Source organism: Cervus elaphus, chromosome 9 (assembly GCF_910594005.1).
Source record: "Cervus elaphus chromosome 9, mCerEla1.1, whole genome shotgun sequence".
Lineage (NCBI taxonomy): Eukaryota > Metazoa > Chordata > Mammalia > Artiodactyla > Cervidae > Cervus > Cervus elaphus.
The window spans coordinates 63503812-63559084 of record NC_057823.1 but is presented as its reverse complement, the minus strand read 5'-3'; the positions used below and the strand labels follow the sequence as shown (position 1 = coordinate 63559084).

At 46.1% G+C, this 55273-nt stretch overlaps 1 protein-coding gene and 1 long non-coding RNA gene across 2 annotated transcripts; both read left to right on the top strand.

Annotated features, from left to right (window-relative positions):
* Window positions 1–814: 814 nt before the first annotated feature.
* Window positions 815–39727, top strand: CCDC69 (coiled-coil domain containing 69). The gene is made up of 10 exons (XM_043913851.1): window positions 815–890; window positions 5235–5473; window positions 21095–21164; window positions 26213–26319; window positions 26792–26879; window positions 34141–34214; window positions 35106–35207; window positions 35698–35817; window positions 36745–36842; window positions 37476–39727. The coding sequence occupies exons 1-10, from the start codon at window positions 815–817 to the stop codon at window positions 37651–37653; spliced, it is 1152 nt and encodes a 383-aa protein (XP_043769786.1). The 3' UTR covers window positions 37654–39727.
* A 7247-nt stretch (window positions 39728–46974) lies between these two features.
* On the top strand, window positions 46975–53110 carry LOC122700435. The gene is made up of 3 exons (XR_006342773.1): window positions 46975–47371; window positions 47571–47624; window positions 53066–53110. It is a non-coding gene; the product is annotated as an uncharacterized LOC122700435 (long non-coding RNA).
* The last annotated feature ends 2163 nt before the right edge of the window (window positions 53111–55273 follow it).

Sequence of the window (55273 nt, the reverse complement as noted above, 5' to 3'; positions counted from 1 at the left end):
CACTTCTCCTTTCCAAGGACCTCCCCATTAATTCAGTTCAACCCAACTCAATATGATTAATGTAGCAATTTGATTCCCTGAAGAGATGACCCACCACAACCACTGAAGCAATAAGGTTCAAATTTTAGTGTGTAAATTCCTCAGACTCAGCCCCGCAGGTCCTGACTGAATAGATGGCAAAAGGATCCAGATGATTCTGTAGCCCACGAATCTGCCCACGCCTTGAGAAACACTCTGATAGAAGCCTAAGAATTCAACAATTTTAGGACCCCTCTCATTTATTTATCTTACATATATTTCCAAGAGGAAGCTGTCAAAACTAACATTTCTGTCAAGAGTCTGGCAAATCCAGGAAACCTTTCTCAGCAGAGCCTCCTGTTCTGCCCCTAGAACTGAAGCTGGGGTACATGCAGTATCTCCAAGAGTAAATTATTCTAATTAAATTCAATATAACAAACTTTAATTAGTGACTTATGAACTGATTAGAAATGGCATTCTACTGCAGAATCTCAGTGGCAGTAGCTTAAACAAATATGCTATTTATTCTATTATGTGATAATATTAGGAAGGAGTTGATCAAAGCTGTCCTGAGGCTGCATCAATTCAGAGATCAAGGCTCCTTCCACCTTTTGGCTCAGGGTAATAAAATGGCTTCTGTAATTCAGCCATCATGTCTGTATTCCAGGCAGGAAAAGCAGGGGGCAAGGAAAGGGGAGTCCTGCCCCCAGCTGAGTCATTCTTCTATTACATGTTTTCCTGGAAGCTCCAACCAGTAATGTCCCCTTACGTATCACTGACTAGCTGAGTAAGTAGCATGTTCTCCTGGCATACCGCTGACCCAGAGAATATCAGGATTCCGTCACTAAGGAAGGAGGAAGAATGGACGTTGAGTAAGGTGACTAGAAGTCTCTGCCACGACCTACTAAGGACCAGGGGGTGTGAGGAAGGAGGAGGCAGAGCTGCGTAACCTGTAGTCCATTAGGGAGGACTCACGAAGCTCACAAACAAGAGAGTTGTAGGACAGGAGTTGTAGGGCTTTTGGAAGAAGAGGGGATTTGAGCTGCTTCCTGATGTGCAGGTAGAATGATAACCACACAGATAGATGGTGAAGAAAGTCACTCCCAGCAGACAACATGTTTGGGAAACTACTGTGCCCGGTCGGAACCCACACAGAGAAAACTTTCAGGGCTAGAATGTGTTTAGCGATCACTGCATTGAGAGGTACTTAACCTAGTATCCACACACAGGCCCACTGTGTGTGGATAATTCCCATATCAGTCTTTCCAGTCTTTCCCCAGAATTGTTCCCCCCATCCTCAACTTTGGTTTCTTCACACCAACTTAGTCACCAACACACTCCTCCTTCCCCAGCTCCCCAGCCTCCACGTTTATGCTGACTTGACCCATGCTCTTGATCCTCCCCCTTTTTTTCCTCTCTCTTTTTTATTTTTTAAATTATGAAAGTATGACAACACATTTACAGGAGGTTTGGAAAATACAGAACAGAGTTATTTATAGTTCCACTGTATATTACAGTTATTTTTAAGTAGATAAATTAAGATTTTTAGTTGAAGTTTTGATATCAAACTCTGAAAAAATAATAGAATGAATATACAGAAAAGCAGAAGGATATAGTAGACCTGAAAAGCACTGTGAACCAATTCACCATAATTAAGAATTACACAATTTTCACACAACAGTAGGATACAAATTCTATTCATGTTCCCAAAGACTATAAGCTGATCCTCCCTTTTGGAATTACTCCTTCTTGCTTCTCCTCTTCCCCCTAGATATGGAAAATAGGTAATCACTGAAAGTATTTTAACATAGACTTCACAAACACAGTCAGAAGGGTAATTATAGAAGAGAAATTATAAAAAAAGATTTTTTGAGTTGCAAGCGATGAAAGCAAAGCATCAGATTCCATCTCAACCTGAGACTCTAGGATTCCTTTTGCCATGAATGCCCTTTGGCTTTAGTGTTTCTCCAGGAAATCCACCTTCCCCATCCCCATCCACCATGGTCTCTTATCTCCTTTTAATTCTAACACTACCAACATGGATTATGCAACTTTACATTTGCTTTATAACCTGTTTTTATATTTTCCATCTTTTACTATAGACTCGATAGGTCTAATATCGAGAAAATAGATTATAAACCAATTCAAGACACAAACTGAGTCTTCTCTACACCTTGCCACAGGGTGACCGACCATTCCAGGGTACCTAGTACTGAGGAGTTTCATGGGTTGTGGGACTTTCAGTGCTACAAGTGGGAAATCCTGAGCAGATCAAGATGAGTTAGTCACCCGACTTGCCCAAGAAATGGGCACATGATCATATTTGCTTGTTGATTGCTGTCTATGATAGACATCTCTGCTGTTCACCAGTATTTCTGGTTCTCCTCTCCCTCGGGACACATATTACACGTTTCCATCCCCTTAAAGTTACCTGTGGCCATGTGACTTGCTTTAGCCAAAAAAATGTGAGTGGACTTAATGTGTGTCACTCCTGAGTGAAAAGATTTAAGACCCCATGCACCACTCTCCATATACTCTCTTCTCTTGACCTGAAAAACCGTGCAGCCATGGTGTTGGGATGGCTGCATCCTAGGATGCTGCTGAAGGCCTCTGAAGCAGAGCCCTCAGCCTCCCCATACTGGATTCACATGGTATGAGCAAAACTTAACATCACTCATGATAAGTGGCTGAAACTTGTATGTTTTTCCTCACTGCAGCAAAACCTAACCTAACCTGACTGGCTCAACAACTTCTAAAAATCTCATTAGCAACTTATTCAAACTCAAATTCCTAAAGCAAAAAAACAAACAAAAAAATCCTTAGGGCTTTTTTCTCAAGCGGAAACTTCAAAGCTTGTAGCCAAAAAGCTGGTTGTGTGAAAGTGGGAAATCTGAGCTTGGTCTCCCAAGAAGTTTAAAGAAACTGGAGGCAAGAGCTCCTGAGGACAGAGGCTTCAGAAACAGAATTTGCCTTCCTGGTTCCTACCTGCCAGTCCACGTTACTGATTTCAACTCCTGATATTAAAATTGGAGATCCATTTTAGAAAGCTCAATTGTTTGATGTTCAGATGGGAAACTCTCCCAAAGGAGAAACAAGAGGTTCAGGATCACACAGGGCATTGCTAGTTATGATCTCCCTACACATTTTTGGTCCTGTTGGCCCTTTATATGGTTTTTCTACCTAATTCATTCACAGTCATTGTCTATTTCTTTGGGATTTCACATATTTATACTTACCACTTGCTGGTGGAAAACTAGTCTCAATCTCATACCTGGGTTCAAAAACATAGTTTTTAGAAAACTTTTTCTTGTATTATAGTAAGTGCTACTCATTTTTTTAAATATAAGAAAACGAGTAATCAAAATCTTACCCTCATCTAGAGGTAATCACTATAACACTTTAAAAATATATATATAAATTTATTTATTTATTTTTGTCTGCACAGGGCCTTAGTTGCTGCCCATGGACTTTCTTTAGTTGCAGTGCATGGGCTTCTCTTTGCGGTGGCTTCTCTTGTTGCAGAGTGGGGCTTTAGGGCTTGCAGTCTGCAGTGGTTGCTGTGTGGGGGCTCAGTAGTCTCGACTCTCCAGCTTAGTTGCCTGCGACTTGTGGAGTCTTTGACCAGGGATCGAAGCATGTCCCCTGCATTGGCACTAGACCACCACAGAAGTCCAACATTTTTTTTGTTTTTAATAAGAATGATTTTTTTACATTTTTAAACTTTATCCTTATCAGTATGTTAGCAGGTTACATGATATTCTATCTTCATGGATACATCATAATTTATTAACCAAGCTCCTTTTCTTGGATATTTAGATTGTTCTAGTCTTTTGCTTGTTTGTTGGTTTGGATTTTTAGTAAGTCATGAGCATTGTTTCACAGTCGCTGGTAATTTAAGTAGACACTCTTTCCTCATTACCTGTTCAGCACGTTGTGCAGCGGTGGTTCTCACACTTGAGCATGGCTCAGAATCACTGGGAGGGCTTGGGAAGCTAGAGGTTGCTGAGCCCCATCTCAAGTTCAGGATATGTAGGTCTGGGTGGGGTCTGAGCTTTTGTATTTCTTTTCGTAAATATTTATTTCTATTTATTTATTTAGCTGCAGTCAGTTGCGGCACACAGGATCTTTAGTTGCAGCATGCAAACTCTTAGTTTTGGCATGTGGGATCTAGTTCCCTGAACAGGGGTCAAACCAGAGCCCCCTGCATTAGGAGCATGGCGTCTTAGCCACTGGACCACTGGGAAGTCCCGCGCACTTGTGTTTCTCACAAAGATCTCTGGTACTGCTGATGCTGTTGACTTGGGGGCCACACTTTGTGAATCACCGTCTTCTATTATTCTTCTTTCCAAGGACCTAATATCACCTGTGTCCTCAGTTTCCTTTCTTGGAACCTACTGTGACTGGTCTGCTTTGGAGGGGAAGTTCTTTTGCAGTCTCACATTCTTTTTCCATTCCTGACTGTAAGTCCCTTTCATCAACACATCTTTCCAAGTGTCTCTGGGCTGTGTATAATTTTCTAACATACACACTCACACTGACTTTCAAAGTTGCCCTGCATTGCCACTCCCAGAAACCTCAGCTAATAACAAAGCAAGGGTAAACTGAAAGTTCTTTTTCCTAGGCTCTGACATTGTGTGTCCCTTATTCTCCCTGCATCCGCCTATCTACCTCACAGAGTTGTTGTGATTGGTAACCTCTATTCAAAATGGATATAGTAGAATATTACAGATGAGTGTGAGCTGGAAAGAGTTATGGACCCAGAGTGAAAGATCATTACAATCAATTTTCATATTATTATGCATTTGCAGGGAAATGGCTAAAAGTTTAGGTTCTGGAGTTAGAACTGGTGTTTATCTGGGCTTTGATCCTGACTAGCTACGTGCACGTAAGCAGATCACATAACTGAGACTCGTTTTCCTCACCTATAAAGTGGAGGAAGGAACTAATAATACCTTTGTGGCAAGGAGACGGCAAGAAATAGAAATAATACGTGCAAGGAAGCCAGGACAGAAACAACTCTTGATAAATGATAGCTGTTGTGTTTACTAAATAGTTGTTTTAATTTTTTTCCTAGCCTTTTCTCTGCTGCGAGTCTGGAAAGAAATCCATTGTTCATTGGGACCTTTTCGGCCCTGACCCGAGTTTTCTGTCATTTACTAAGTTTCTGATCACCTGCCTCAGGCGGCAGGGCGGCGAGCCCCACGGGTTTCCCTGAGGCCCTGCTTTTCGGTTATTTACGGCACGCGGCCGCCCCAGCTCCGGCTCAAGTCTGCGCTTCCAGGTTCAGTTTCAGGGTCTCGCCGGCTGCCCCGGCCGGCGGGCGCCGAGCGGGCAGCGGGGCTCGGACGGCAGGGATCTCTGGGGGCCCCAGAGTTGGGAGGCGGAGTCCGGGAGCCCCCGGAGGAGGATGGGCTGCGGACACAGCAGACTGAGCTGCTGCAAACCCCCCAAAAAGGTAAAGGGCGCCGGCGGAGAAGTTTGACTTCGGAAAGGAAGGCGGGTGCGGAACCTCTCCGCCGCTGGGGACTTAGGGCGCCCCGGGTCTACTGGGGATGCCGGGCGGTGCACGCTTAGAGGCCGGCAGGCAGGGAGGCGGGTAAGGCTCGGCAGGGAGGCTCTCTCTCCCTGACCCAGGGCTGAGCCACGCGGGGCAGCCGAGTTTACAAACACAGCCCCGGGGCCGGGACAGGCAACTGATTCCAGCTGGCGGAGGTGGGAAATGTCTAGTAGTAGCTGTAGCAGGTGCCCTTTGCCGTTGGTCAGGGGCTGGTCGCTGTGTGGCCATGGACGTGTGACTTGACCTCTCTGGGCCTTTGGCTTTCCTACCATTAAGAGGCAGATTCTCTCTAGGGCCGCTACTTGAACGGCAGAATGGCCCACAGATTTACATCATCGGCATCACCTAGGACTTGCAGAATCTCGGGCTGTGTTCCAGACGTGCTAAAATAGAACTTGTCTCTTAATAAGATGCCCAGGTGACTACAATACGCTGTAAAGTTTGAGAAGCGCTGGTCTAGAGCCTCTTCAGGCCCTAGAGCCGGTGCATGTGGGCTGTCCTCGGGGGAGCTGGGAGGGGCCAACCAGGGAGGAGATTGGCGGCCTTCTGCTGCCTTTCCCTCCCTTCCTGTCGCTCCCCTCAGGGGCCTCCGAGCTGGGTTAGGGCCCAGGAGACGCTACTCCGGTTTCTGGCAGTGGGACCAGCTGCCCCTTGGGTTCTGACAAACCCAGAAGGTCAGAGCCTGGAGCCAGAGGACAACCTGAGGCACAGAGAGCCAAGCGCAGACCCTCAAGTCCTGAGCCTTCTTCCTACTACTGCCCACCCTCCAGTCAGGTGGGAAGAGGTGGTCCTATGAACTTGATGATCAGTCCCCTGAGGCCCCGAAAGGCCCCACACTGTGACACTATTCAGCAATTTTTCACTTGAGCCTCTGCTGCTTTGCTTGCGCCTGAGCACAGGCTTTTCTGCCTGTTGAGCATGCAATACTGTCCCGAACCTGGATGATTCTATTTCTGCTCTGTGCCTAGTCCAGGGAGAAGGACTTTTGTCCTAAGTACAGTGCCTTCCCGCCATCCTTGCTCCTCCTTAATTCCCAGTTCAAAATACCTCATGGAGCTCTGACACAGAAACCTTCCTGTCTTCCTGGTTCCAAGAGGGAAACTGAGGCTTGCCTCTACCCGTGGAAGCAGAAGTCTGGCTGATGGGATAATGAACAGATAAGCCTGAGACCTGCCTGAGACTTATAACAAAGCTGGTGATTGACTCTCAGTGTTGATCCTGGCTCTGCCACAAACATGCCCAAAGTGCTGTCTGTGCCTCAGTTTCTCCCTCTAAATGGACAGGGAGGGCTTTGAGCAGAATGATTTCTAGGAGTCAGAGAGCCTGTGTTCTCTACACCTGTGTTAGCTGCTCAGCTTGCAAAGTCCGCCGAGGGTAAATTCCATCTACTCGGTGGCGGGAAGAGACTGGAGTGGCCCTGTTCCAGGCCTTGGGTCTTCCGTAGTCTGGTAAAGGAGCCCACAGTGAGCAAGGATTCCCCTGCCTGTCTGAGAGCCTTGCCAGCTGTCCCTGTCCATCCCTGGCACAGCCTGAACTGGACCCCCTGTCCCAGGCTGTGAAGGAAGGGCACGTGCAGTCAGCAGAGACTATCCCAGTGGGAAAGGACCTTGGGTACCACCTGTGCCGATGCACGCAACATGCCGCTGGGAGGTTAAAGGCTGGAGGCGGAAGGGTCTTGACTGAGGTCAGAGAACAACTTAGAGCGGAACCCAGATGCCCAGTCCCCAAGCCCAGTGTCCGTTGTCTCTGCCCCTCCTCGGTGCTTCCAGTGGCTTCTTGTTGATTCCAAAGCCCTTTGGCATTAAAGCCTTTGCCCTGTTGCCTCAGAGCAGCCTGGCTTGCCTTTCTGCCCTGGCAGTGCCAGGCTCCTGCCCCTGAGTGGCAGGATTTATAAGCTGATTTTGTTTAAAGTTCATGCTAGTTTCCGTCCCTCTGTGCTATGCTCCTGCCTGGTTTCTCATCCAGGTGCCAACCCCGAAAAGGCCTGAACTTCCAAGCTCACCCCCAGGAGGTTGTCAGCCCCCTAGGAGAGAGGGAACCTCTGAGGATGGGATGTACAACAATGAGCTCAGACCCCAGGAGGCTCAGGTCATGACACCAATGACTCACCGTGAGTGGCAGTTTACAGAGTACTTTCACATCCTGCCGACCTCACTAAAGCCTGGAAGTCAGGCTGAGCTGTGGGATCTTCTCCACTTTATAGATGAGGAGACTGAGGTTCAGGGAGGAGTGATGTCATTCAGTAGGTTGCTGGCCAAACCATGCAGTGGAGCCTGGTTTTTCTGCCCTCCCCGTTGGTACTTACTGCCATGCACAGAGCCTAGAGCTGGTGCCTCCTAAATATTTGAGTGTGAGTGAGGGCCACACCAGAGCTGGCCTGGAAGTTAACCCAGAGTGCCGCAGGAGTATCTCGTCTAGCCTTGAGAGATACAGGACGGCTTCTTGGCTGAGTGCTGGGCATGCCTTGGCTGGGTGATGAAAGTTTGGTAGGAATGACCCAGTTGAGGCAGAGAGGACAGCCTGAGTGGGGGCTGAGCCGAAGAAGCAGAGTGATGGTGCTGGTTGTGGAGAGTGGGAGTGGCCAGCCGTGAGGAATGAGGCCAGGGCTTTCAGGGGGGACTTCCCTGGCGAGAGATAGGGGCTTTACCTCTAGGACTTCTCAAGGTCCCTCCCAGGGGCCAGACCTAAGGGTTTGCTGAGTCCTGTGGTTGGCAGTGCCAGTAGCCTTAGCTGGCAAGCTGTCCTAGACCCCACTGAGAGGCCTGACCTGGGGCCAAGTGTTACTGGGACTTTTGGTGACAAGTTGAAATCCTGGTGAAAAAAATGAGTGGAGATCCCTAGCAGGCTGGGTGTAGATAGTGAAGAATCATCTGCGTGATGTGGTCCTTCCTACATCCTTTTTGACAAAGACTATGGCTGTTGTGGGCACGTCAGGAGGATGTGGGAGAAGGCCAGACAGAGAGGGGCGGGGCCAAGGAAACAAGCCCTCCATGGACTTGCCTATAGGATGACATGGGGGTTTTTAGGGCCCTTCCGTCCCCCAAAAGTTACCAGCCCCGTCTGGGCCAAGGTGGGAAGGGAGCCCTAGCGCCTCATGGTCAACCCTCTGAGTGTGTGCCTCGTGTGACCCAGGGTTCAGAGCTTTGGCTCTGGCCCCCATGCCACAGCCCTGAGCACCACACCCGAGACCCTGGCTCAGTACTGCTCCCACAGCGGGGCCTCGGGCAACAGGTTCTCTGGGGTCAGTATCCCTTCATGAGCGCCTCCAGGTAGCAGGCCAGGTGAGAGAGGCAGAGATACAGAAGTGAAAGGTATGGAAGAGTCTGGCATGGGCACAACTAATGCTAAAACAAAACCATAGACACTAAGGGCGTGGGCTTTAGAACTGGGTCCACATATTCATTTATTGGAGCATCCTGGTGGCTCAGTGGTAAAGAATGCCTGCCAGTGCAGGAGGCGCAGGTTCAATCCCTGGGTCAGGAAGATCCCCTGGAGAAGGAAATGGCAACCTGTTCCAGTATTCTTGCCTGAAAAATCCCATGGACAGAAGAGTCTGGGGGGCCACAGTCCATAGGATTGCCAAGAGTTGGACACAACTGAGCACATTCATTTATTAACTCTGATCTCCAGACTCTAGGCCAGGTGCCACTTCAGTTCTAGCACCATTGTGGATCCATTAAGTGACCCTGGAAGGAATTTGGGTTTTCCATGCCTCAATTTCCTCATGTGTAAAATAGACGTGATGTAGCTCCTGAGTCATAGGGTTCTGAGATTAGATGAAAGAATGCATGTGATACAGTTCCTGATATACTGACTGGTTAGCAGGGAATGTAGGTGAGGGACATCAACACCTGGATTGTACCCAAGGAAAGCAAACAGGGATGTGGGAAAGGGGGCCATGAATATACTTGGAAGGCCATTTGGGGTTGCAAAGATAAAGCTTGGAGCCTGGCCACTGCCTTCCAGCCTCTGAAGTGTTGTCAAGCGGCATGGAGTGCAACCTGGCTCTCTGTTGACCCCAAAATGCTGATTGTGGCCAGTGAGGGGACGCTAAGGGGAGCCATATTCTACTTCTCACCAGGAAGAAGGGTAGTGAGTTCCCCATCCTGGGGGAGTTCAAGCAGAGGTCAGATGTGATTGTGACAGAAATAGAAGGGTGGGGGCGGGGAGTAGAAGAGGTGTTGCAAACCCAGGACTAGGAAATACTAAGATTCCACTCGACACCTAATTATTGTGATTATTCATAATGTTTAAGGCAAAATTTAGAATTTGGTAAAATATAAAGAAATTTTAAAATAGTTTTTAATCCCACCATGAAGAGATCGCCTCTGTGTACACTTCATTCTTTCTTCTCTTTTCCTCACTCATATGCTATATATGAGTGTGACTATTTTTGCAGAATTAGGGATATATTTTAAACGATATTATTCTATTAATAGTTATTGGGGTGCCTAAAAAGGTTTTTAACATCTTACAGAGAACCTGAACAAACTTTTTGACCAACCCTATCCCAGGGACAGAGGAGCCTGGTGGGCTGCCATCTATGGGGTCGCACAGAGTCGGGCAGGACTGAAGTGACTTAGCAGCAGCAGCAGCAGCATACTTAGTATTTTGCTGGGGGCATTCGCGCATGTTAAAAGTCTGTGGAAATGTGATTTTTAATGGCTATCTAAGGTTCTGTGGATGTTCTGTGGCTTTTTTACCCAGTTTGGACACTTGGTTATTTACACTCTCCACTCCTATCCTTGTTATTCATGAGCATCCTTGTGTTTCATCCTAATCCTGGGAGAGTGTGCCTTTTTGTTGGAGGGAAGAGGTGAGGGGAGAGAAGGCCTCCAGAGAAGAGATGGCATCTTGGCTGGGTTCTGAACATAGGTGGGAGCTAAACACTTGTGTCAGGGTGACTGGGGTACATAAGATGCAGGGTCCCTGACACCTGATCCATAGGAGTAGGGCAAACTTGACTTTTTAACTCATTTTGGACAGAGGGTCTGAGAAAGGAAGTGGCCTTTGCCAGGCACTGAGCCCACTGTCCCAAACACTGTGGGGACACTGGTGTGTATGTGGCTTCTGAGCTAGTGGGTTTTGCCCAGTTCAGTTCAGTCGCTCGGTTGTGTCCGACTCTTTGCAACACCATGGACTGCAGCGCGCCAGGCTTCCCTGTCCATCACCAACTCCTGGAGCTTACTCAAACTCATGTCCATTGAGTTGGTGATACCATCCAACCATCTCATCCTCTGTCGTCCACTTCTCCTTCTGCCTTCAATCTTTCCCAGCATCAGGGCCTTTTCCAATGAGTCAGCTCTTTGCATCAGGTGGCCAAAGTATTGGAGTTTCAGCTTCAGCATCAGTCCTTCCAATGAATATTCAGGACTGATTTCCTTTAGGAATGACCCCTTGCAGTCCAAGGGACTCTCAAGAGTCTTCTCTGAAGTCTGAACACCACAGTTCAGAAGCATCAATTCTTCAGTGCTCAGCTTTCTTTATAGTCTGACTCTCACATCCATACATGACTACTGGAAAAACCAGTAGCCTTGACTAGATGGACCTTTGTTGGCAAAGTAATGTCTCTGCTTTTAAATATGCTGTCTAGGTTGGTCATAGCTTTTCTTCCAAGGAGCAAGTGTCTTTCAATTTCATGGTTGCAGTCACCATCTGCAGTGACTTTGGAGCCCAAAATAATAAAAGTCTGTCACTGTTTCCACTGTTTCCCCATCTATTTGCCATGCAGTCATGGGACCAGATGCCATGCTCTTTTGTGTAGCTTCAGTAATTTAGACCTTTGTCTAGGCATGAAGTGAAGTGAAAGTCGCTCAGTTGTGTCCAACTCTTTGCTACCCCGTGGGTTATACAGTCCATGGAATTCTCCAGGCTAGAATACTGGAGCGGGTAGACTTTCTCTTCTCCAGAGGATCTTCCCAGCCCAGGAATCAAATCCAGGTCTCCCTCATTGCAGGCAGATTCTTTACCAGCTGAGCCACCAGGGAAGCCCTGGTTTTTGCCCAACCCACGATATAATGCCCTCTCATCCCAGTTAAAGCCAATACAAGCTTCCATACATATGTACTGTGACATATATAGGTCTGACAGAGGGATCAACCAGAACTCCACCCCAGGCAGAAAGAGTGAGAGAAAATGAGAAAATCCATCCATCTTTAGTGTAGATAGATCTAAATCTATCCATCACCTGCAGACAAGCCATCGAACTTCTCTCACCAGGTAAATGTGAATCCCTAAAAATCATTTATCTTGTGTCACTTTATTTTCAAGACTGAACCTTCCAGAACATCTAGGCCAAACGCCTCACAATACATCCATCCCACACATCCCACACCCCATGCTTTCCCCCCAGATGAGTGATGTACAGACTGACCTACTTCCAGTTCTCCTTCCTCCCCGGGAGTGAAGTTCTTTTTCAGAGTGTACAACGAACTCTGTCATTCCTCCTCCACCCTGTGCAACCCTACCCCCTGCCCACTCCTTGAGGAAACAGCTGTGACATCAGAGAAGTTACCTGTCATGGGCTAAATAGTGTCCCCCCGCCCCCACCCCACTAAAACTCATGTACACCCAGGACCTGTGAGTATGACATTATTAGAAACAGGGCTTTTGCAGATGTAATCTGTCAAGATGAGGTCATACTGGGGCACAGTGGGCTTCAGTCCAAGGACTGATGTCCTTGTCAGAAGAAGGGAATGTGGACAGAGAAGCATGGGGAGAAGGCCATGTGCTGACAGAAGCAGAGATGGTAGTCATGCGTCTGCAAGCCAGGCAACGCCAAGGGTTGCTGCGACCACCAGAAGCTAGGAAGAACGGATGGAGCAGAAATTCCCTCAGAGCCTCCAGACTGACCCAATCCACCTGACAGCTTGACTCTGGACTTCTCGCCTCCAGAACTGGAAGAGAAGAAATTTCTGTTGTTTCAAGTCACCAACTGCATGGTAATTTGTTACAGCAGCCCTAGGAGATGTATATATTTTGTTGATTCCCCACCCTCTCTCACCCCTCCCTGACCTGGCCACCAGCTGAAATGGGCAAGGGAGACCCAGTGTCCCCTCTTTGGCAGCAGAGTGGGGAGCATTGCGCACAAGGAGGTGCTTGGACACGGCCCCAGGGCTTTCGGACACCAGCTGCAGCATCTGCAGAGGAAAGAACAACTGGGCCGGGGGTCAAGACTGGGTCCTAGTCCTTCCTGTTTCACTAACTTGCCGTGTGATCACTACCCAGGCCTTGACCTCCCCACCTGTAAACTGACCCCCTTGGCTGCTTTTAGGTTCCAAGAGAGGTATTAATTCTGTCTCCTGCTCATTTCTTTGTACATGAGTCAAACTTGAATACACCATTTAAAAAATTCTAAGAACTGAGGCAAAACTGCAGCTCCCCCTCCTTGACCACAATAATTCTAGTCTGTTCTCCAGAGATGATGACTGACTGCCCTTGGTGTGTACTTTTCTAGGTAGTTTTTCCTGTGCATGTTTGTACAGTAAAAGTTTATTTTGCTATTGATATTCTACCAAATGACTTTCCACCTTTGTTGGTAAATACCTTCTTTGTTTTTTTAAACAGATGCGTGGCATTGTATAGTGTCATGCAGCTGTGATACCTTAGTGTATGGAGCCAAAATGCCCCGTTGTGGATGTGAGGCTGGTTTCCAGTGTTTCCCTGTTACAAGTGACCCTGCCCCAAGCACCCTGCAGGGCCCGTCGACCTCACTAATGGGTGCCTCTCTCTGCTGGCAGTTCTGCGGCAGGGCACTTGCTGCCTGTACTTTGCGTGGTGGCTGCTGGGCTATGTCAACCTCTTCTCTATGCACTCCAGTCCCCCCTTTTACAGCTTCCCCACAGGGGCTGCTCAAGAACAGAGGGTTCAGGACACTCCCCCCCACAAGCCCTCCTGAGCAAGTACCCCTCCTGCCTTGTCCTGCAGAGAAGCCCTCTGCATGAGGGGGCTGACCGCTGAGTGTGTGCAGCCACCAGCCCTGCTGTGCTGGGAACCAGCAAGTGTGACAGGACTGATAGAGGGTGAGGTGTCAGAATGAGCTCACTCTGCCGCTTCTTTTGCGTCCAAAGCATATCAAGGCCAGAAGGGCCATGATGTATCCCATTGCCCAACTCCATGCCAGAGAGGAGGAAACGGAAGCCCAGAGAGGGGAGGGCGCTCCCCCAAGGTCACACAGCAAGCAAGCACCAAGTCAGGGCCCTGACTCTGGACTCCCACTGCAGGGTTTGCCACTGGGTTGGCGAGACAGGTGGATATCCGGCTGTGTCTGTGTCCTCAGCCTGTCTCTTCTCCCATGGTGGCCACTAACACCATTTTCTGTCCTGCTCCTTCAGGGTCCTTCTCCCTGATCGGCTGACCCAAATGCCAGAAATGGTGCTGAGTGCTTCTGCCAGCTCTGGCCCCTCTCAGGCGATCAGAGCAGGCAGACCCATGGGAGGCTGATACAGGACAGGAGAAGGTGGGCTCTAGGGAGGAAGAAAGGACTATGGCGTATCGGAAACCCTTCCCTAGGCCTCAGCCTCTCATCTGTGCCGGGGGGGCTGGGCCCTGCGCGCACTGTCTGGCGTGGGCGGTCTCAGCAGGTGCTTGGGGGGAAGTGGTCTGTCCTCCCCTGAGACCTTTCATCAACTGGTCAGACAGGAGGGATGGAGACCACATCCGCCCCTAACTCGGGGTGTTCTGGGGGCATTGCAGGTGTTTGGAGAATAGGCAGGGCCTCCTGACACAGCCGGGAGGAACCTGCTGTTGCTCCTGCCTTTCACTGGGCTGTGTGGTCATGTTGGTGTGTCCCCAGGCAGGCACTGGGTGATGCTTGACACTGTAATGTCAAAATGTAAAATGAATGAGTCAAAGTCAATCTTTAGTTGTCCTGGCTGTGTGAAAATGAAATCACGTTCAGGCATTGCTTGGCAAAATACTTCTGTCCATCTTAGAGATGCGGAAGCTGAGGCCAGTGATTGTGGTATTCTTACCTCTGAGCCTCTGTAGTCTGGGTGTGAAGGCTAACATTTCTCAACAGCTCTGAACATTTAGGCCCCGCCTTTCCTCCACCCCAGGCCCTGGAGGGAGCCCCTTGGGTCTCCGCCCCACCTCCTTCCTGCCTCTACCCTCAGCCAATGGGCTCTGGCTGTGGTTGTTCAGATCCCGAAACCAGTGGTGCCAGGGCCCCACCCATGCACGAGTCCTGACACCGGAAAGGCAGCTCTGATGTTGCAAAGGAGTGTGACCTGAGTCCCTTGAGCCTCAGAATTCCCTAAATGTTGGACTGCTTGGATCAATCTGGTGTATGCACGAAGGAAGGGGAAGGGCTCTGCCTTGAGTCTGGACTCCCAGGAGGCTCTGATCCTGCTTTGTGGCTTCTGACAGGCCCTGCCCACTCCACCTCTGGGCCTCAGTTTTTCCATCTGGAAATAGAAGGAGGGGATTGGATAATCAGTTTCCAGGGTCCCTTCCAACCCTGTCCTCTGGGTCCCAGTAAGCCTTCCACAGCCAAGGAGGGTGTGACAGAACTACAAGGCCAAGGGAAGCCAGGTCTGCAGTTTATGGGGACAGTGAAGGAGCTTGGTGAACTCTCAAGGGTCCTTTGATTACTAAATTCTCTAAGCTAGTCAGGGATAATGAGGCCGTAAATCACACCACTCAATCAGAAACGCACAATGCCTGAAGGGCCATGAAAAGGATGGCATGATGGTCCCTAAAGCAAGGTGAGACCAAGTGTCTTCAGGAAAGGCTGTGCCATCCTCAGGGTTCGACTTCCATCCTGGTAGGATCCCGGAGGGAGAGAATAGCTGGGCAGCTTCTATCCAAGTTGCTTCTGCCTTCCTCAGTCTTTCATGGTGAAAGAAATTCCCAGCTCAAGTTTGAGGGAAGTTGAGGGGTCTATCCCTGACGCTTTTAGTATAAGACTATGGAAATTCACCCTGAATTCAACTTGAATAATACTCAACAGATCCCACTGAGACTCTGTTACTGTTGGTGGGTTTTTCATACCACCTGCACTAGCTAAACACTTTGTTTAACAGAGATATTTACTTCTTAAACGTCAAGGATATCTTACAGAATTGGATTGTTGGAGTTGATTGTTGGAGTTTAGGCACCTCTGAGATCAGTCAGTCCAACCTGCAAAATAACGTTTGCTTCTTGCATGCTGCCAGTGATGGAGAGCTCACTCCATTCCACCCTCCAAGATGGCAGCCTATCTCTGGGACCATTCTGAGATTCTTCATGTTGCACTAAAACTTCTTGAAACTTCTAGTCCTTGGTCACCATCCTGTCCTCTGAGGTTGTGGACCACACACTAGCAGCCTTTACCTCATGGTGGTCCTGCAGAGATTTGAAGCCAGAGTCCAGAGTCTTTGTATTTCCCGTTTTTTATTTTTCAAGGCTGATCAACCATTTCTAGTCCCTCCTGTCAATTTACCCTCCAAAATGCAAGCAAATTTGAGGGGGTCTTGCCAGGACCAGTCCAAGCTTGCTGCTCTCCCCGCCACTCTGGGTGCTGTCTTTTGGCTCTGCCTGGACTCTGTTCGAAATCATGTTCTGCCACAGATCAGGTTTACTTCCCGTTGACCCAGAGCAGGGCTCTGGTCTGCTTGACAGCAAGGAGCTGGGCCCCAGAACTGTGCATGTTCCCAAGATGGAGAGGCCCTGTTTCCAGACCTCCTGGACAAAGGGCTGCCCTGGAGCCCATAAGGAGTGAGGAGAACCTCTGTTCCAACCCTGACCCATCAAAGAGGGTCCAGAGAGGGGACAGCACTTCCCTAAAGTCACACAGTGAAGCTGGGACTTGGGTGTGCTGGCCTTCCCCCTCCTCCCAGGTCCCGGGTTCTCCCTCCATTCTGTCCTGCTAGCAGCCACCTCATAGTGTTCTTCTCCCAAGTTTCCATTGACACAGGAAGCTTCCAGCCGTCTTCCAGAGCTCAGCTGGATGACCCTACCAGCCAGAGGCCTGCCCCGCTCTGCTTTTGGAAGGGGAAATCCTTGTGGCCCCCTCCCAGCTCCCGTCCTCGCCCACTGTAGAGTGAACTGTGCTCCGTGACCTCTGAGGAGAAAGCAGCCAAGGCCCCATCATGGGAATTTTCCATGCAGTAGTTGCTTATCGATTCCTGCTCAGTTCTGGACTGTGTGTCTTCAGGAGCCTCAGAATCACCTGGATAGGGTGGTAGATCAGAGCTTCCCAGACTGCACATACCACCCTCAGATTCTGTAGGTCCAGAACTGGGCCTGGGAGCTATGTTAAGCAAGTGCTTCAGGTGGTCCTGAAACAGGAGACCTTCTATTAGGCCTCGAAATCCCTAGAAATACTATCTGGGCATCACAACAGGCATCAAATCCAAAGTCAATTTCAAAATTGTCCTCAAGGAGCCCCCTTGGATTAACAGGAGAAGCACGGATAACTGGGGAACTAATTGCATGGATGTTTGAACAGGCCTGCTGATAGAAACTAACTCAGCCCTGGGGAGAGACCAAGTAGAAATTATATATGAGCTGGGCCTGGAGGCCTGAGAAATTATCGAGCATATGTCATGCTAGGATGGTCTTGAGCAACCTGGGATGGTGTTGAACACATGGTTGTGCGTACTGGGGCCAGGAGTACAGTAGGTTGTTTCTGGTTTGGTTTTGGCCTAGCAAATTGATCAACATTAAAAAAAAAAAAAAAAAAAAGACACTAGTCCATGTTGGCAGAGTTGCAGTAAAACTGGCCTTCTGTTTGCTACTAGTGGGTTAGTTAATTGGTAGAGCCTTTCTGAATTATAGAGACGGTAACTTTAGATGTGTAAAAGTCTTACAATCATTATGTCCCCTAAGACATGATTTGAAAATTTAAAAATGGAAATAATGTAAATATTCAACAGTGGAAAGTGAAAGTGTTAGTTGCTCAGTCGTGTCCAACTCTTTGCAACCCCACAGACTTCACAGGCTCCTCTGTCCATGAGATTCTCCAGGCAAGAATACTGGATTGGGTTGCCATGCCCTTCTCCAGGGTATCTTCCCTACTCAGGGATCAAACCCAGGTCTCTTACATTGCAGACGGATTCTTTATTGTCTAAGCCACCAGGGAACGCCATTCAACAATGGATTATTGATTAAATGATTAAACTCATCTATAAGATGTCATGCTGAAGTCATTAAAATTAATTACAAAATATTTAATGCCATGTAGTAAATGCTTATATTTGAAAAAATGAGATGTAAGGGAATATATGTAAATTTCAAAAGTGAATAAATGTATATTCTTTATTACCACTATATTTGGAAAAATATGTTTACCAATATTTAAATGTTAATAGAACAGTAGCATGAGAACTATTATAATGAGTCTTTTTTTAAAAAAATTATTTTAAAAATATTAATTTTATTTTTCAAATAGTTGTTTATTCGGTGGAGTTGAGCCCTAGGTGTGGCCTGTGGAATCATCCTGGGGCTTGAGCTCTCCAGCTGGGGCGTTCCACGTCCCTCACATTGCAGGGACTTGGATCCCCAGGGATGTCCTAAGATGAGTCTTAACTGCGTTGATTCTGGAGGGTTATCCTGGGGCAAAGATGCTGTCAGGATCTGGAGACTCAAGCACAAGGCCATGTCCTGTCTAAGGTCTGAAAGTTGTTAGTGGAGAAGAGTTTTTGACCTTCCATGGTGGTTGTTTGGGAGAAGATAGTTTCTCATGAGCTTTATGATCTTATTTCAGGCAACCTGAGGCCAATGGCAGCCTGAGCAGTCTAGCAAAGCACTGTGATCTTAGCTTCTGCCATGCTTTTTCAGATATAAAGTGATAAATGTGTTTAAATCATGTTTAAATCATGCCATGTTTGAGCTGTTAGAATTATGGAGTTATAGGTGCTTTATCTCAGCTAATCCTTAAAATAACCCTGTGAGGAAATCAAGGCTTGGAGAGGCAATGTGGTCACACAGAGTTGGATTTAGGGTTTGAATCCAGATCTGGGTGATTTTAGAATCCAAGAGTTGTTTTTTTTTTTCTTTTCCTTGGCTGTGTTGTATGGCATGTGGGATCTTAGTTCTCCAACAAGGGATGAAACCCATGCCCCCTGCATTGGAAGCATGGAGTCTTAACCACTGGGCCACCAGGGAAGTCCCTAGAATCCCAGAGTTCTTAACAATACTGTTCTGGTCTCCACTCTTCTGAGACCTGGTTCTCATGCTGATTTTGACATCCAGGCTGCACATGACTGTGTCTTACCTCCCTGAGCTCCAGTTTCCTCCCTCGTGATAACCCTTATCTCTCAGTGCAGTTGAGAAGAGCTGAGATCAGACACTCGGAGTTTGAACGCCATGGGCATTGTTGAGTGAAAGTAAGAACATCTCACACCTCCACTTCCTCCGCAAAGGAGAAAGCGGGCGCCCAGAGGAGGGAAGAGATTTGTCTGAGTTTGTAGAAGAGCTGAGACTGGAATTCTGGAAATCTCACTCCCATAAAACGTTGACCAGGTTAAGTGTAACCAGGGGTGGCAACAGGGACAAGACAATCAACCGTTGGTGTTTGTCTGCCTCCTTCCTCCAGCCCAGGGGAAGGGGCTGGCTCCTGTCATTGCCCCAGAATCCTGTGTTGACAGCTTGTTCCTGGGCCAAGCGTCCCCTCTCCCCTGGGCGGAAAGGGACGAGACTTCACAGGGTGGGTGGAGGAGGGTGGCTGGCGTGCCAGCCACGGGGCAGATCGTGGGGACCTGGACCTGGAGGAGACACTGTTTCTTGCTCAGTTTGCACCAGGCTCTGTGCTGGGCACTGTGGGCAGGAGCAGAAGGTTCTAGAAGCCTGCCCTCCTCATCCTTCCCCAGCCAGAACTATGCTTTCCAGCAGCATTTCATTCATTCTCGAGTTCAGGAAATTGTTAATAATTTTTATTCTATTAATCACTTAATCTATTATCACAGTAAAAAGTAAAGTTTTTCTTTTACAGTGATAATTCACAATTGAACACTTTCATAGGTTTTTCATGTGCTGACTTATTTAAGTGTTTTCTAAAATGGGGCTTAGACTCTTTTTTTAAAATCAGAAAACTTTTTTGAGGTACAGTTGAAAAATAACATGCTAATTTCAGATGTACAACTGAATGATTCAATATTTGTACACATTGTGAAATGATCACAGTAAGTCTAGCTAACATTTTAGAACATTTTGAAAAATATACGAAACGGCTTAAATTTTTTTCCTACCCCACATCTTGGTCCAGTGACAAGTGCTAGACTTTGACCAACTTTTCACCTCTCTGGGGTGAAATGAGAAAATTAAAGGTGTTCTTTGTGTGTAACTTTGAGTAAGATGTTATTTCTCCTTTCCTGAAAGAACTATCTCGAGCTTTCCTTAGTATATTTTGAAAGGTTAAAATGTCTTCTATTTTATGAAATGATAGTGGTAGTTTGCAAATTATTTTTTTCAGCATTCCTGCTTGTCAACCCATCCCAAATCTCCTATTTGAAAATATTATTTATGAAAACCGAAATCTTAGAGCCACTGACACTGTTCTGTGGTATAGAAAACCCTTTAGGGACTTCCCAGGTGGCCAGTGGCTAAGACTCTGTGTTCCCAGTGCAGGGGGCCCAGGTTTGATTGCTGGTCGGAGAACTAGATCCCACATGCCACAACTAAGAGTTCACATGCCACAATTAAAGATCCTGTGTGCTGTAACTAAGACCCAGCATAGTCAAGTAAATAAATATTAAATAAACAAATATTTTTAAAAAGTTATTATAGAAAGCCCTTTTGCATCAGTTGTCTCCTCTGATTCAACCCCCAGTGACCAAGGTTAGTTAAAGTGCCTACTAGGTATGGGTCAAATCCTTGACTCTGCCAGATGTCCCCTGGTCTGCCCTGATGGAATCCTCTTTTGCCTCAGCCTTCTCATTTTTAAATTGGGGGACATGCATATTTCCCAGGTTCTCCTGAAGATTAGCTGAGACAGTGCCTGGTATGACCTGGCTGCAGTATTTCACCTCCAACTGTCAGATTATATACTGCCACCTCCACAGAGTTGGGGAAACAGCCCTTCTAGCAGAGAAGAAACATGGTAAAACTGTGGCTTGAAGTTTGATGCTCTGCCTTCAATACAGGGCACTTGCTGAAAGTTGTGGTAGCCAAGGGCCCTGGGGAGGAAGGGGAATTGTCTCTAAACCGGGGGTTGGGAAGTTTTAAGACACTTAAAGGCCATAACTGGGATGAGGGTAATAGCATAAGGTCTGGCCAAGTCCATGGAGAAGGAAGATAAGGGCAGGGAGGGGCCCACGGTTGGTAGCCAAGCCAAAGAACAAGAATCTAAGGAGACGTCATCCAGCATCAGGCTCCCTGCTGAGGGTTTCCCCGGCCAAGGTGAAATCCTGTCTGAGGACCCCTTCCCCACAGAGCGGGTGCTGCCCTGGGACTCTGAGGAAGAAAGCCTAAGGGAACTGGGCGTTAGTGCAGGGGTTGGCACAACTGGAATTCCTATCTTGCCTTTGGAAGAGTTACCATAGCATCTATCCTCACGTTAACCTCCTACCTTCATCCTCACTGTTATCTCATTTCTTCCAGAGGCGCCAAAGACCAAATCAGCCTCCCAAACCAGAGTCTCAGGAACTGGGTCCCCTCAATGGTGACACAGGTGAGTAGTCAGCCCTATAAATGCCCTCTCTGACATCTGTGAGGTTTCCTACGTTATAATCAACAAACACGATATGGCTATTTAGTTATCTCCTGAGATTTTAGTTAGGTTACTTTAATAGGAGTATCATTTCTAAAATCAGGGGGGCGATAGTTCTTTCCTGATCCTGGCTACCACACCTGGAGTGCCGAGTTTATTTCTGAAAAGCACACTTTCAGAGAAATCCAGAAAAAAATGGACAGAATACAGAGGAGAAGAATCAGGTTGGTGAGGAATCTGGAAACCATATCCTTTAAGGAACAGTTAAAGAAACAGAAGATGTTGCAATAAAACACAACAGTTCTCTCCAAGTGACTGAAGTGCCTTCACAGAGAAGAAAGATGAGCCTTGTTCAGTGTGACCCAGAGATCAGTACCAGGGCCTGAATGTAGCCAAAACAGACTTGCAGAATTCAGTTCAGTCTCAAAGGAATTTTTTTGTCTGGTTGCTGATTTAAATTAATCAGAGCTACTGATAGAATGAGCTCTCCATCTCTGAAAGTGTTTAATTACCACCTGGAGACTATTAGGATATTGTAGATGAACTTAAAGTACCAGATAAGCAACTGGGTCAGAATTTAGATGTTCTCTAATCTGACTGTACATAAGAATTACCTGGGGTGGATTTTGAAAAATACAGATTCTGAGGCCCCACCACAAACCAACTACATAGGGATTTCTAGGACTGGGTCTGAAGACTGCATTGTTAGGTAGTTAGTTCAGTCGCTCAGTCATGTCCAACTCTTTGCGACCCCATGGATTGCAGCACGCCAGGCCTCCCTGTCTAACACCAACTTCCGGGGTTTCCTCAAACTCACATCCATTGAATCGGTGATGCCATCCAACCATCTCATCCTCTGTCATCCCCTTCTCCTCCCACCTTCAATCTTTCCCAGCATCAGGATCTTTTCAAATGAGTCAGCTCTTTGCATCAGGTGGCCAAAGTATTGCAGTTTCAGCTTCAACATCAGGCCTTCCAATGAATATTCAGGGCTGATTTCCTTTAGGATGGACTGGTTGGATCTCCTTGGAGTCCAAGGGACTCTCAAGAATCTTCTCCAACACAACAGTTCAAAAGCATCAATTCTTCGGCACTCAACTTTCTTTATAGACCAACTCTCATATACATACATGACTACTGGAAAAACCATAACCTTGACTAGATGGACCTTTGTTGACAAAGTAATGTCTCTGCTTTTTAATATGCTGTCTAAGTTGGTCACAACTTTCCTTCCAAGGAGTAAGCGTCTTTTAATTTCATGGCTGCAATCACCATCTGCAGTGGTGAAAGTAAAATCTGTCACTGTTTCCACTGTTTCCCCATCTATTTGCCGTGAAGTGATGGGACTGGATGCCATGATCTTAGTTTTCTGAAATGTTGAGCTTTAAGCCAACTTTTTCACTCTCCTCTTTCACTTTCATCAAGAGGCTCTTTAGTTCTTCTTCACTTTCTGCCATAGGGGTGGTGTCATCTGCATATCTGAGGTTATTGATATTTCTCCCTGCAGTCTTGATTCCAGCTTGTGCTTCATCCAGCCCAGCATTTCTCATGATGTACTCTGCATATAAGTTAAATAAGCAGATGACAATATACAGCCTTGATGTACTCCTTTTCCTATTTGGAACCAGTGTGTTGTTCCATGTCCAGTTCCAACTGTTGCTTCCTGTCCTGCATACAGATTTCTCAGGAGGCAGGTCAGGTGGTCTGGTATTCCCATCTCTTAAAGAATTTTCCACAGTTTATTGTGAGCCACACAATCAAAGGCTTTGGCATAGTCAATAAAGCAGAAATAGACGTTTTTCTGGAACTCTCTTGCTTTTTCAATGACCCAGCAGATGGTGGCAATTTGATCTCTGGTTCCTCTGCCTTTTCTAAAACCAGCTTGAACATCTGGAAGTTCATGGTTCACATATTGCTGAAGCCTGGCTTGGAGAATTTTGAGCATTACTTTACTAGTGTGTGAGATGAGTACAATTGTGCAGTGGTTTGAGGATTCTTTGCCATTGCCTTTCTTTGGGATTGGGATGAAAACTGACCTTTTCCAGTCCTGTGGCCACTGCTGAGTTTTCCAAATTTGCTGGCATATTGAGTGCAGCACTTTCACAGCATCATCTTCTAGGATTTGAAATAGCTCAACTGGAATTCCATCACCTCCACTAGCTTTGTTCGTAGTGATGCTTCCTAAGGCCCACTTAACTTCACATTCCAGGATGTCTGGCTCTAGGTGAGTGATCACACCATCGTGATTATCTGGGTCGTGAAGATCTTTTTTGTACAGTTCTTCTGTGTATCCTTGCCACCTCTTAGTATCTTCTGCTTCTGTTAGGCCCATACCATTTCTGTCCTTTATTGAGCCCATCTTTGCATGAAACGTTCCCTTGCTATCTCTAATTTTCTTGAAGAGATCTCTAGTCTCTCCCATTCTGTTGTTTTCCTATTTCTTTGCATTGATCACTGAGGAAGGCTTTCTTATCTCTCCTTGCTATTCTTTGGAACTCTGCATTCAAATGGGTATATCTTTTCCTTTTCTCCTTTGCTTTTCGCTTCTCTTCTTTTCATAGCTATTTGTAAGGCCTCCTCAGACAGCCATTTTGCTTTTTTGCATTTCTTTTCCATGGGGATGGTCTTGCTCCCTGTCTCCTGTACAATGTCATGAACCTCTGTCCATAGTTCCTCAGGCACTCTGTCTATCAGACGTAGTCTCTTAAATCTATTTCTCATTTCCACTGTATAATCGTAAGGGATTTGATTTAGGTTATACCAGAATGGTCTAGTGGTTTTCCCTACTTTCTTCAGTTTAAGTCTGAATTTGGCAATAAGGAGTTCATGGTCTGAGCCACAGTCTGCATTGTTAATGATGGTAAATCTCTGTAATAAGTAGCACCCCCACACACACACAAGTTGGGACCAGTTTGGTACTGCTGACCAACATTTGAGATCTTGAGCCAAATGATCTATGAGAGCCTGGAACTCTATGATCATGACCACTGCCTCCTCTCACCCCCCTCCCCCAGACCTAGGGCTCCTATCTGATGGACTGACCACAGCCTCTTTCCTCACACTTCTCATTATACCTTGTACCCAACCTGGCCTATGGAATTCTGTAATAATATTATTACTACATTTATAACTTGTTAACAATGCTAATATAAGCTTCCAATGCTGTCATGAGTCCCGAGGAACATTTAGAGAACATTTAGTGAACTATTGGCATTTTTTTTTGCTGCAGCATGCAGGATCTTAGTTCCCTGGCTAGTGGAAGCTTAACCACTGGATCACCAGGGAAGTCCTAAAGAGCATTTATGGAACACCTCCAAATGCCTGGCACTACACCTACTGCTTTTTTTTATTCATTTGTTTGTTGTATTTTTTAGATTCCACAAATAGGTGATTGCCTACAGTATTGGTATTTCTCTGACTTAATGCCCTAAGCATAGTACCCTCTAGGTCCATCCATGTTGTTGCAAATAGCAGACTCTAATTCTTTTTTTATTGCTGAATAATGCTCCTTTGGGTGTGTAGACTTTTGCTGTTGTACATCTTATTTTTTCATTCATATGTCAGATACTTATATTGCTTCCATGTGTTGGTACACTTACTGCTTTTCATGCATGCGCAAACAGAACAATGTGGTAGTTTGGAGTCTTTGCTGTGGAATCAACTTGTGTAGGTTCACAGCCCCTTACTCCAGTTGTGAACTGGGTAATCTTGGACAGGTTGCATAATTTCTTTGTCCCTCAGCTTCCTCATCTGTGAAATGGGAATAATCATAGTAGCCACCACTCTGGGTAGCTGTGAGGATTCAGTGAGTAATACCTGTGAGACACTCGGGGCAGAGCTGGGCATGTTTCTGAACATAATAAGCTGTTGGTATTCTTTGTTGTTGTTGTTGTTGTTTAGTCTCCATATTCTTTACATGCTGTTGTTATTTTCATTGCCGTTGTTTTCTGACTTAATCATCTCAATAGCCCTATGAGGTAGGTATCATTATTATCCTGATTTAATGTATTAGGTAACAGAGGTCTGGAAAGGGTTGGTCCCCACCTCAGGTGAGACCCAGAACCTGTTGGACTCAGAGTGACATCACCAGGCCTGTTTTGCAGTTTCCCTCAGCAACGGCTAGGTTTCCTGTTTGTGAGGTCTCCTTCCTGCTCACAGCAGCCCTTCTGTGCTGTGAGGTGTCGCACTCAGACACAGAGCCCAACAGATAAAGCGTGTGACCACCTGGCCCCTTAGTGAGGAGAGGAGAGGTGAGGACAGTGGTGAATGGCAGAACCACATCCTGGAGAGGGGGGAGGCCGCCGTTCCTCAGGCCAGCTCCTGCTGGACACTGAATCACACACTGCTACTTCTTTGGCTTCTTCAGGAAGAGTTGGAGGACTTCCCTGTTGGTCCAGCGGTTAATAATCAACCTGCCAGTATAGGGGACACGGGTTTGATCCCTGGTCTGGGAACTAAGATCCCTCTTGCCACAACTGCTGAAACCCGTGTGCCCTAGAGCCCCTGCTCCACAACAAGAAAAGCCACCATGGTGTGAGGCCCATGCACTGCAACTAGACATTAGCCCTACTCGCCACAACTAGAGAAAGCCCGCACAGCGATAAAGACAAAAAATAAATAAATAGAAGCTTAAATCAGGACTTTAAAAAAAAGTTGGAAATTGTAGTATTAAGTAAAAGCTGCCCAGTTATTAAGTCAGCCACTGTTTTTTTAATTTAGACACTGGATGGAGCAAACAGCACCTTTATAGGCTGAATGTGTTCTGTGAGTCACCTGCTCTCCTCTAGATCTTAGGGGCAAAATGAGGCCTCTGGCTCCTCCACTTCATGAAGGAGGGTCTCCAAAGGCAGGGAGATTTAGGGAGCTGCCTCTTGAAGTTGATCCCCCAACTGAAACCATTTTTGCGGGGGAGACCAGACTCCCCACGCTGTAGTTCCAGCCTCCCACGCCCTCTCCATTGGGCCTGGACCCAACCTTCACTCTGTGATTTTTTTTTCCCTCACCTATAGCCACAACTGACCATGTATGTGCATCTGAGGAGGCTGAGCAGCACCAGAAGGCTATCACCAGAATCCTCCAGCAACATGAAGAGGACAAGAAGAAATGGGCACAGCAGGTAAGTCCCAACCCCTTTCTTTTCCTCCTGCTCCACTAACCTCATTAAATTCCAGAGCAAGGCCAACTTTTGGTTTTATTGTTTTTGCAAGTATCTCTTACTCCTTTTGCCCGGAAAAGAGTCCTGTATTTGCTGAACAAATATTTGTAACTGTGGGCATATAATTCGTTTTATCTATTCTATTCAATAAAAGTGGGGAACCACCAACATGGCAAAGGGCTTTCTTCTTTCAATGGCATCAGGATTGGAAGACTCCAAAATCTCTTTTCACATGGTAAATCTCTGGAAGCTCCCTCTTAAGTCCTAAAGAGGGAGAAGTCAGTCACATCAGCTATGTCTTGAAGGCCTTGCATCCATCAGTGGATGGGACTCTGATCACCAACCTCCAAAAGGCTCCAGGGTTGGTGAGTGGATAGGTGAGGCTGCCCTGAACCTACTGAATCTCATTCTGCTTGGGACCCTCTGCCCCCAGGTGGAGAAGGAGAGGGAGCTAGAACTTGAAGAGAAACTGAATGAACAGCAAAGAGTCCTAGAGGAAGAGCATGCGGAGGCCCTGCGAGGTAAGGACGAGATGCACTTGGAAGACTGTGGACCAGACTCCTTCCGTTCCACCTGCCAAGCTCACGTGGGACTCCCATTCCCTCTTCCCACCCACCTCTGGTGCCTAAGCAGTTGTCACTTCAGGACTGGAGTCTGCAGGGTCCTAAGACTTGTCCTTTTGGGCATATAATATTTGACCCCATGCTTTGTTTTACCTTAGTTGAGAGGTGTTTTTCCTTTCCATTTTAAAAAACAATCTGTATTCATTATAGGAAATTTGGAAAACCTAGACAAATAGGAGAATATTTAAATACCCATTTTTCTTCCCCACAATGACAACAACTCTGTGCTTAGGTTGATTATTTTTTTCAAATACCTTTCTTTCCTTTTATATGTGATAATGCTTATCATAGAAAATTTAGAATGTATGGATTAAAAAAATGGTCTTGTAATGGTTGGAGCTCAGGCTCTGCAGCCATGGTCTCAGGGTTTGAATCCCAGCTTCACCACTTATCACCTGTGTAACCTTGAAGAAGTCAGTTAACTCTTATTCATAGGGTCTTTTAGAGAGTCAAGCAATTTAATTTACAGATGGATAGATAGATAGACAGGCAGGCAGACAGATGAAGGAATCTAGAACAGTCCCTGATATTTTGCAAGATACTTAGTATTTATTAGCATTTATTATTTTATTACTGAGAAAATTAAAATTGTGTATAATTCCACCCAAAACTAGTCACTCCTACCCCTTTGATATAGATCCCTTGTAGTTCTTTGGTGTGTATTTACTGAGAATATACATCTATACACACACCTACTTTGGGGGGAGGAGATAAATTGATTTTTCACTTTGCACTGTATTAACATCTTGTCATTAAACTCCTATAGCACAACTTTTAGTAACTACATAGCATTCCAGTGTGTTCCCTTGTTCTTTTAACTATCCCCTTGGGTTAGGCATTTCAGCAAGTTCAAACTTTTACCATTGTTTATAACATCAATGATACACAGTGAACCCCATTTTGTAAAATCTTTGCCACATTCATAATTTTATCATTAGAAACACATTCTAGTAGAGTTGGTATGACAAAGTTTAAGTACATATATCTTTTATTTTGGCAAAATAAACATAAAATTTACCATTAGTGACATTTTGTCTAGTCACAGTCCCCTGAAACCATCACCACTGTACCCTTCCAGAACTCTCTCATCCTAAAAGCAAACTCCATACCCACTAAGCAGTCAGTCCCCAACCCCACGCTCACCCTTCCAGCCCCCCAGCAACTACCAATCTGCTCCGAGTCTCATGACTTTGTCCACTGCAGACACTCATGTAAGTGGAATCCCACAACCCCCACAGTTGGCTTCCTTCACCCAGCATAAAGCTCATCCATTTTGCAGTGTGCATGGGCACTCCACTCCTTTCCCCAAGCCCATTTAAAAAATTATTCCATTCCTTTTGTGGTGTATAACATTCCATCGCCTAGGCACCGCACACTCTCTTTTTATCCATTCATCTGCTGGTGGATGGGCTGTGAACACGTGCCGTCAGCACAAGCACCTGGTTGATCATCTGCTTTCAGTTCCCCTGGGTGTAACCCCCAGGAGCAGAACTGCTGGGTCATTTGATAATGCTGTGCTTAACTTTTTGAGAATCCACCAAACTGTTTTCCATAGTAGCTGTACCGTTTTTCAGTTCCAACAGCAATACACAAGAGTTCCAGTTGTACCACATCCTTGCCAATACTGGTTAGTTTCTGTCATTGTTGTTCTTCTTATTATTGCCATCCTAGTAAATGCAAAGTGATATCTCACTGTGGTTTTGACTTGTATTTCCCTAATGACTAATTTTGCTGAGCATCTTTTCATGTGCATGTTGGTTATTTGTATAGCTTCTTTGGGGAAGGTTATCTAGATTTTTGATGCCATTGAAATTGACATCAAAAAAGTGATACCAATTTTTTTTTTCATCGTCAGTATTTTTATGACTTTCTCCCAGAATTTTTTATCTTTTAAAAACACAGTTAAGATTATTTTTATATGTAAAATTTTATATACTGTTCTTTTTATTTAACATTGTGTCAAACATGTTTGCAAGTAAAATTCCTCTGCTGCTAAAATGTTGTAAAGTCTAAACCACTGCACACAGGGTTTTCCTTATTTCCTGTGAGTCTAGACATAAAGATTTTTTAACTACTGTTTAAGTAATACTGCACTAAATGTGTTTTGCCTAAAGATGTGCCCATGTTTTACATTATATCCTTAGATTTCCAGAAATGGAATAACTAGAACAGAGGTCTGAACAATTTTAAGAATCTTGAAACATATTGCAACATTAGCATAAAACATTTTGAAATAGTATTGAAGCCTTTGCCCTGGGAATTTGAAGGGTACCAATGTACCCTGTGAAACTGGGCCTATCGGTTGACCTTAGTTCACTTTCTACAGTATCTCTGAAACTTACCTTGAATCTCATTTCAGAATCTATGTCTCTAAAATCCTTCCCTCCTTCTCAAAGCTGTTATGGTAAAACAGCTTTCTTCTCCATGCAGAGCACTGATTTGATACTAGTTTTAATGTTATAAAGATAATAAGACAGTTTTCCTATTGTAAAAACCCAGAGGGGAAGGGACTGCCTGTCTTGAGTTCTTCCCAACAGTCAGAATTCTTTCATAGTTATTTTTCAATTGCTTGGCACCTGTTAGGTGCTGCCTAAGGCTTGCCTGGTGGCTCAGTGGGAGAGAACACACCTGCCAATGAGGGAGATGTGGTTTGATCCCTGGATTGGAAGGATTCCCCTGGAGAAGGAAATGGCGGCCCGCTCTAATATTCTTGCCTGGGAAATCCCACAGACACAGGAGCCTGGTGGGCTATAGTCCATGGGGTCGCAAAAGAGTCAGGCACAACTTAGTGACTAAATGACAACAAAGTGCACATTAAATAAATGACTAGAAATATACCACGGGGGAAGTATGACTGGGAGAGGCCAGTGATTTTTTTTTTAACGCTTGATGACACTTTATTGTCTTTTATTTTCTATTTTTGTTTTTTAGTTATTATACATTAAAATGGACTTTCTAATGTAGCTTCATAAACTTTAACGCATGTATAGATTCAGCAGCCACCACCATAATCCAATATAAAACAGTCCCATCACCCCCAAAACACTCTCTCAGGCTGCCCATTTGTATCCACATCCTCTCCCACCCCAACCCCTGGAAAACACTGATCTGTTCTCCACACATGGTTTTGTCTTTTTAAGATCATTACAGAAACAAAATAACACAATATAATATTTAACATTGGCTTCTTTCCCTCATCATGGTGCATTTGAGAGTCATCTAAGTGGCTGGGTATATCAGGAGTGCCTTCTATTTCATGACTGAATTGTGATCCATTGTTCACTCATCCCCTTGTCCAAGTGGGGACAGGTCATTTCCAACTTGAGGTAATTATGAATAGTGCTCTTCTCAACATTCGTGTAAGGTTTCTGTGTGTTCTTAAGTTTCCTGGGTAAATATCTAGGAGTGGGATGGATAGGTCACATGGTACATGTATATTCAGCTTTGTGAGAACTGACTAAACTGCTTTCCTAAGTAAGGGACCATCATTTTACATTCCCATCAGTGATGAATAAATTCCACTGTTCCTTTTCATTAACACTTGTCAAGACTTTATTTTTTTGCTGCTTTAATAAATAGGTAGTGACATCTCACTGTGGGTATAGTTTGCATCTCGATAATGACTAATCATATTGAACATCTTTTCTTGGGTTTATTTGCTGTCTGTGTAACCTCTTTGGCAGAATGTCTGTTCAAGTCCTTTGTATCTAATTAGCTTGTTTTGTTCGTACTATTGGGTTTTGAGAGATCTTTATATATTTTGGATACAGGTCCTTTGTATTTACAAATATTTTCTCCTAGTCTGTGTGTGTGCATTTAAGGTTTGTTTGTGGGGTTTTTTTTTTTTTCATTCTCTCATTAATGGTTTTCACAAAGCAAAGCTTTTAATTTTAATAAATTCTAGGTCATTTTTTCTTTTATCAATTATGCTGTTGGTGTCATGTCTAAGAACTCTTTGCTGAACTCTAGGTAACAAAGATCTTCTCTCTTTTCTTCCAAAAATTATATGGCTTTAAGTTTTACATTTATATCTATGATCCATATAATCATGTGATTTCCCTTTTTTATACTATTAACATGGTAGATTACATTAATTTGAGCTTACATTAATGTAAGTTTTTGGACTTACATTAACAAAACCTCTCTTGGTCTTTTTATATGTTGCTGAACTTGATTTGCTAATATTTTATTGAAGATTTTTGTCTGTGTTTATAAGGGCTACTGGTCTATAGTTTTCTTGTACCATCTGTCTGGTTGTAGTATCAGGGCAAAGCTTGCCTCATGGAATGAGCTGGGAAATGTCCCTTCCTCTTCTATCTCTGGAAGAGATTGTAAAGAGTTGTACTATATCATTTTAAAATATTCAGTAGAATTTTTCAGAGAAACCTAAAGATTTAAACAGATATTTGACCATGGAGGATACACAGATACCAGATAAACACAAGAAAAGACATGCCATTTCTGCCATTTCTTTTCCAGGCAGTATTTAAGTACAAATTTAACATCAATGGGCTTCCCTGGTGGCTCAGCTGGTTAAAAATCTGCCTGCAATGCAGGAGACCTGGGTTCGATCCCTGGGTTGGGAAGATCCCCTGGAGAATGGAAAGGCTACCCACTCCAGTATTCTGGCCTGGAGAATTCCATGGATTGTATAGTCCATGAGGTTACAGAGAGTTGGACGTGACTGAGCAACTTTCACTTTCTTTTCTAACATAAGCCCTTAATGCTAAAAATTTCACCCTAAGCACTGCATTATCTGCACCCTAGAAATTGATGTTTTATATTTTTTGTTCAGTTCAAAATATCTTCTAATCTCCCTCAGGATTTCCTCTTTAGCTCACTGACAATTTAGAAGGGTATTTCCTTCTAGGTGTTCGGACATTTTCCAGTTCTCTTTTTGTTACCGGTATCCAGTTTGATTCCTTTGCAGTCAGAGAACATAGTTTATAGTTCATTCCTTTCTTAACTTGTTACAGCTTATTTTATGATTCAAGATGTGGTCTATCTTATGAATGCTTCATGTGTACTCAGAAAGAATGTGTATTCTGCTGTTGAGTACTTTATAAATTAATCAGTTAAAAACAAGTTGGCAGTATTGTTCAGGTCTATATTCTTACTGATTGTCTGCCTATGTTTTCTATCGAATATTGAGGAATGTTAACGCCTTCAACTGTAATTGTGTATTTGTCTGTTTCTCCTTTCAGTTCTGTCGGTTTTTTGCTTCATGTAATTTGAAGAATGACTATACTTGTATAGATATTTAAGGCTGTTATGTCTTCCTGGAGAATGGACCCCTTTATCATGATGTAATGTACTTCTTCATTCCTGAGAATCTTCCTTATTCTTAAATGTTGCTTTTTCATTCTTTTACTTTTAACCTACCTGTGACATATTTAATGTAGGTATCTTGTAGGTATTAAAAAGAGCTAGTGAACTTTTGAAGATCCATAGAAATTACCATAAATCTGAACAAAAGCCAAACAAATATTGGGAAAAAATGGACAGAGCCTCAGGTATCCATAAAATAATCCTAGGATGTCTGACATTTGTGTCAAAGACTCAGAAAGGATGCAGTGAAGAAAAACTATTTGAAGAAGGAATGGTTGAATGCTTCCAAAATTTGGCAAAAAATAATCCTACAGATGAAAGATGCTTATTGAACCCCAAAGCAAGCCCACCAAAATCCACACTCAAACATATCTCTTTTTTTAAACTAATGACAAAAAAAAAATCTGGAACAGAACCAAAGAAAAATGGTGCATTACATAGAGGAAATAAGTTTGAATGAATTGTGGATTTCTCATTAGAATGTTTGGAGGCTAGAAGGAATAAGAACATTTTAAAACTACTAAAATAAAAGAACTGTAAATCAAGAATCCTATCTTCAGAAAAAAAAATGTTCTTCAGGAAAGAAGGTGAAATAGAGACATTCTAGATGAAGAAACACTAAAAGAATTCATCACCAACAGACTCTTTTTTACGTCATCTCTGTTCCTCTATTGACCCCACCAAGTGAGTTTTTACTTCATTTTTTTTTTGTTCTAAAATTCCCTCCTGGTTTTAATGTTTGGTTACACTTTCTGATTTTCATTCTTTGGAAAAACATTAACCTTTATTTCAGAGCGCTATAGCAGTTTCCTTAAGGTCCCTTCATAATTCCAACGGGCTTCCCTTGTAGCTCAGTCAGTAAAGAATCTGCCTGCAATGCAGGAGACCTGGGTTTGATTCCTAGGTCAGGGAGATTCCCTGGAGAATGAAATCTGTGGCACCTCAGTGTTGGCATCTGTTGAACGTCTTTTCTCAGGACAGATGAGATTTTCCCTCTTTGTGTGCTGAGTATTTAGACTTGTCACCTGAGGAATTTTGGATTTATATGCTTAGCAATTTTGTATTGCATTCTGAACATTTGGAATATTTGAATACATCAGATTCTGGGTCTTGTTTAAATAAGTACATTGGTTGAGCAGCTCTTTGAATTCTGATCTTCTTGCCCAGTCTGCCTGCCACCATTTACTGTTCAGAGTCTGAAAATAGTTGTGCCATTCATTCTGTGCTGGTTTTATAGCTAAATTCAGGAGACTGGATGGCATGTGCTTCCTCCATCTTACTTGGAACCAAACCTGTCTTGATAATTTATCTGTCCCATAATTTATCAGAAAGTTTTAAATTAGTTTTTATAACAATTTATATAGTTTTTATAGAGCTGACCTTATCAATTTTGACAGCTCTATCATATTTATATTACTGAGCATTCTCTTCCTTGGGTCACTGCCCCTATGACACAGGCCCCTTGCATACCTGGGCTTTTGGCTATATTACACTTTCCTGTTCTCTGTCCTGTTTCCCATCCCACCCAGTGACTGGTCATTTCCCTCTCGTCTTCTTTCAATTGAGACAAGGTTGGAATTTTCCGAAAGGAACTTTGTAGAGGAGGCAGGATGCAAGATCTTCCCAGGATCTCATTTGTTTCCCTTTCCATGAGCTTCTATTAAATATCTACTATAGTTCTGGTTCAGCCCCAAGCCCATGAGATAGAAAGATGAATAAAAGCATTCTCAGACTCCTGACCCCTATGGTCCCAAGGGGTCACCTGGGCTCTCTGGCCCTCGTGGGGTGAAGTGTCAGGGGTCTGAGCTCACTGCATCTCCTTTCACTCCAGCCCTCCAGGCCTCCTATGAGCAGGACAAGGAAGCCCTTACCCACTCCTTCCAGGAGGCCAAGGCGGCCCTGCAGGTGAGAAAGGTTGGGCTGTGTGAGTCTCTGTGATGTGGCGACCCTACTGTCAGCTCAGGAGGTCTTGGTCTGAGATGAGGGTTGGCCTCTTTCAGGGATGGTTGGGAGCATCTTGGAGACGTCGTGGGCCTGGGGCCATGGTGTGATTAGAGCCATGGAAGCATGAAGGAAGGCCTCTGACCCAGATTGACTGGTCAGGGATTTCCCAGAGAGGGTGAGGTCTAAGCTGGAATCTGAGGGTGGGTTGGAATTTTTCAGATGAAGAAGGCTAGGAAGAGTGCCTTAGCAGAAAACAAACAAACAAACAAAAAACACGTGTTTAAATGCATGGAGGAAAGGGGGAAAAATACAGAGTGCCTGTGAAACTGAAACAAGTCCAGGAGGCCTGAGTATAGAGCATGAGGGGGACACAGTGGAGGCCAGAGAGACAGGCAGGGACCAAACAATGGGAGTCTGTGAGCCCTAGTAAGGGGGTGCCCTATCCTAGAGGCGATGGACAGAGTTTAGGTGGAGCAAAATCCTTGATGGGGAGCAGTATGGAGACAGGTATGTACCTGGCAGCTGCAAGAGTGATGTGATGTTGGCTGCAGGAGAAGGCATGTAGAAAGAGCAGGGAGACAAGAGACAGGGCAAGGACCCTGAGCCTGGTTTGCATGTACTTTGAATGCCAGTCTGCCACCAGCCTAGAATACCCTGACATCGTCCCCAAGGGTATGGAGAGGTGGGGCTGTATGTTTTGAACAATGGTTGAAGTAGCTTAAGCCTGCAGTGCTGGGCAGAGCAAAGACAGACTGAAGAAGCCAATGCTGACCCCTCCCCGGGGGGTGGAGAAGTCCACCTCCAGCCTTATGAGCCAGGCTTGCATCATCTCCTGCCTGCTCCCCCCTCCAGGAGACCATTGACAGACTGACTGCACAGCTGGAGGCCTTCCAGGCCAAGATGAAGAGGGCAGAGGAGTCCATCCTGAGCCGAGACTACAAGAAGCACATCCAGGTAGGTGGCGGTCCCCACAGCCTGTCCTCCTTCAGCCTGCAGGAAGGTCCAGGTCTGGGCAACAGGAAAGGCCCGTCCCTCCTCAAGGTTGGGGCTAGAACTGATGCTCTTACCTTAATGAGGGTCTGGAAGAAACAGTGTCCCAGTGTCACTGAGGGGGAATGTAAAGATCAGAGAGAGGCACATGGGTGGTCAAGTGCTCACGCTCTGGACTCAGAATGAAGTGCCAAGAGCAGACCTACCACTTAGCAGAAGCAACTTAACCTCTGTGAACCATGGTTTCCTCGTCCGTGATGGAGCGAGCGCAGCACGCACTGTTGGAAGAGAGTAAGATACAGCACATTAAGCACTTGCCACGGGCCGAGAAGGGGAGGTGACTTGTCAAACACAGTTGGGGGCAGAATGGGATGGCGGGAGGTAGCCCACTCTCCCCATCCCCCTCCCACTCCCCGCTCCAGCTGGTCTAAGGTCCCTCTGTGTTCCTATCTAGGAGCACGGGAGCCTCAGCCAGTTCTGGGAACAGGAGCTGGAGAGCTTACACTTTGTCATCGAGATGAAGAATGAGCGAATCCATGAGCTGGACAAGCGGCTGATCCTCATGGAGACAGTGGTGCGTGGCTGGCAGCGGCTGGAATGAAGGGATGGGGAAGGGGGCCTGGGGGGAGGCAGCCTCACGCTTCCGCTTTCTGGGCATTTCCTCTGTCGTGTGTGCAGAGGGCAGGTATTAATTATACTCTGAGGGGGGCCCAGCCTGGTCCGTATCAGCTTTGACCTGCCGCCCGTGCTGGCCCTTGAGTCACGGGCTGGTCTGGGCCCCGCAGTGGCTCCTTCTCAGCTGGTCCTGTACTTTTGACTAGCGTATTGCTGTCACTTGAGTGACACCAGGGCAACTATCCTGGCTAACCAGGAGGGGCTGGCAGATGTCACGTCAGGCAGGGGTTGAGGAAGGAGTCAATGCTGGAAAAGAAAAAAAATCAGACAGATATAGGAAACCAGAGTCAGCAAGGACGGGCCTGGGCAGTGGTGGGTGTTGGGGACACCAGTGGCTTGTCTCCAGAAGGAAGGCCTTGGGGGACTTCGGATTGAATCCAAACAGATTATGTTACATTGTCCTGGAAGAAGTTCCCTGGCCTCTTGTGTGCCACACAACCTAAATTTTAAGCCAGACCATTTCAGTGGTTCCATATCCATTTTGTTCAACCACTTTTCGTGAAATAGCATAACAGATACATTTACATTTATATACATTTTATACTTCTGTCTTTTGGAGAACTAAACAAATTTTTTTCCTCTTGGGAACTGACGGAGATTTTAGATGGTAGTGGCTGTCTTCTTTTTTTAATACTCATCTGGCGAAGTGAAAAGTTGGCAGTCCTGTGTTCACGCCTTAGTTGTGTTGTTCCAAGTAATCTTACTGCCTCATGAAATGTAACATTTGGTCTAGAGTGAATCAGTGTTTTGGGTGGCCACGGATAAGAGGGAGGTGATAGCACAAGTTGTGCCGGGGGCTTTCTGAGCTCACTCTGATCTGTTACAGAAAGAAAAAAATCTGCTGTTGGAGGAGAAGATCACCACCCTACAGCAAGAGAACGAGGACCTCCACGCCCGAGGCTGCAACCAGATGGTTGTGTCAAGGTAGCTGCTCCCACGCCCTGCTCCTCCCCTCCCCACCGCTTACTTTTTGTGAATCTCCGGTTGGGAGAGTCTCCAGGAGGTCCAAGCCTGTCTGGGGGAGGAGGTTGGCTCCTCTTTGCTTGGGGGTCAGGAATCCCAAGGGACCAGCTCTGCCCGGAAACAGAAGTAGCAGGACTGATTAATATCTGTTTGTCCCCATCCCAGCTGAGTGGGCTCCATGGGAAAGCCCAGTTCAGGAAGAAGGAACAGGAAGCTTAGGGTTCAAGAGGCCAAAAGAATGAATGAATCAGTGGTAAGGGGTCGGTCAATGAGAGCTGAGATCATGTGTCAGATGTAATTTGTTGACAACATATTATCTCATCTAATCCTAATCATTATAATGACTCTAAGAGCCGGTCCTGTTAGCATTCCCATTTTGCAAATTTGCGCAGAGTGAATACCTGGTCAGAATTACACTTCTTAGTAGTGGAGCAGATCTGAACCCAAAGCTGAGGGCCACCTTGGTCAACAGCTGGAGTTGCCTTTTCAAGTGGGGCCACCGGGCAGGCTTCCTAGAGGAATGGGCTGGTCTTTGCAGTTGCTGGAGGCCCCGAGAGGCGGTCCCCTCAGGCAGTGCTGGCTGTGTGTCCACAGGCAGCTCTCAGAGGACCTGCTTCTTGCCCGTGAGGCCCTGGAGAAGGAGTCGCAATCACGGAGGCAGCTCCAGCAGGAGAAGGAGGAGCTGCTGTACCGGCTCCTCGGGACTGATGCCGCCCCTGCCTTCTCCCTGGCCTCTGTCACCCCCACCGAGGTCTCCTTCCTGGCTACATAGGGCCTGGGCCACCAGGATGCCTGCGGTCACAGCTTCCTCTAAAGACCTGGTAGAGAGGCAGCAGGGGTTGCTTGTCCTTTTCCCAGGAGGGGATGAGGGCGGGAGTGAGACGGGGAGCCAGGGTGTGTGCCCAGCGAGCCCTGGGGGCTTGGGCCACACAGAATCACCTGGGGGCTGCCTAGGCCCCAAGCAGCTCCCTCCCTCGAGCCGGGGGACAAGCGAGAGGAACCCTTTTATTCCCCCACCCCCACCCTTCTCTCTGTTGAGGTCAGGGAGCGCTGAGGCTTTCCCCAGGGGCAACCGTGCCACCCTGGGCATCCGACCAAGAGGGAACACGCCCCTGGTCCTAACTTGTCAGCTTTGCTGCCGGCTCCTCAGTGACCTAACTTGCCCCAGCCACCTCACCCCGCCTGGCCTTTCCTCAGCCTCTAAACCAGTTAGGGCAACTGAACAGACTGCCCTTGAGTCACACACTGTTCCATTCTAGACTTGTCTGAAGGTCAGACCAGGGGCTGGGGGTCAGCAGGGGAGGATGGGGACAACACGCTGTGAATCAAGGTGGGGAGGCACTGGAGTCCCTTGCCCACGGGGCAGAGCATCGGGCACGCCACCAGCGCCAGGCCCAGAGTCTGGTCCATCCAAGGGCTAAGGCCAGAGCTACTCCTCCTGGACCAGGCAGGGTTCACCCGCCACCCTCCTGCTCCCTCAGCCTCAGCACCATCAGGACTCGGGTGCCCCCTAGTGGATCTAAGTACCCTCAACAGCGAGAGCTGGAACCTCATCCCCGTGCAGATGAGGAAACCGAGGCGGGGAGAGGGACCCAGAGCCAGGCCTGGGGCTCATCTGTCATCAGAGCGTACTGTCTCCCTCCCTGAAATCTAGGAGGCCGTGTATGAGACGTGGCCTTTCTCCTTGCTCTGTCTGCCCTGCCCTGTCCAGTCTCTCAGTCCTGCTCTCCACTCAGCCCCTTCTAGCAGCCCGACCCCAGGCCTGTAGACCCTAGCCCTCAGCCTCCCCATCAGCGCAGAGGGGTAGCTGGAGTAACTAACCTCGGCAGGCCTGTCCAGGCCTGACCACCTGTGGATTCAAGATTCTTCTCAGGAAGCGTTGGGTCATCTGGAGACAGTAACAATCCCGTCTCTGTATAAGCATTTTGATTAAATGCCTTCACATACACCTCGCTCCCCATCTGTGAAAGATTCTCAAAGCAGCTTCTTTCCAAGCGTTAGCAGAGAGCACACTGCGATCACAAGATCCAGTGGCCTTGCCTGAGGTCCCCCAGCCCTGGGGGGCTAGCGTGTAGGAAAGGTCAACTCATGGGAACAGAAGTTTCCTCCATCAACCCAGACCACTTTCTTCATTCCCCTCGATCTGGGCTTCATCCATTTCTCCTTCTAGGTGTTCAGATGTGACTCTGCTTCTCCAGACCTATGCAAACACATTCATTATCCAGGAGCCTTGGGGACAGCTCTGGATGTGAATGGTCACAACCGAGAAAAGAAGGGGTGGCCAAGTAATTTGGGAAACTCTAAGTTTACTCAAGTTACACAGCTCTGCTGTTGGCTCAGACGGTAAAGAATCCACCTGCAATGTGGGAGACCTGGGTTCAATCCTTGGGCTGGGAAGATCCCCTGGAGGAGGGCATGGCAACCCACTCCAGTATTCTTGCCTGGAGAATCCCATAGAGAGGAGCCTGGCAGGCTAGAGTCCATGGGGTCACAAAGAGTCAGACATGACTGGGCAACTAACCACACAGGTTCACTCAAGTTACACAGCTCTGCAAATTGCAGGACTTCTCAGAGCCTTTAATATGCTAATGTGCATTGCAAACTCACAGGGACGGAGCAAAGAGTCCAGCGTCTCTTAAACATCTTTAACCAAGTTTCTCCCCCAACCTGAGCACTTCAGGCTGCAGAATGCAAGTTACAAAACATTGTTCTAATTGAGAAGGGCAAGGCTGGAGAAGGGGCAGATTGAGGGGGGTGGGGTTTCCCTCCTGTAGCCTGTGGTGGCTGTGAAGAGGTGAACTGCGGCAGGCAAGCTATGGAAAATAAAAAGAACAACTGATATTGCATTCATTTGGCCTCTGCTTTCCTGGGAGAGAGAGGAAGTGGGAAGAAGGCCTCTGCTGGAGGCAGGGTTCCTTGCGGAGTAAGTCCTAGGAGCTGAGGGACTCACCAGCAGTTCTGGACTTCTCAGAAACTGGTGTCCCATGGGCCCTGGCCTTGCCCAGGCTTGGTGTGGGGGCTGGGGCTGGAGTAAAGCCTGGCTCAAATGCTGCCTGTCAGAATAGGCCAAGGCTTGGAGTGAGGCCCTGAGGCTGAAACAAGACGTGAAAGCACTGATGGGCTGGCAGAGGGTAAGGGTGATGGTGAAGGTTCCTTCTGCTATTTAGGGGGCACCTCCGTGGCATCAAAACCAAGGTTCACACAGTTACCTACCCCTGCTTCTATCTGCTGCTCTACACCTGGATGCCAGGAGTCAGGGTGCAGGGGGGCACAAGGACATGGGTGGTAGCTGTCCCCACACCCTGAAGGTTCCTGGCCTGGCAGGTATCAATGGCAGCATCCCTGGCCCAGGTTTTCCACACAGAGGGTGTTCCCTGCAGCCTACCTGGCTCTGCTAGCACGTCGTGTTCACGTCGCTGTGGGCCTGGTGCTGACATCAGGGGGTGGACCCAGCTGCAGGGACAAAATTTTACTGTCTATCAGCTGCCCCAGGTGCTATCTCTGAATGGGGCTCGGTGGGCAGGTAAGAGGCACAGTGAAAGAAGAGTGACTTGGCCACGGTCACACGTCAGTATCAGAGCGCCTGAAAGCCCAGGTTTTGTGGACAAAGATAAGCTGTTCAGGTCCCTGGAGAGAAGCTGAGGGCTCCTCCCGGGCTGGAGGAGAGGCATAAGGTAACTCGGTGCTTCCTAGAATGGGTTTTGTCGCAATCTTCTGTACCAAGGTCGCTGAAGCTTAGATGGTGGGTTTAGGGGAGAAAGAAGGGTCTGCCATGGAGAGAAGGGGAGAGACATGGGTACACACATGTTGAGCTGATTGTTAGAATGGTTGGAATAAAGATCTGAGTCGGAGCCTGAACTAAATGGCTGAGTATGAGGACGTGGAGCCCACCTCCCCCCACAAACACACCAAAAACACATCTGCATGTGCAACAAGTCTCTCAGAATACCATCCGGAAACTGGGAGGGTTCCTGTGCAACCAAGGGCACGGAAAGATTCCACAGAATCAGGTAGGATGGGAAGAAAAGCACTGGGTGAGCACCTGTGACCCTGGGAGGGGACTGAGAAGGAAATCTGATCACACGAGTGGACACTCGTCCTGGGGAGTGAGCAGGTGGAGCCACAGACTGGACGTTCCAGAAGGGACAAGCCCTTGTGGCTGCCTGGAGAACCAGTGGGACCGACAGATTGCTGGCAGAGCCTAGACTCCACTCATGAGGAGTACACGGGTGCTGGCCTGTCAACAGACAGGGCAGAGAGGTCTGCCCTAGCAACAGCCACCTCGCCACAATCCCCGCTGTGAGCGAACGCCCGGCCTACTCAATCCACACCACAGCCTGGCACTGGGTCCAGGACAGCCAGGACCTGGGAACAGAGCGTCTAGGGATGCAGAGGTGACCTGGGGGTCTGGGGTGTGTGTGGTCCAGGTGGGGCAGCAGTGGCCATTGGTGGCACTTGCTATAACAGCACCACATAGTATTTTATAATAGCTGTAAATGGAGTATAATATGTAAAAGTTTTGATTCACTATGTTGTACACTTCTAACATATTGTATACTAACTATACTTCAATTAAAATTTATAAAAATGAAACTTTAAAAGAGGGAGACGTTGGTCCCATCCACTGGCACCTCTGCAGTGGGGAACTCCCAGTGCAGTGTCCCCTAGGCCAGGGGGTTGGTCACCGGACAGAGAAGCAGAACTGGCCGATAGCTGCACTGCTGTACCATCTCATACAATCCTCCCTGAGGACAAAGAGCAGCTCCTCTGGGTCTGGAAGGAGAGAATGAGCTTGCCTGACTTCTAGCTTCCTGGTGTTCTACCACTAGCTACAAGCAGGAGGTCCCTGGTGGGGACTTGAAATCCCACTTTTTCTCCCCATCCCCTAGCTCCTTGCTCTCTTACACAGGGTCCTGCACTGAAGACTAAAAACCAGTTTGCTAGTTTCGGTTTGTCATCAGTTTGCTGTGCTTCTGCAATCTCTTTCTCTCCCTGTCTGATCTTAGTGTCTTCATTTGTACAATGATGGTGTCACACCAGTTGGTCTCTAAAGGGCCCTTTGTGGAAAACATCACTGGAAGTACTGAACTAGAAGTCCAGGTTTCTGATTTGATTCCTAACCTTGCCACCTGCTAGCTGTGGGACCTTAAACAAATCCCTTTCTTCCTGTGAGCCTTGCTTGTTTATCAAGTGGAAGCAATAATCCTCCTCTGGCCTATTTTGCAGAACTGATAAGAAGCAAATGAGATACTGGATATGAGACGCAGGCCTGTGGGAGGCAAACGTTCATCAAACTCTTTCATGGTACTTTGAGCAACACAATCTCAAATCAGATTCTTCAGTACATCATGGTACAGTGAGTAGGAATTATGAATATCTGGAGACCAGTTTTCTAGAGCAGTGCTACCAATAGAACTTTCTGTACTGGCATCTGTGTTGCTGAGTATGTAACCACTAGTCACATGTAGCGATAGGGCTCTTCAAATGTAGCTAGTGCAACTTGGGAACAGAATTTTAAGCTTTTAGTTAATTTGGATTTAAATAGCCACAGCTGTTAAAAAGCCTTCTGTGTTGAGTGAAGGAGCTCAGAGGTAGACAAACACATAGATTTCTTAACTTTGCCTGCACAGTAGAGTCACTGAGATGCTTGTAAGATAACCAATTCCTGGGCCCCACCCCCAGACCAAACCCATTGGAACATGGCTTGAGGTGAGGATTTAGTGCCAGTACTTTTAAAGTTCCCCAGTTGGGGACTTTCCTAGTGGTCCACTGGCTAAGACTCCGTGCTTCCAATGCAGGAGCCCAGGTTCTATCTCTGTTCAGGGAACTAGATCACTGAACTGCAACTAAGAGTTGAGGCTGCAATTAAGAGTTGACATGCAGCAATGAATATAGAAGATCCTGTGTGCCGCAACTAGGACCTGGCACAGCAAAATAATAAATCAATAAAAAATATTTAAAAAAAAAACCAAACCTCCCCCGGTGACCCTAATGTGCAACTATAGTTGAGACACACTGCTTATCAAATCTTCCTGAAGATTGAAATCACCTATATAGGACTTGTTAGGCTTCTAGAATCTGTCCAGACTTAATGGCAGGGGAGTCTAAGAATCTGTTTCTAACAGGCTCCCAAGTGATGCTGATAGTCATGGTCAAGACCTTCTAAATTGGATCATCATTACTGTTACGGTTGGAATTGAGTAAGGCAGAGACACTGCTGAGTCGAGAAGAGCCATCTCTTTCCTCTGTTGGACAAAGGTGGACTCTGACTCCCCCATTCTACGTGGAACTAGCCATAAAATCCCAGAATGTCACAAGAAGGATCTTAAAGAACCACTAGTGCGCTTCCTTCATTTTACATGCGGGTCTAAGAAGAGATACTGAAGGCAGGTTTGAAGGACTTCCTGAGTTGAGGCTCTTGGAGACCCTGACTCCAGGGCACCTGTGAAGATGCAGGTCTTTCCCTGGGGGTCCTCTCCTCATGCACTCATGCTGTCCTGGCCGTGCCGAGCCCGGCATTTCCCTGTGTCTGCATATTTCCCTGTGTCTGCACCCACAAATACTCTCAGCTGAACTGACTGCTGGCTTCATTCTGGGGTGCCAGCTGGGGTGGGCGGGAGATGGGCAAGAGCTGAGACACCTAGTGAGCAGCGTTTGTTCAGCTGACAGTCCCCTTCCCCAGCTTTTATCACCCCACCCACCCAGTCTTCCCCTTGTCCCCAGTCAGGCTGTCGGGATTTGTATTGGTCCCTGGCCCTACCCACCATGGCTTGCGAAATCTTAATTTCCTGGCCAGAGATTGAACCCAACACACACGGGGTCCTAACCACTGGACGGCCAGGGAATTCCCCCCACCCACAGTTTGATCAGCTCTCCTATCTCACTGGCCTCAAATGCAACTTCTAATTAGCCCATCTACCACTCCCCTCCCCACCACCATCATTGACCTTGCCTACACTTTGCAAACGGAATCTCACAAATCCCTTTGCCCTTCTTGGCTTCTTGCTTGTGTCCCTTTGTTCAAGCCAGCAAATGCCCTCTGAATACCTCCATCTGCCAAAAGAGGCAGAGTCCCAGGAAATCTTATTTTGAGAGACTCAACTGAGAGGACAAATCTGAACTGGGTTTTTATATCCCAGCCTCTGCCCAATTTTCTCCTGGACTCAAAGGGGCAATGCTGTGGGACCAATTTTGCCTTTATTCCTGCCTTCCCTGTGACGGAGTCCTTGACATAAGGATGTCTCCAGTCTGGCATCCAAGCACCAACAGGTCATTCTTCTTGGCCTTACCACTGCCACATTTCTCCCTACAGGCAGTATTTGCTGCCTCCAGCAGATATGCTGCTGGTGGAATTTCCATGTGCACACAGATACTAAAGAGTAACCCCAGCTCTCTGGAACTAGAAAAAAGCCCTTGCAGGATATAAAGCCTCAAAAGAAGCCCAGGCACCTATGGTCAAATAATCCATGACAAAGGAGGTAAGATTATACAATGAAGAAAAGACAGTCACTTCAGTAAGTGCCAATGGTTGCACTGGACAGCTTCGTGTAAAAGGATGAAATTAGGACATTCTCTAACACCATACACAAAAATAAACTCAAATGGATTAAAGACCTAAATATAAAACCAAAACTATAAAAAAACTCTTTGAGGAAAATATAGGCAGAACACTCTTTGAGATAAATCCCAGCAAGATCTTTTTTGATCTGTCTCCTAGAGTCACAGAAAAACAAAAACAAACAGGACCTAATTAAAAGCTTTTCAACAGCAAAGGAAACCATAAACAAAATGCAAAGACAACCCACAAGATGGGAGAAAATATTTGCAAACAGTGGGACCAACAAGGGATTAATCTCCAAAATTTATAAACAGCTCATGCAACTCAGTAATGTTATATTTTTTAAAAAATAAAAAAATGGGTAGAAGATGTAAACAGACATTTCTCCAAAGAATACATATTAATGGCCAAAGAGCACATGAAAAGATGCTCAACATCACTAATAATTAGAGAAATGAAAATCAAAACTATAATGAGAAATCACCTCACACCAGTCAGAATGACCATCATCTAAAAATCTACAAACAAATGCTGGAGAGGGTGTGGAGAAAAGAGAACCCTTCTACGGTGTTGGTGGGAAGGTAAGTTGGTGCAGCCACTATGGAAAACAATATGGACGTTCCTTAAAAAAACTAAAAATAGAGCTACCATATGATCCAGCAATCCCACTCTTGAGCATACATTTAGACAAAATTCTAATCCAAAAAGATACATGTACCCTCAACACTCATAGGAGCAGTATTTCAATAGCCAAGACGTGGAAGCACCTAAGTGACCATGGACAGAGCAATGGATAAAGAAGATGTGAGAGGCAATGGAATATTACTCAGTCAATAAAAGGAATGAAATAATGCCATTTGTACAACATGGATGGACCTGGAGATTATCACACTAGGTAAAGTAAGTCAGATAAAGACAAATATCATATGACAGTGCTTATATGTGGAATCTTAAAAAAAAAGGCTACAAATGAACTTATCTACAAAACTGAAATAAAATTATAGATACAAAAAATAAACTTATTGTTACCGGGGGTTGGGGAGGATAAATTGTAAGATTGGGATTGACACATACACGCTACTATATAAAAATAGATAACTATTAGGACCTACTTACAGCACAAGGAACTCTACTTAATACTCTGTAATGACCTATATGGGAAAAGAGTCTGAAAAAGAGTGGATACATGTATTTGTATAACAGAGTCACTTTGGTGGACACCTGAAACTACACAACATTGTAAATCAACTATACTTCAATTTAAAAATTTTTTATGGAGGCTTCTTCATGTAGACGTCCTCCATCAACTCAATCTCCAGCCCCTCTCTCCTTCCCAGAGGACAGCTGAAAGTTCCAAGCTTCTAAGCACGGTAACCAGCCCTCTCTCTGGTGACCAGCCCTCATCCAGGTGCCCACAAGGGTCACCTCACTAGATCACCTCGTTAGAACAAAAGACACTCCTGTCACCGGGAAATCCAAAGAGCTCTAGGAGCTCTGCGTTGGGAACTGGGGTCAAAGACCAAACATTTTAAGATGCTTCTAGTGCACCTATCACTTAGGAAATTCCAAGGGTTTTTAGGAACCGGTGTCAGGAACTGAGGACCTATGTATATCTTTTTTCTGTTACTTCACTACAGTATAAAAGGTCTCCCTGATGTCCCTGGCGGGGTTAAGTATCCTGGCAGCTGTGCCTAGCCTTGGAGGGAAAGGATGTCGCCTCGGTTTGGGGAAGTCTTGGTAGTTTGAAGAGGTTTATTCTGAATTTCTTACATGGAGAACACTTAACAGTTTAGAGAATTTTACCACCCACATTCTGGTTTAAATCTTGCTGTAGCCCAAAAGAGCACCCAATGAGCATTATGACCCTCTTTTTACAAGAAACTAAGCCTCTGAGAGCACAGCTGGGCTCAGTCCTGAAGAGGCGGCCGAGAACAGTGGTCCTCAGCCTTTTTGACCCAGTGACCAGTTTCGTGGAAGACAATTTTTTCACAGGCTGGGAAGTGGTGGGGGATGGTTTCAGGGTGATTCAAGCACATTACATTTATAGTGTATTTAATCTGATGCTGCTGCTGATCCAACAGGAGGTGCTGGTCCTCAGCCCAGAGACTGGGGACCCCTGGCCTAGAACACTAAGGTCTGGCATCTGAAAACAAAGATTCCCTGAGGAGGTATTCTTTAAGCCACTCCAGATAAGCAGAAGTGAGCCTGGACAAGCTGATGGCACATGGCCTTTAGAGCTAGAGGTGCTGGGCTTTGAATCTTTGCTCTGCTACACACTAGCTGTGTGACCTTGGCCAAGTCACTAAATTTCCCTGAGTACCATTTTCTAAATTTAGAAAATGGAAACAAGAACCCCTGCTTTATAAAACTATTATATGTATTAAGTAATAAATGTGAAACACTTAGGACAGTGCCTGAAATATGATAGATGTTCAATAAACAGTTAGCATGAATAGTTTATTCATTTCCTGTTGGTGCTATAACAAACTCAGTGGCTTAGAATGATGTAAATTTATTATCTTATAGTTCTGGAGGTCAAAAGCCTGAAATGGTTCTCATGGGGCTAAAACTGAGGGGTCAGCAGGGCCTCTTGGAAGATGTTTCTTTGTCTTTTCCAATTTCTAGAGGCTGCCCATATTCCTTGGCTTACGTTCCCCTTTTCTCTGTCTCCAAAGCCAGCCTCGTTGGACCAAGTCTGCATCATGGTGCCACCTCTCTGATTCTCTCATGTGAGTCCCTTTGTTACAGAACCAGTTTCTTTTTTCAGTGAATAGACAGTCAAAAGACTGTGACGCCACTGGAGTTTGTGAACAGGAAGATCGAGTCTCAAATTCGCATCCCCAAAGGCAAGGGGCTCAGAGTGTCTACAGGATGAAAAATAAAGAAGCAGCTTGGTCTGAGGCGTGGGGAGAGGCGATTCGAAAAAGGTTCAGTAAGTGTTATTCTGCGCAGGTGTAACTAGGCCACACATTCTGAAAGTGGCGTTTTCCACCCTCTGAAGTCCAAAAGTCACTAGCGGTTGCCCAGTTGAAAGGTCTCTGGTCCCACCCAGTCTTCACCACTCAGCACAAATGAGACATGGCTGATTCCAAGTCCTGGAAAATAACTTGGGCAAACATCTTATCCTTTAGGTTCCATGCTACTTGGAGGACATGCAAGTCTTAAAACGACCTGGATTAGTGAAGGTAGGTGAACCGGATTTAACCCAAAGTTTCATTTCTTCCATGTTTAAGGATCTTTGTGATTATACTGGGCCCACCTGAATGAATAACCGAGCGTACTCTGCCTATTTTAAGTCAGTTGATTGGCAACCTTAACTCCATCTGTGGGCTTAATGCCTCTGCCATTTGGAGATGAAGATGTGGACATCTTGGGGAGGCCACAGTATATTTTTTAAAACTAAAGCTAATGTTTTAATAGCCAAATCTCTATGGATAGGAGCCTTCAGTGAAACAGAAGCAATGAATCAGTGGACAGGATAAAAGAGGGGTCAGGAACACTGGCTGGTTCTTTGATTGCCCGAATTGAGAAGATCTTGTCAGAGCAACCAGCTGGGGATATCTCTGGGACTTGGGTCTGAAACCCTATTTGGTCTGGAGTTGAAATCTGACCCTTTTCAAATCTGACCCATTTGAAAAGACCCTGATGATGAGAATGATTGAAGGTGGGAGGAGAAGGGGATGACAGAGGATGAGATGGTTGGATGGCATCACTGACTCAATGGACATGAGTTTGAGTAAACTCTGGGAGTTGGTGATGGACAGGTAGGCCTGGCCTTCTGCAGTGCTTGGGGTTGCAAAGACACAACTGAGCAACTGAACTGACTGAAATCTGACCACTGGCTGGGTTAGAGCAGCTCCCAGAGCTGGGGCTGTCCTGGCCAGATTCAGCCAGGATCCAGAGCAAGCCCTGATTACAGGGTGGATGCAAACACTTCACTAGCAGACGTCCCACCTCCCAGGATGAAGATTCTTAGATACTACCTCTTTGTATTTCTCATCTTGCTATCTCTGGACCTCAGTTTTTGTACTTATAAAATGAAGAGGTTGGACTAAAGCAAGATTTTCAAGTTTAAAAAACAAACCAATGAACAGACACACTCTAGATAACAGAACCCTCTCTAGACATGTTAAGAAAGAAAAAAAAAAAAGGGATTCTTCCGATTGAAGAATTTAGTGGGGGGAGGGAGCTGTAGACTCACCCAACCAGCTTTTCAAACACTACTCTCCCTGTCTCTTGTCCCAACCTTAAAGTAGGCAGTAAGGCAATAGAATGAATTCCTTTGAGCATAGTTTTTAAATTTCTGGTCTGGATGAGCTCTCAAGGATCATTCTCAGTGCCCATCTCTAAATGTATGACCACATCACCTCCAGTATCCCCATCATCCAATTCCTTCTCCTTCAAATAAACCCTCCAGTATCAACCATTAACCCTTTCTTAAACTGCTGCCTTCTTATCAAAAGGGTGCCTGCCCTTCCCTTCCATCTGAGGCTCTCTAAAAAGCATCTGATAGCACCACATGGGAATACCTAGTGCCAACGACCAGACAGATCTGGGAGAGGACATCTGGGATGATACCAGCTCTCTAAATCCTATTTTAGTCACAGCTATTCTCTCGCAGAGATTGTTATGGCTCCAGCATCTTCCTGGGATGGCTGGAAGCAGAGAGATAGAGGAATGTCTCCCTGGGGACTCAGCCTCCCCTGAGGATTTACTGACTGTCAGGTTCTGAGCTAGAAATCCTTCAGGCTGTACCCCTGATGGAGCCCTACAACTGTTGATCTTTGTGAGAAAAATCATAGATTCTTAGAGAGGGGCTTCCTTGGTGGCTCAGATGGTAAAGAATCTGCCTGCAATGCAGGAGACCCAGGTTCAACCCCTGGGTTGGGAAGATCCCCTGGAGAAGGGAATGGCCACCCATTCCAGTGTTCTTGCCTGGAGAATTCCATGGACAGAGGAGCCTGGCAGGCTATAGTCCATGGAGTCGCAAAGAGTTGGATATGACTGAGCAATTAACAGAGTCAGAGAATCTAGAAATAAACACTTATTTTATCCAGAAATAAATACTTCCAGACTCTTAGAATTACATAATCTTGGTATGATCAAGTATAATCAGATTCCTTTAAATTAATACTGCTACCACTTATCGAGTGTTTGTGTGTTAGGCTCCAAGCCAGATGTTTATATCAGTTCAGTTCAGTTCAGTTCATTCAGTCATGTCTGACTCTGCCATGCCATGAACTGCAGCACACCACGCTTCCCTGTCCATGACCAACTCCTGGAGCTTACTCAAGCTCATTTCCATTGAGTCAGTGATGCCATCCAACCATCTCATGCTCTGTCGGCCCCTTCTCTTCCCGCCATCAATCATTCCCAGCATCAGGGTCTTTTCCAATGAGTCAATTCTTTGCATCAGATGGCCAAGGTATTGGAGTTTCAGCTTCAGCATCAGTTCTTCCAATGAATATTTAGGACTGATTTCCTTTAGGATGGACTGGTTGGATTTCCTTGCTGTTCAAGGAACTCTCAAGAATCTTCTCCAACACCACAGTTCAAAAGCATCAATTCTTTTGTGCTCAGCTTTCTTCATATGACCAACCTAGACAGCATATTTAAAAGCAGAGACATTACTTTGCCAACAAAGGTCCGTCTAGTCAAAGCTTTGGTTTTTCCAGCAGTCACATATGGATGTGAGAGTTGGACTATAAAGAAAGCTGAGCACCAAATAAAGAAGTTTATGTACATCACATCAATTAATCATTGAAACTACCCTATAATTTTATGATTAACTGTTATCCCCCCTCTACTCCCGAATAAACTGAGCCTTGGTTTTGTTAAATCTTGCCAGTGATCACAGGAGCCAGGTTTTACTCTGTCAGATTTCAGAGTTCCACACACTGAACCACAGGTGAACCCCCAATTACTAGACTTCATAGTTTCTGACTTTCAGACCAGATAGGCTTGTTGGGTCTGGAAGAGACATGGGAGATAATGCACCCGGTCCATCCTTGTCAGTATGAAATAAGGAAGCTGAGCTCAAAAAGGTGACAGGACCCAGCACAGACAGGGGGACACAGATAGTGAGGAAGGAGCTGGGCTGAGCGCTCTCTTCCAGCATCACTCCAGTGCTGTCAACAGACACTCCTGGGAAAGAAGAGGCAAGGTTGGGGGAAGCAGGGAGTCCTCAAGAGTCCCTGGGGAGGGAAAAGATCTGCTGAGATGGAAGAAGTCATCCATACCTGACATGACTCAGATGAGCAGACACCAGGACAGGAAAAAAGAGGCTCTGGGGTCGATGGTGGAGCCAGCTGGAACTGAGATGCTGCTGCAGCCGTGGGCCTGCAGGGGAGAGATGGCACCAGCAAGGTGTGATTAGGGAAGTGGGAGGGATCCCTGGGAACAGGAGGGGAGGAAAGGGCTAATTTCAAAGGCAAATCAAAGTTCTGGTTCCTCCAGTAGGCTCCACACACAATTATTTTCTCTGCGTTCCCCCTGCTAAGGTGAATGGAGCCATTTGGAGCCCAGCTCAGTGAAAAACAGCCCTGCGGCTCTGCAAGGTGGGTCCCCAAGGGCAGACAGGTGGACCTAGGAGGCAGCTGGAGGGGCCACTGCAGGTCACTGGAGCGCCATGAGGGGGACTGAAGGACAGGAATACTTGAGGACAAAAAAAAAAATGTGTATGGCTAGCAGGGAGGGGTTTGACTGGACTTAGAGCAGGGTTTGGCTACTGCCTTGGGGCCGGATCTCCTGTTGCCTGCTTCAAGAGAGCCAGTGACCTGAGAATAGTCTTAACATTTGAAAATGGCTATAGAAAATATTTGATGACATATGAAAATATGTGAAGTTCAAATTTTAGTGTCCATAAATAAAGTCATATTTGAAAACAGTCACACTCATTCTTGTGTGTAATGTCCAGGGCTGCATTTGCACTTACAACAGCAGACTATAGTCCACAGAACCTAAAATATTTACTGCTACCTCTGGGCTTCTCTGGTAGCTCCAACAGTGAAAGAATTCACCTGCAATGCGGGAGACCTGGGTTTGATCCCTGGGTTGGGAAGATCCCCTGGAGAAGGGAACAGCTACCCACTCCAGTATTCTTACCTGGAGAATTCCATGGACAGAGGAGCCTGGCAGGCTACAGTCCATGGGTTGCAATGAGTCGGACACGACTGAGAGACTTTCACTTCACTTCATGGACAGGAAAACTTTGTCAGCCCTTGCTCTAAAGGTATTTTTCATGCCATTTGCAGCAACATGGATAGAACTAGAGATTATCAAACTAAGTGAAGTAAGTCAGGCAGAGAAAGACAAATATCATATGATATCACTTATATGTGAAATCTAAAAAAAAAACAAACACACACACACAATACAAATGAATTTATTTACAAAGCAGAAACAGACTCACAGACTTAGAAAATAAATTTATGGTTACCAAAGGGCAAAGGTGGGGCGAGGGATAAATTGGGAGTTTGGGATTAGCATACACACCACACAGTGTACTGTATATACAATGGATAACCATCAGGGACCTACTGTTTAGCGCAGGGCGCATGTATGCTCAGTTGCTCAGTCATGTCTGACTCTCTGACTCCTAGACTGTAGCCCACCAGGCTCCTCTTCTGTCCATGGGATTTCCCAGCAAGAATATTGGAGTAGGTTGCCATTTCCTCCTTCAGGGGACTTCCCCGATCCAGGGATCGAATCCACATCTCCTGCAGCTCCTTCCTGCATTGGCAGGCAAATTCTTTACCACTTGAACCACTGGGAAGCCCATCACATGGGGAATTCTACTCAATATATAATATTTTGTAATAACCTAAATGGGAAAAGAATCTGTCAAAGAATAGTATATGAATATGTATGACTGAATCACTTTGCTATACACCTGAAACTATACAACATTGTAAATCAACTATACTCCAATGTAAAAAAAAAAAGTATAGTATTTCTATAAACTAGTGTAACTTGGGACTTCCCCGGTAGTCCAGTGGTTAAGACTCTGCATTTCCATTGCAGGGGACACAGCTTTGATCCCTTGTTGGGGAACTAAGATCCCACATGCCACACAGCGTGGCCAAAAAATAAATATTGATAAATAGATAAATAAATAAATAATTTAAAATAGTTTAAGTAAATAATATGCAAATAAAATTTATTCTTTTTTTTCTTGTCTATTCATTTTTTTTAATAAATTTATTTATTTTAATTGGAGGCTAATTACTTTACAATATTGTAGTGGTTTTGCCATACATTGACATGAATCTGCCACGGATGTACATGTGTTCCCCATCCTGAACCCCCCCTCCCACCTCCCTCCCCATCCCATCCCTCTGGGTCATCCCAGTGCACCAGCCCCGACCCTGTATCATGCATCAAACCTGGACTGGCAATTCATTTCACATATTATAATATACATGTTTCAATGTCATTCTCCCAAATCATCCCTCCCTTGCCCTCTCCCACAGAGTCCAAAAGACTGTTCTATACATCTATGTCTCTTTTTCTGATGAGGTTCCATTTGACCAGCCCCTCCCCCAATACATACCCTCTTCCCCCAATACATGGCCCTTTCCCCTTGCCTCTGAGGTTATTTATTAACTTGGTGTGTGTTTTTCTGAAGGAGTCTTTTGGGCCTAGAAAAGAGAACAACAGTCTCAAAGGCCCCTTGCTGAATCATCTAACTTCGGAGAAAACAAAGCATAACTTTAGTTCCATCCTGATGCTCCAGGCCAGTTGCATCTATCTGGGACTTATCACCCCCTGTTCGGAAACCTACCACCCCCTACACCCGCCCAGAAGACTTATCACCCCCTGCCCAACTACAAGTGTCATCTCAACAAAAGAATACTCAAAATATCCCGCCTGATTGACGTTTCCCTTATCGCTTCCACAAACCTCCCTATAAGTATGACGCCTCCCTGATCCCTTTCGGCGCTCAGCCTGGTCGTTAGGCCGACTGTCGCCCCTCCTTGCCTGAATAAAGGTAACCTACTTCTGTTGAGGTCGTCTTTCCTTTTCTGCCTCGCCGGAACTGTACCTTACATTTTCCAGATTTTATTTCTGCATTTATATAAGCACATGCGTATCCACAGAAAGATACAGGATTGTTTCATGAGTTCTTTTGTTTTCTGTATGTGGTTTTACACTGTAGATATTTTTCTTAAACTTGCTTTTTCTTTTTTTTTTAACTCAACAATGAGCAGTAGCTCCCTGTATAGACCTAGCTGTACTTTTAAAGTGCTACAGTGTCCAATGCCTTGGATCTACCACCATTCATCTGTTGCTTTAGCAAGGGATGTTAATTACGCTGTTTCAGTAGCTATTGTTTCCATTTTTTTGCTACAGGAAACCATGCTTCAGGGAACAGGAACTAGCATTTCAAGGCTCACATAGCTACATTTACTCCAAGAAAATGTTTGTTAAAGGAAAAGAATGTATTCAACACAGGCATGTCATAGATGGGTTTTCATTCACATATGTTTGTGACCTACATGAACACAACCGTGCAAATCTTTCTAAACGGAGCCTGGTGGGGCCCTTGCTATCCTGCAAAGTTTGGTCAACATCCTAACTGTGGTTTGTGAGCTGGTAGAAACCCTCCTGTCTCTTGGTTGAGACAAGACTCCCCATGTATGTATATTTAACAGTCTTTCTTGGAAGGAGGGAAGTAGTGCGTAGTGGGAGGAGGCAGCAGAGCATGGGGAGCCTTGAGGGTCTTGGGGTCTGGTTCTCATTTTGCCACTTTCTGTGTGTCCTTGAGGACCTTAGTTTGGGCCTTAGTTTCCCCATCAGTTCCAAAAGGGTGACAGACACCTAGAGCTCCCGGTTTAGCTCCCAGTTTCATGGGCACGGTGCTCTTAATGGAGGTGCTGGATGCTGGGCAAGTCACCACTTCATACGCCAGCTTTCGCTGACCATTCCCTAGGGGAGCAATTTCACAAGAAGAGCAGCCGTGTGTCCCAGATAATGAGCGTGGGGGATCCACTCAAGGTTCTGGGTCTAGACCGCAGGGCATTACACAATCTCAGAGACCCCTGTCCCTCTTTGTCCCACAGCAACATAACTCAGTTTGCAATTTTATGATAATTTGTGATTGTTCACCTCCAACGCTCTAGGGTGTGAGCTGTGTGAAGCTGGGACCAGGTCTGCTTGGCTCCCGCTTTGTTCCAGCCTCCTGCGCACTGCCTGGCACTTTGTGGGCACTAGACAAACATTTGCTCAATGAATGAATGAACTGCTCCAGGCTGGTTTCAACAGAGAGACATAGCCCAGCCTTCTCTCTAATCCAAGGGCTCCCAAAGAGGCAAGTAACAGAAAGGTGGGGAATAGAGGGGGAGCAGGACATAAATGGTCGAGGAAACATCGTGGAATTGGAAAGGTCACTGCCTTCCTGAGTGTCAGCCCTCAGATGGGACTAGGGTGGGACTAAACACTCAAAACTGTAGAATTTATTTATCTATGGCTGCTAGTGAGGACTTTCTCCAGTTGCATCAAGCAGGAGCTACTCTTCTGCTGTGGTGTGCGGGCTTCTCGTTTTGGTGGCTTCTCTTTCTGCAGAGCACAAGCTCTAGGCGTGCAGACTTCAGTAGTCACAGCACACAGGCTCAGAACTTGTGACACACAGGCTTGGCTTCCGCTTGGCATGTGGAGTCTTCCCAGACCACAAATCGAATCCATGTCCCCTGCATTGGGAGGTGGATCCCTAGCCACTGCACTACCAATTTATTTTTCATTCATCAAATATTTATTGAAAGTCTACAATCAGTGGAGACATGAAGACAGGCATTAACCAGACACACAAATAAATATATAAATACCAACTGGGGCC

Coding starts and splice junctions, on each gene's coding strand:
- CCDC69 (XM_043913851.1), top strand. CDS start 815: ATGTTCTCCTGGCATACCGCTGACCCAGAGAATATCAGGATTCCGTCA. Junction 5,474..21,094: donor GCTGCAAACCCCCCAAAAAG/GTAAAGGGCGCC, acceptor CATTTCTTCCAG/AGGCGCCAAAGACCAAATCA. Junction 35,818..36,744: donor TGATCCTCATGGAGACAGTG/GTGCGTGGCTGG, acceptor GATCTGTTACAG/AAAGAAAAAAATCTGCTGTT.